Genomic DNA, 70,990 nt, shown 5'->3' with positions numbered 1-70,990 from the left:
CATGCACCCAGTTTCTGTTGGTTTTTAGTTTATTTATATTTTCCGAGACAGGGTCTTGCTCTGTCACCCAGGCTGGCATGCGGTGGCGTGATCCCTGGCTCAGGCGATCCTCCCCCCTCAGTCACCCGAGCAGCTGGGACCTGGGGCGCGCACCAGCATGCCTGGCTAATTTTTCTTTTCTTTGTTGCAGGGATGGGGGGGTCTTGTTGTGTTGCCCAGGTGTGGCTCTGTTTTCTGGTGAGTGTACAGTGGGTTTTTATGGGGAACCTCTGTATTTGGGTCGGGGGGTGTGGCATCCTGGTCAGGAAATGGCCCTCAGGCTTCCTTCCTGCCCAGTCAGGGTCACGAGTAGTGTCTCCACCTGGGCTGGTGTGTGTGTGCTGGCCAGTAGGGCTTAGTCCTGGACTGCAGACTGGCACGTGCTGGTCCATGGTCTGTTAGGGACCGGGGTCATAGCCGGAGGTGAGTGGCGGGCGAAGTGAGCATGACCGCCTGAGCTCTGCCTCCTCTTGGATCAGCGGCAGCATTTAGATTCTCCTAGGCGCTGGGACCCTATTGTAAACGGCATGTGAAGGGATCTCGGAGGTGCTCCTTATGAGGATCCAATGCCTGACCTGAGGTGGAACAGTTGCATTTCAAAACCACCCCTCAGAAAAATTGTCTTCCGCGATACCCATCCCTGGTGCCGAGAAGGCTGGGGTCCTTAACCATCTGGAGGGATGTACCGTGTCAGACTCACTGTGGTCGACGGGCTGTAGGCCAGGTTTCGTGAGGTCACGTGTCGGCTTGTAGGACTTTCTCTGGCAGAGGTGCGAGTGACTTCTGTTCACTGTGAGAGGCTCATCTCAGGGGCTTCATGGCCTGGGGGATGGCAGCCTGTTTGAACTGATCGAGCAATCTCACGCTACCCTTATTTTCTGAAACACCCGTGAGTGACTTTTTCACACGTTCTTTGAAGCGGCGTCATGCCCGTGCTCCTTGGTAATGAGCGAATGCTTTTGTTGACCCCTCATCCCCTTTCCTTGGGGTGTGTTCCGGACTCGGTTCTCACGCGTTCTGCTTCTACGGGAATCTCTGAAGCTGCTGAGTGTAGAAAGCACTGAGGAGGCTGTGCTCCCACCCCCGTGAGCCTCCCAGGCATCGTCCTCTCCCCTCAGCGAGGCGACGTCCATGGCACACCGAGGAGGCTGTGCTCCTGTCCCCCGTAAGCCTTCCAGGCGTCCTCCTCTCCCCTCCAGGGGGACAGGAGGAACCTTTCAAACCCTTCTTAAACTTGTTTCCATGTCTTTGTTTTAACAGATTTCTTTGCATCTTCTCCCTTATCCAGAAGTGAGGGTGTGAACGCTGAGTTATTCCCAGGAGTCAAGAAACCACACACGGCCCAAAGTGACATTTGTTTCCCCGAAATGATTTGTGTGTGTTCACCTTAAAATGCAGCTCAGTAAAACAGGTGTGTGTTTTGAGGAATGACTTGAAATTACCCTGGTAAAGATGTGACAGTTCCATTTCATCCAGTCTGTGCAGGTGTCCACAACCCCCTTCAGTGGTTGCGTGTGAGTTTATGTGACTTGGGGTTTTTTATTTATTTATTTATTTTTTATTTTTTTTGAAGAAAGAAAATCTTGTTGCTGGGGACTTCAGAGGGTGTGCTGGGATTGTGTGGGGCGGACATCGGGGGCTTCAGTGTGTGGCCTCCTTGAAAAGACGTTCAAATTCAGGCTGAGCGTCCCTACTCCAAAATGCTCTGAAACCTGAAACATTCCGAGCTCTCCCTCATATGACACTCGCAGGAAATGCTCTTCGGAGCACTTTGGATTTCAGGCTGGGGATGCTCAACCAGAAAGCGAAATACTGCAAGAGCCTTCTTGCCCCAGGAGCTTGGATGAGGACATGTGGCCTGTGCCGGGCATCCGTGGCGTGCGAGGCAGCCTGGACTCGCTGGACTGGTTTTTGTAGGAGTCACAGAAGGGAAGGAGAGGGTCAAAGTGGCCACGCCTGGCTCCTGAGATAGGGCGGAGCAGAGGGAGGTGGGCGCGGAGGGCAGCAGCGGAGTCCCCAGCGTCCGGGGCTCCTGTCCCTGGTGGAGTTGAGAGCCTCCTCTAGTTGTGGCCTCTGCCCTGTCAGCAGCCACTGAGGCCTGGAGGGAGCTGGGGGCTGAGGGGGAGGAGGAAGGGACAGGCCTGCTTCTGGAGAGGGCTGGCGTCAACCTGTGCTAGCCTCGTGTGCTACTCCTGCGTCCGGGGTGCACGGCCGTGCCTCGTGCCTCGTGCCTCGTGCCTCGTGGCGCAGCGGTTCCCGGGGTGCGCAGCACTCTTGTCTTGCAGTAACGGCTTTGTCTCCAACCCTTGGAGGCAAGTTACCTTTTCCCCCTCCCCCCTCCCCCCCTCCCCCACCCCCACCCCCCCAGTGAAAAGAGGTAGAGAATCTTACAGAAATGCATTTGCTGGAATGTCTCTTTTCCGATAAATCTGAAAGTATCTCCTAGTGAGTCTCGTGTGTAGAGTAAGGACAGTTCATGCATATCTTAAAGCAGGTACATCTAGCAACGCAGAGCATCCCGGTGCTAGGATGGAGTTTCCCACTAACTCTGGGAGTGGAATCTGTAGAGCCTCGGGTGCTTGCACCATGAGGTTAGCGAGGGTGCAGGTGCACCCACAGCCCTGCCGGTGCCGCGTCCCTTCTGCTATAGAGCGTCTGCCGGGGCCTGCGTGGGTCGCCTGAGCGTTGCTGTTCCCTTTTTCACATGAGCCTTTTTATCGAATACTAGGATAAACTTGACCTCACATACTTGGTGGGGAGAGAGAGAAGTATATCTGGGACCTCTTTAATTCTATGTTGGAAAATAGATTTGGGGAAAATTTTTCTGCATATGCGTGCTTGGTGGGCGTGGGGTTCCCTGCCGCACCCTGGGGCACGTTCGCACGCACATTGTGATTTAATCTTGGGTCTATGGCAACAAAACTGTAGAAGTTGGCTATGACTGACTTTCTCAGATCTAGAAACAAACATACAATTGGAATCATCATCTATTGGACTTCTTTGTAAAACCTGATTTGAGCTATCATTTTTGCTTGGTATGTTAACAGTTTCAAACTCAAATGTCACAAGGAGGAATTGTTACCATTTTGTTTTCGTATCAACATATTGCTTCGCCAAGTCTCTTCTCACTGATAGTTATCCTTCCTCTGAATGCGGCGTAATTGTTATAGAATTAAGAAAAAGGTTGGTTGGGCACGCTGGCTTATGCCTGTAATGTAATCGCAGCACTTTGTGAGGCCAAGGAGTTCAAGAGCAGCCTGGACAACAGAGCAAGACACCCCATCTCTCTCACAACAGAAAAATTAGCTGAGTATGGTGGTGCGTGCCTGTGGTCCCTGCTACTCTGGAGTCCGAGGTGGGAAGAACACTTAAGGCTACGGTGAGCTGTGATTGCTCCACTGTACTCCAGTCTTGGTGACAGAGCCAAGACCCTGTCTCAGAAAGGAAAATGTAAAAAAAGACAAGAAAAAGAAAAATCCAGAAATGTCGTTTTCTTCTTTAATCATCCCAAAAGAGAAATCGGGTTTTTCTAAGCGTGTTAAAGGGTAACTGATAAGATTCTTTCCTTGCATTGTTTCTCCTTTTCAAATATTTCCAGTATTCTGTCCACATCGTCTCTCATCATCTCGTTACAAAGGTGTCTTCGAGGTTAGTGGTGTTTCTGTGTTGCACCTTGGAGAACAGCCGGCATGAAACCTCTTACCACCACCGTGCGCATTGTAGTCCCAATTAAAATCCTCTCCAGAGACGCCTGTGCTGCTTATGAAAGCAGAACTTTGGTTGTGCTAACATGTGCATTCAGCTCATGGTTTTAAGTTCATATCTGAGAGGATGCTGTAGAATTCATTAATCATATGGGATCAGTAATGATGGCAGGTAATTCTGGCTGATGTCTTTTAGAGGGTATTTTTCACTTCAAGTTACAACTTCCTTCGGGATAGTCATTTTGGGATTCATTGAAATGTGTGCTTTATTTCACAGCTCAGATTTTCGTTAGACATTTCATAGCATAGGATTTTGAAAGCAGATTTGGCAAAATCTTTCTAGCGAAATGTCTGACGTCAGAAGGAACAGCACTCAGAATTACTGGTAACTGTGGTCCATTTTCAGGCTGATGATAGAAGTCACTTGAACGGTCAGGGCTGCTGTGTGAGGTGGATGATGGGGTTTTTGAACCCTGACCCTCCTGACACGCCAGCTCTGGCCCTGGCCTTCTCTCCTCTCCACTGGGAGGAGAGAAGGTGCCAGCATCCACCTCACAGGCCATCGTGAGAACCCGGGACTAAGGGTTTGTGTTCCTCTTGCAGGTGGCGCCGCAGATGTGGGGGCCTGACGATATATACACACTGCAGGCTGCCAGTGTCGGGGTAATCCAGTTTTCGTCAAAAGGTGGGATTTGCTTTGCTACCCTGCGGACCAGGTGCAGTGCTGCTGTTGCAGCAGGTGTGTGGATCCTCTTGGGTGGTCCTCAGGTGGACAAGGAGTCACCGATTCCGATTCCCAGGGTTAGATGTGAGCGGGGACCATGGACCTCATGTGTTCAGAGGGGAGAAGTGAAAAAGCTTCCCTTGTAATTCCAGGACCGTCTATCCCAGGAATGCCAAGCCCCACTGGCTTTCACCCGACGCTGTCGTAGGTGACGCCGCATGGAAATGAGGACCCGTGTGCCGCATACCTGAGCCAGTACCCGTCTCCCTCCAGGGCCGTGGCCGAGCCCTCCTGATTTCGCTGGGTTGCCAGCCTGGGGATCTGTAAGCCCAGCGACGCCTGCGGTCTCGGCCCCCCCTCCCCGTGGGGACAGGAGAGGTGGCTTCCGGGGGCTGGTGATGAATGCCTGAATGAAGCCGACTTGTGACTGCAGTTCTGTCTAAGGGCCTCCCCGGGTGTTAGATGTCAGTAAATGACACGTGTGTGTGTGGATCTCATGTGATGAGAGAAACAGTGGGGGAAACCAAAGCTTGTGGAGTCTGCAGGTGCTGGACTTGGGGATGTGTGCACCTGTGTACTTGGTGAGGGGCGTGAGGTCTGGAATGAGTGTGCACGTGTGTCACGTTTGTGCGTGTGTGGTGAGTGTATTTAGCAGGTGTGTGTGGAGTGAGCGTGTTCATGCGTGTGTCGTGTATGTTGGAGGGTGTGTGGAGTGTGTACACGCATCACATTTGGTGAGTGTATTTGAGGGTGTGTATGGAGTGCATAGAGGCGTTTGCGTGTATAGTATCGGGTGAAGGGGTGGCATGTGTGGAGTAAGCATGCACACGTGTGTGCTGTGTGTGGGGTTTCTACCTGCTCCTCCCCTGAGCCTGCTCCTGGGCCCTGCTGTCCTGGCAGCTTTACAGTTGGGTGTGTCTTTGATTCCGGAAGATTCTGGAACCCGATTCTGAAGCTGTGATCGCAAACTTGCAGCCCTGGGGGACGCTGGCCCGTGGAGCCGGCACGAGGATCTCTGTGCTGGCCTCTCCCTGGGCTGGGCTCCTCTGTCCACAGCAGAGCGTGTCCGATGATTGAGCTGTGCGGGTCTGTGGCTCCCCAGCCTCGAGTCAGCCCTCGGTTCTGGTCCCGCCTCTGTTTTTCTTGCTGAGGGGCTCCGGGAAGTGGTGCCTGGGATGACGTTTTCACCCTGGGGTTGCTTCGCCTGCTGCCCAGGTGCTGGCTGCCTGAGCCCTGCTGCCGTCCTGGGTGGACGGGGCTGGCGCGGGGACATCCCTGAGCACCTGCGGGAAGGCAGGTTTAGGAAGTGCCAGAGGTGAGGGGCTTCCTCCCAGGCTTGATTTTCTGGAAAGTTCTGGGCCTCCTATTTTTCCCTAAGGGAAGTTAGAAACTGAGTTTCTCTTTAGGGGGAACGTCTTTGCAGCGTCTGTTGTTAGAATGTTCTCCAGGTGTGGAATACCCGGGGCCGTGTGTGTTTGGGAACCTCCGTGTCCTGAGCGAATTCAGTAGGGGATGGAGAGAGGCCTCCCTCCTGTCCGCTTGGCCTCTGTTTCCAGCTTGTGAGTTGTGAGGGTTGGCGGCTGCTGGCATCCCAGGGAGAGTCAAACACTGGGTGGCGTGGGATGGGAACGTTCGCTCTGACAAGGTCAGTGGGAAAGCGTCTAAGCAAACGTCGCTGTTCTCCGGCCTCCTCGGGGTCGAGCTTGTTTGGTGGTGGTCAGGGCAAGCTACCCTTGTTCCTGTTCCTCGCCATCTGAATGGTGTCCAGGGCTTGTTCCGCCGGAGAGGTGATGCGCGTAGAATGGGGGTCAGGTCGCAGGCTCCGAGGTTGTTTGGAATCTGTCAACGGACTTCCTAAACACACAGGTGCTTGGTAAAGAGATGTTCCTGATTGGCTAAAACATCTCAACAGGACGTGATAGCTGGTGGTGGTTTCAAGACTACCACAATTTTCCTGTTCCTTTTTCAATGCCTGTTGGATAGGGGAGGATTGGCATACTTTTCTTTTCCTGTCTGCGTACTTGACACTTTGTTTATTTGTGTGCTTATGTGGGTGTGCAGTTGACAGGATTTCGAAGCGGTCTCAGCCCTGGGGAGGCTTCAGGGCAGCCTCCGTCAGCGCTGAAGGGAGGCAGGGATTTGGGGGCTACCTCCTCCACAGGACGGACACCAAGGGCCAGAGGTCAGCAATCTCAGTGAGGTCACACAGACGGGCACACCCAGCACCCTGGCCCCTGTGCCTCTCCTTCACGTTTGTCTCTGCTCCAAGCTGCTCTCCTGGGTCATCACGGGCGATCTCTAGGCGCGTGCTTGGTTCTTGCAGAAGTGGTGTCTGGCTGTGGTCAGTGTGGGCTCTCAGGACTTCCATGTTTTTGGCTCCCATCAATATTGGGCAGTGTGGTGTATGTTTGTTTTGGAGTGGTAGATCCGGGTGGATTTTGGCTTTGCCAACTCACTTAATACCTGTTTCTCCTGTTTCTGTATCGGGTGTTCTCTGGTTAGAAGGGGGATGACGGTGTGGTGGAACGGCTTCTGGCTGTTGAGCCCCTGCTGAGAGCTGTTTGGCGTGCACAGATCCGTTTCGGCACAATCTCATGAGCAGCCCTGGGCAGTGCAGAAAGCGAGGCCCAGGTGAGGCTGTCGGACACAGGAGGGCCCTGACCTGTGTGCTTTCAGCCTCTGAGCCGCCCCTCTCCTGACTGCTTACCAAGCTGTATCGATACTGAAATCTGAGCATTGAAAAGTCACCAGGGGAATGCCGTTTCCGGGGATCTTACTGTGAACCTTCTGTTAAAGGTTGGATGTCGAATAATGAATTGCCTTTGAATGCAGGTACCAAACGGGCTCCCTGGGATAACTCATATCCATAGAAACGTTTTAAAATAATGTTCCCAACTAGCTATCCTTTACATGCTTTCTACTCAGAGGTGCTCTGCTCTCCTGTGCGCTTTAGTGATATGCCGTGTTTGCTTTGCATGCACTTGGGTTTTCAGAAGAAAACCGTGTTTGCAGGTACACTTGGAGCACGACATTCTTCTTCCTATTAGTGTAGATGCTCCATGAGAGGAGATAATGCTCATGCATTTCTGTGTGTTTTGTGGGGAATGAAAGTAGCCGCCGGCTCTAGCAAACCTAGAAGATGCCCAAAAGGTGATACACGTGAAAATATGCGGCCACTGCCATAAACCGCCTTGTATTATGTGTGGCAAAGTGCTGTGTGTGCGCTGTCTATGGAGAAAATGAGTCTTCCCTATTTTCCCAAGAGGTAACACTTGAATAGACTTCAGAAGTTGTCTTATCTGCAAACGGTACCCTCCTTCCATTGTTTTGAGACGTTGTCATAGGAACTCACACATGTCATTGTTTTCTCAGTTAGAACCTCCAGGGTTTGTCATAGTCCCTGTGTGTCATCACAGCGTCTGGTTCCACTTGATTTAAAGCAGGAAGAGGCCAGCCACGTGGCCTCGCTGGTGCTTCCCAAGCACAGGGTCTCATGAGGGCGGGAGCACTTGGTTGGGAGACGTGCTGTTCTTCCTGATAGAAACCCTGTGGTGCCGTTCGCTAGTCTCCTGCGGCGTTTCTTCCACCCTACATGCACCCAGTTTCTGTTGGTTTTTAGTTTATTTATATTTTCCGAGACAGGGTCTTGCTCTGTCACCCAGGCTGGCATGCGGTGGCGTGATCCCTGGCTCAGGCGATCCTCCCCCCTCAGTCACCCGAGCAGCTGGGACCTGGGGCGCGCACCAGCATGCCTGGCTAATTTTTCTTTTCTTTGTTGCAGGGATGGGGGGGTCTTGTTGTGTTGCCCAGGTGTGGCTCTGTTTTCTGGTGAGTGTACAGTGGGTTTTTATGGGGAACCTCTGTATTTGGGTCGGGGGTGTGGCATCCTGGTCAGGAAATGGCCCTCAGGCTTCCTTCCTGCCCAGTCAGGGTCACGAGTAGTGTCTCCACCTGGGCTGGTGTGTGTGTGCTGGCCAGTAGGGCTTAGTCCTGGACTGCAGACTGGCACGTGCTGGTCCATGGTCTGTTAGGGACCGGGGTCATAGCCGGAGGTGAGTGGCGGGCGAAGTGAGCATGACCGCCTGAGCTCTGCCTCCTCTTGGATCAGCGGCAGCATTTAGATTCTCCTAGGCGCTGGGACCCTATTGTAAACGGCATGTGAAGGGATCTCGGAGGTGCTCCTTATGAGGATCCAATGCCTGACCTGAGGTGGAACAGTTGCATTTCAAAACCACCCCTCAGAAAAATTGTCTTCCGCGATACCCATCCCTGGTGCCGAGAAGGCTGGGGTCCTTAACCATCTGGAGGGATGTACCGTGTCAGACTCACTGTGGTCGACGGGCTGTAGGCCAGGTTTCGTGAGGTCACGTGTCGGCTTGTAGGACTTTCTCTGGCAGAGGTGCGAGTGACTTCTGTTCACTGTGAGAGGCTCATCTCAGGGGCTTCATGGCCTGGGGGATGGCAGCCTGTTTGAACTGATCGAGCAATCTCACGCTACCCTTATTTTCTGAAACACCCGTGAGTGACTTTTTCACACGTTCTTTGAAGCGGCGTCATGCCCGTGCTCCTTGGTAATGAGCGAATGCTTTTGTTGACCCCTCATCCCCTTTCCTTGGGGTGTGTTCCGGACTCGGTTCTCACGCGTTCTGCTTCTACGGGAATCTCTGAAGCTGCTGAGTGTAGAAAGCACTGAGGAGGCTGTGCTCCCACCCCCGTGAGCCTCCCAGGCATCGTCCTCTCCCCTCAGCGAGGCGACGTCCATGGCACACCGAGGAGGCTGTGCTCCTGTCCCCCGTAAGCCTTCCAGGCGTCCTCCTCTCCCCTCCAGGGGGACAGGAGGAACCTTTCAAACCCTTCTTAAACTTGTTTCCATGTCTTTGTTTTAACAGATTTCTTTGCATCTTCTCCCTTATCCAGAAGTGAGGGTGTGAACGCTGAGTTATTCCCAGGAGTCAAGAAACCACACACGGCCCAAAGTGACATTTGTTTCCCCGAAATGATTTGTGTGTGTTCACCTTAAAATGCAGCTCAGTAAAACAGGTGTGTGTTTTGAGGAATGACTTGAAATTACCCTGGTAAAGATGTGACAGTTCCATTTCATCCAGTCTGTGCAGGTGTCCACAACCCCCTTCAGTGGTTGCGTGTGAGTTTATGTGACTTGGGGTTTTTTATTTATTTATTTATTTTTTATTTTTTTTGAAGAAAGAAAATCTTGTTGCTGGGGACTTCAGAGGGTGTGCTGGGATTGTGTGGGGCGGACATCGGGGGCTTCAGTGTGTGGCCTCCTTGAAAAGACGTTCAAATTCAGGCTGAGCGTCCCTACTCCAAAATGCTCTGAAACCTGAAACATTCCGAGCTCTCCCTCATATGACACTCGCAGGAAATGCTCTTCGGAGCACTTTGGATTTCAGGCTGGGGATGCTCAACCAGAAAGCGAAATACTGCAAGAGCCTTCTTGCCCCAGGAGCTTGGATGAGGACATGTGGCCTGTGCCGGGCATCCGTGGCGTGCGAGGCAGCCTGGACTCGCTGGACTGGTTTTTGTAGGAGTCACAGAAGGGAAGGAGAGGGTCAAAGTGGCCACGCCTGGCTCCTGAGATAGGGCGGAGCAGAGGGAGGTGGGCGCGGAGGGCAGCAGCGGAGTCCCCAGCGTCCGGGGCTCCTGTCCCTGGTGGAGTTGAGAGCCTCCTCTAGTTGTGGCCTCTGCCCTGTCAGCAGCCACTGAGGCCTGGAGGGAGCTGGGGGCTGAGGGGGAGGAGGAAGGGACAGGCCTGCTTCTGGAGAGGGCTGGCGTCAACCTGTGCTAGCCTCGTGTGCTACTCCTGCGTCCGGGGTGCACGGCCGTGCCTCGTGCCTCGTGCCTCGTGCCTCGTGGCGCAGCGGTTCCCGGGGTGCGCAGCACTCTTGTCTTGCAGTAACGGCTTTGTCTCCAACCCTTGGAGGCAAGTTACCTTTTCCCCCTCCCCCCTCCCCCCTCCCCCACCCCCACCCCCCCAGTGAAAAGAGGTAGAGAATCTTACAGAAATGCATTTGCTGGAATGTCTCTTTTCCGATAAATCTGAAAGTATCTCCTAGTGAGTCTCGTGTGTAGAGTAAGGACAGTTCATGCATATCTTAAAGCAGGTACATCTAGCAACGCAGAGCATCCCGGTGCTAGGATGGAGTTTCCCACTAACTCTGGGAGTGGAATCTGTAGAGCCTCGGGTGCTTGCACCATGAGGTTAGCGAGGGTGCAGGTGCACCCACAGCCCTGCCGGTGCCGCGTCCCTTCTGCTATAGAGCGTCTGCCGGGGCCTGCGTGGGTCGCCTGAGCGTTGCTGTTCCCTTTTTCACATGAGCCTTTTTATCGAATACTAGGATAAACTTGACCTCACATACTTGGTGGGGAGAGAGAGAAGTATATCTGGGACCTCTTTAATTCTATGTTGGAAAATAGATTTGGGGAAAATTTTTCTGCATATGCGTGCTTGGTGGGCGTGGGGTTCCCTGCCGCACCCTGGGGCACGTTCGCACGCACATTGTGATTTAATCTTGGGTCTATGGCAACAAAACTGTAGAAGTTGGCTATGACTGACTTTCTCAGATCTAGAAACAAACATACAATTGGAATCATCATCTATTGGACTTCTTTGTAAAACCTGATTTGAGCTATCATTTTTGCTTGGTATGTTAACAGTTTCAAACTCAAATGTCACAAGGAGGAATTGTTACCATTTTGTTTTCGTATCAACATATTGCTTCGCCAAGTCTCTTCTCACTGATAGTTATCCTTCCTCTGAATGCGGCGTAATTGTTATAGAATTAAGAAAAAGGTTGGTTGGGCACGCTGGCTTATGCCTGTAATGTAATCGCAGCACTTTGTGAGGCCAAGGAGTTCAAGAGCAGCCTGGACAACAGAGCAAGACACCCCATCTCTCTCACAACAGAAAAATTAGCTGAGTATGGTGGTGCGTGCCTGTGGTCCCTGCTACTCTGGAGTCCGAGGTGGGAAGAACACTTAAGGCTACGGTGAGCTGTGATTGCTCCACTGTACTCCAGTCTTGGTGACAGAGCCAAGACCCTGTCTCAGAAAGGAAAATGTAAAAAAAGACAAGAAAAAGAAAAATCCAGAAATGTCGTTTTCTTCTTTAATCATCCCAAAAGAGAAATCGGGTTTTTCTAAGCGTGTTAAAGGGTAACTGATAAGATTCTTTCCTTGCATTGTTTCTCCTTTTCAAATATTTCCAGTATTCTGTCCACATCGTCTCTCATCATCTCGTTACAAAGGTGTCTTCGAGGTTAGTGGTGTTTCTGTGTTGCACCTTGGAGAACAGCCGGCATGAAACCTCTTACCACCACCGTGCGCATTGTAGTCCCAATTAAAATCCTCTCCAGAGACGCCTGTGCTGCTTATGAAAGCAGAACTTTGGTTGTGCTAACATGTGCATTCAGCTCATGGTTTTAAGTTCATATCTGAGAGGATGCTGTAGAATTCATTAATCATATGGGATCAGTAATGATGGCAGGTAATTCTGGCTGATGTCTTTTAGAGGGTATTTTTCACTTCAAGTTACAACTTCCTTCGGGATAGTCATTTTGGGATTCATTGAAATGTGTGCTTTATTTCACAGCTCAGATTTTCGTTAGACATTTCATAGCATAGGATTTTGAAAGCAGATTTGGCAAAATCTTTCTAGCGAAATGTCTGACGTCAGAAGGAACAGCACTCAGAATTACTGGTAACTGTGGTCCATTTTCAGGCTGATGATAGAAGTCACTTGAACGGTCAGGGCTGCTGTGTGAGGTGGATGATGGGGTTTTTGAACCCTGACCCTCCTGACACGCCAGCTCTGGCCCTGGCCTTCTCTCCTCTCCACTGGGAGGAGAGAAGGTGCCAGCATCCACCTCACAGGCCATCGTGAGAACCCGGGACTAAGGGTTTGTGTTCCTCTTGCAGGTGGCGCCGCAGATGTGGGGGCCTGACGATATATACACACTGCAGGCTGCCAGTGTCGGGGTAATCCAGTTTTCGTCAAAAGGTGGGATTTGCTTTGCTACCCTGCGGACCAGGTGCAGTGCTGCTGTTGCAGCAGGTGTGTGGATCCTCTTGGGTGGTCCTCAGGTGGACAAGGAGTCACCGATTCCGATTCCCAGGGTTAGATGTGAGCGGGGACCATGGACCTCATGTGTTCAGAGGGGAGAAGTGAAAAAGCTTCCCTTGTAATTCCAGGACCGTCTATCCCAGGAATGCCAAGCCCCACTGGCTTTCACCCGACGCTGTCGTAGGTGACGCCGCATGGAAATGAGGACCCGTGTGCCGCATACCTGAGCCAGTACCCGTCTCCCTCCAGGGCCGTGGCCGAGCCCTCCTGATTTCGCTGGGTTGCCAGCCTGGGGATCTGTAAGCCCAGCGACGCCTGCGGTCTCGGCCCCCCCTCCCCGTGGGGACAGGAGAGGTGGCTTCCGGGGGCTGGTGATGAATGCCTGAATGAAGCCGACTTGTGACTGCAGTTCTGTCTAAGGGCCTCCCCGGGTGTTAGATGTCAGTAAATGACACGTGTGTGTGTGGATCTCATGTGATGAGAGAAACAGTGGGGGAAACCAAAGCTTGTGGAGTCTGCAGGTGCTGGACTTGGGGATGTGTGCCCCTGTGTACTTGGTGAGGGGCGTGAGGTCTGGAATGAGTGTGCACGTGTGTCACGTTTGTGCGTGTGTGGTGAGTGTATTTAGCAGGTGTGTGTGGAGTGAGCGTGTTCATGCGTGTGTCGTGTATGTTGGAGGGTGTGTGGAGCGTGTACACGCATCACATTTGGTGAGTGTATTTGAGGGTGTGTATGGAGTGCATAGAGGCGTTTGCGTGTATAGTATCGGGTGAAGGGGTGGCATGTGTGGAGTAAGCATGCACACGTGTGTGCTGTGTGTGGGGTTTCTACCTGCTCCTCCCCTGAGCCTGCTCCTGGGCCCTGCTGTCCTGGCAGCTTTACAGTTGGGTGTGTCTTTGATTCCGGAAGATTCTGGAACCCGATTCTGAAGCTGTGATCGCAAACTTGCAGCCCTGGGGGACGCTGGCCCGTGGAGCCGGCACGAGGATCTCTGTGCTGGCCTCTCCCTGGGCTGGGCTCCTCTGTCCACAGCAGAGCGTGTCCGATGATTGAGCTGTGCGGGTCTGTGGCTCCCCAGCCTCGAGTCAGCCCTCGGTTCTGGTCCCGCCTCTGTTTTTCTTGCTGAGGGGCTCCGGGAAGTGGTGCCTGGGATGACGTTTTCACCCTGGGGTTGCTTCGCCTGCTGCCCAGGTGCTGGCTGCCTGAGCCCTGCTGCCGTCCTGGGTGGACGGGGCTGGCGCGGGGACATCCCTGAGCACCTGCGGGAAGGCAGGTTTAGGAAGTGCCAGAGGTGAGGGGCTTCCTCCCAGGCTTGACTTTCTGGAAAGTTCTGGGCCTCCTATTTTTCCCTAAGGGAAGTTAGAAACAGAGTTTCTCTTTAGGGGGAACGTCTTTGCAGCGTCTGTTGTTAGAATGTTCTCCAGGTGTGGAATACCCGGGGCCGTGTGTGTTTGGGAACCTCCGTGTCCTGAGCGAATTCAGTAGGGGATGGAGAGAGGCCTCCCTCCTGTCAGCTTGGCCTCTGTTTCCAGCTTGTGAGTTGTGAGGGTTGGCGGCTGCTGGCATCCCAGGGAGAGTCAAACACTGGGTGGCGTGGGATGGGAACGTTCGCTCTGACAAGGTCAGTGGGAAAGCGTCTAAGCAAACGTCGCTGTTCTCCGGGCTCCTCGGGGTCGAGCTTGTTTGGTGGTGGTGAGGGCAAGCTACCCTTGTTCCTGTTCCTCGCCATCTGAATGGTGTCCAGGGCTTGTTCCGCCGGAGAGGTGATGCGCGTAGAATGGGGGTCAGGTCGCAGGCTCCGAGGTTGTTTGGAATCTGTCAACGGACTTCCTAAACACACAGGTGCTTGGTAAAGAGATGTTCCTGATTGGCTAAAACATCTCAACAGGACGTGATAGCTGGTGGTGGTTTCAAGACTACCACAATTTTCCTGTTCCTTTTTCAATGCCTGTTGGATAGGGGAGGATTGGCATACTTTTCTTTTCCTGTCTGCGTACTTGACACTTTGTTTATTTGTGTGCTTATGTGGGTGTGCAGTTGACAGGATTTCGAAGCGGTCTCAGCCCTGGGGAGGCTTCAGGGCAGCCTCCGTCAGCGCTGAAGGGAGGCAGGGATTTGGGGGCTACCTCCTCCACAGGACGGACACCAAGGGCCAGAGGTCAGCAATCTCAGTGAGGTCACACAGACGGGCACACCCAGCACCCTGGCCCCTGTGCCTCTCCTTCACGTTTGTCTCTGCTCCAAGCTGCTCTCCTGGGTCATCACGGGCGATCTCTAGGCGCGTGCTTGGTTCTTGCAGAAGTGGTGTCTGGCTGTGGTCAGTGTGGGCTCTCAGGACTTCCATGTTTTTGGCTCCCATCAATATTGGGCAGTGTGGTGTATGTTTGTTTTGGAGTGGTAGATCCGGGTGGATTTTGGCTTTGCCAACTCACTTAATACCTGTTTCTCCTGTTTCTGTATCGGGTGTTCTCTGGTTAGAAGGGGGATGACGGTGTGGTGGAACGGCTTCTGGCTGTTGAGCCCCTGCTGAGAGCTGTTTGGCGTGCACAGATCCGTTTCGGCACAATCTCATGAGCAGCCCTGGGCAGTGCAGAAAGCGAGGCCCAGGTGAGGCTGTCGGACACAGGAGGGCCCTGACCTGTGTGCTTTCAGCCTCTGAGCCGCCCCTCTCCTGACTGCTTACCAAGCTGTATCGATACTGAAATCTGAGCATTGAAAAGTCACCAGGGGAATGCCGTTTCCGGGGATCTTACTGTGAACCTTCTGTTAAAGGTTGGATGTCGAATAATGAATTGCCTTTGAATGCAGGTACCAAACGGGCTCCCTGGGATAACTCATATCCATAGAAACGTTTTAAAATAATGTTCCCAACTAGCTATCCTTTACATGCTTTCTACTCAGAGGTGCTCTGCTCTCCTGTGCGCTTTAGTGATATGCCGTGTTTGCTTTGCATGCACTTGGGTTTTCAGAAGAAAACCGTGTTTGCAGGTACACTTGGAGCACGACATTCTTCTTCCTATTAGTGTAGATGCTCCATGAGAGGAGATAATGCTCATGCATTTCTGTGTGTTTTGTGGGGAATAAAAGTAGCCGCCGGCTCTAGCAAACCTAGAAGATGCCCAAAAGGTGATACACGTGAAAATATGCGGCCACTGCCATAAACCGCCTTGTATTATGTGTGGCAAAGTGCTGTGTGTGCGCTGTCTATGGAGAAAATGAGTCTTCCCTATTTTCCCAAGAGGTAACACTTGAATAGACTTCAGAAGTTGTCTTATCTGCAAACGGTACCCTCCTTCCATTGTTTTGAGACGTTGTCATAGGAACTCACACATGTCATTGTTTTCTCAGTTAGAACCTCCAGGGTTTGTCATAGTCCCTGTGTGTCATCACAGCGTCTGGTTCCACTTGATTTAAAGCAGGAAGAGGCCAGCCACGTGGCCTCGCTGGTGCTTCCCAAGCACAGGGTCTCATGAGGGCGGGAGCACTTGGTTGGGAGACGTGCTGTTCTTCCTGATAGAAACCCTGTGGTGCCGTTCGCTAGTCTCCTGCGGCGTTTCTTCCACCCTACATGCACCCAGTTTCTGTTGGTTTTTAGTTTATTTATATTTTCCGAGACAGGGTCTTGCTCTGTCACCCAGGCTGGCATGCGGTGGCGTGATCCCTGGCTCAGGCGATCCTCCCCGCTCAGTCACCCGAGCAGCTGGGACCTGGGGCGCGCACCAGCATGCCTGGCTAATTTTTCTTTTCTTTGTTGCAGGGATGGGGGGGTCTTGTTGTGTTGCCCAGGTGTGGCTCTGTTTTCTGGTGAGTGTACAGTGGGTTTTTATGGGGAACCTCTGTATTTGGGTCGGGGGTGTGGCATCCTGGTCAGGAAATGGCCCTCAGGCTTCCTTCCTGCCCAGCCAGGGTCACGAGTAGTGTCTCCACCTGGGCTGGTGTGTGTGTGCTGGCCAGTAGGGCTTAGTCCTGGACTGCAGACTGGTGCTGGTCCATGGTCTGTTAGGGACCGGGGTCATAGCCGGAGGTGAGTGGCGGGCGAAGTGAGCATGACCGCCTGAGCTCTGCCTCCTCTTGGATCAGCGGCAGCATTTAGATTCTCCTAGGCGCTGGGACCTTCTCGTAAGCCGAGTGTTCTCCTAGGCTCTTGGGACCCTCTCTTTAGTCTCGTGTTCTTCTTGCCGCTGGGACCCGTCATAAGCCGCGTGTGTTCTCCTAGTCTCTGGGATCCTCTCATTAGCGGCGTGTTCTCTTAGTCCCTGAGACCCTATTGTAAACTGCCTGTGAGGGATCCTGGAAGTGCTCTTCATGAGAATCCAATGCCTGACCTGAGGTCGAACAGTTTTATTTCAAAACCACCTCTCTGAAAAATTGTCTTCCAGGATATCCATCGTTGATGCCAAATAGCATCTGGGACAGCTGGCGTAATGCATGCTATGATGTCAGTGGATTTTTGGACTCAGGCCTCAGTTGGAGAGGTTTAGATTTTGAAATTTGGGGGATTGAAGGCTTCTAAAGGGCAGGTTTTCATCTCCACTGGGACCAGGGAAGAACTGCGTAGAACTGACCCAGAACCTGACAACTAGTCAGGCTGGCTCACTCCCTGCGTCCTATGTGTGCAGCCTTGCTGTTTATTCAATTGTCTCGTGGTGTGATGGATTTCATTCACAGCCTCATAGTAGTGGAACCCATTACTTCAAGGCTGACCTTATTTAACTTTATCAAAAAGACATTAAAATCATTTAGTATAAATCTTCCAGATACCTCTCTCCTTTCTTTTTCCAGAAGCTTTTAAGTATTGCAACTTAGAAATCTTGAAAAATAACTTTAAAAGAAAACCTCTAAGTACATTTTGTGGCGCTCAGGATGCATGGTTCATCTCTATGTAAAGGCAGAGTGTGAAACGCCGTGGAGGCTGAGAGAAGAGATGTGGTTAGCAAGTATGAGTGAGACGTTTGGGGCTTGTTAGCACCTGGCATGTGTGTAGCAAGCTTCGCTATCTGCACATGTGTGATCCTTAGAACACTGGCATGTAGAGCCGTGAGGCTGTTGAGGGCCCCAGATCCTGGCAGGCTGAGGATTTCCCTGTTACCACCAGGATAACCGTGATTGAAGGCTGTCACTCAATCCCAAGTCCCAGATGGGGCTCCTTTCAGAGAGGAAAACACCCCTAGAGTCCCAGAAGGGGCTTCTTTCAGAGAGGAAAACACCCTAGAGCCTCGGGCAGAATTCAGTGATTTTTATTATAATGTTGCTTAGATTTTGCAAACATGAAACAAAGAACATATTTCAGAATGCTTATGGTTCTTTTGTAACCATGGAAACAAAGTAATTTGCAGTTGATGAACAGTTTGTGGAAGCTGAACTGCCTAAATCATGAGCACGGCGCTCTCCCTACCACCCTGGGCCTTGCTCCGGTTTGCTGGGGAGGCTTTGCAGGGCCTCTTGGCTGGGATACCTCTCCCATGTCCCATGTTGCTACCCCTGGTCACAGCCATACTGCTGGGCACCTGCGCCGTGAGGACACTGAGTGGGCATGGAGCCGCGGGGCAGCAGTTGATCATGAGGTGGCATCCACATGGTCCAAAACAGGTTTCTGTTCATTAAGAAAGATCATTACAATAAAAACAGAGTGGAAAAAAACCCTCTACTGACCTGAGAATGTGTCAGCTGAATTGGATGGGGAGGTGCAGTGAAGAAAGGTGATGGCTGAAAGGAAATGAGGGAGGGGGAGGAAAGGCGAGAAGGGAAGTGAAAGGGGAGATGGAGGGAGGAGGAAGAGAGAGGGCGGTGGGCAGGAGCCTGGGAAATGAGCCCCAGAGCCAGTTCCTGACCCTCGTGGGTGTGTCAAAGCTGATCTTCCAGGAAAGGCGGCCTGGGAGGGCTAACCCTTAGGAAGTGAGGGCCGGGGGGGAGCTGATTTTTTGGCCCTTAGCAGAGCTGTTGCTGACCTGAGATACAGTCGACGGTTATCCCGAAGAGGTCGTCTGCACAGCCACCGTTTGCTGTCAGGTTGGAGAGAGAAGTGCTCCTCCCCATGGGTTCTTTCTATTTTGTGGCTTTTTCCCAGTTTAGCTGAGCAGCCTTTCAATGCAGATGTCAAGGATTATTAACATGTCTCCATTCTACAGAGCAGTCGGCCAGCTTCTGATTCTGTATTTGTTGGGGGACTACTCCTGTCGTGTGGCTGTCATGTTGTTAGGCCAGTGTCAGCCCAGCGTGGAAGCCGCAGCCCAAGGCACTGGGAAGCCTGTGGGGCTCTTGCTGCCAGGGCTCTGATGGGAGTCCGTGCGCTGTGAGAATGATGTCCGTTGAGCAGAGCCTGGCAAGGAGGGGATGTTGCTGTTGCAGCAGTACATGGAATTTTAATGACGAATGAAACACGTTTTTAATTATGACCAGAGTTCTATGCTCTACATTTCTTCAAATGGAAATGTGTTGAAATGAATTTGCTGTTAATCGGTTGTCTCATGCAACACTGTGTGCTTGAGAGCAAAGTAGGATGTGGACTTATCTACAGAGCTTACCCCTCTCAACAGACTATGATCATTTGGATGGTGCTACACAGGAATACGTGAGAATTCGTGTGAGAAAGGTGATAGGTGCAGACCTGTGTGACCAGCAGGTGTTGGGGGAAGTTTAAGAAAAGCTTTTGGCTGAAGTGGTGTCAGGTGCGGGTGCTGAAGTGTGACGTCTGACTGGCTGGATGGAAGAGTACATGTCTCTGGGGCTGTGGGAAACAGATAAAGGAGGAGGTGGACAGATGTGGGTTGCATCATAGGAATGGCAGCAATTCAGGCAGACCCAGGATCAGGCTCCCATGGGGGAGGAGTAGACTTCAGGAGCCAGGGAGCGTGGGGCGGGGGTCATGCCCAGGCCTCTGCGGGGCTTGCTTCTGTGTCAGAAGGGCCCTGTGCTTGGCCTCTTTAAAACTGTTTCCTGATCCATAAAATGGGCACAACAAAATCTACCTTGTGACACTGAAGCTTAAATAAGATGATCTACATGGTGACTTCCTTCCCTTCCTGACACATCGTAGACTCACAGCTATGGTGCAGTGGCAGGCTGGATGGAATGCTGGAGCTGCTTTGTGCCTGGTGAAGCCACATAGATTTGGGCAGTGCTTGTGACTGCCTCTGAAAACCTTTGGTCATGGCAGTGGCAGCCTCGAGTAGCTCTTGGCATACATCTGTCTGTGGAGTGCAAGGTTGGCTGGAGCTCTGAGGCCATTGATACTATCCAGGGTTGAGCTGATGGGACCCTAAAACATTGGGGAAGGCCGAGAGGAGTTGGCTGCCAGAAGCATTGTAGCTTTCTGGCTTCGAGAACTTGCTGATTTATGGACATAGGAAGATAAACCCAGATGGCTCTAAAATTTTAAGTCCAGAAGAAAGGCGGGAGGTTACAATTGCTGAGTAGGCCAAGGTTGCCCTGTCCCTTTCTTTCTGGCTATCGTTTCTCCTCATCCCCCTGCCTTTGTGGGCAGGAGGGCCTGAGCTGGCACAGTGGTCTATGTCATCGTGACAATGGCCGGTTATTACCCTGCAGTAAGAAGTCTTTCCACTTTATTTTGCAGCAGTAGTTAAATAAATTTAAGGAGTGATGGTGTAGTGGTATTTATTTCATTTTTGCTTTTTTTTTTTTTTTGAAGTATCATTTTAACTGAATGTTATTCCCAATTTCACTGATCACTTTGAGAGGCCAAAATACGCTTTGGTTTGTTACTTTGTGTTTGACTTTGAGCTAGTTTATTGTCTCACAGGAATGCCAATTATTCTGTTGTCATACATCATTATGTATCTCAAATTGTGTTACTATAATACTTAGCTGAATTACCTCCTTTATTTTGGCTTTTACAAAACTAAAATCTGAAACACAGGATGGTGCATCTCCATTGAGGGTTGTTCACAAGTGTGACTTTTCCTGGCATGCTTGAGCTTCAGTGACATTATTTTATAGAAACACTTTGTAACTGACAACACAGCTTAGAAGCTCCTGTAAAGGGCAGGGTAGGCAACGTGTTATGCTTTGTGGGCCACAGAAGTCTCTGCATATTTTTCTTTTGTTAAAACTTCAAAGTGTAAAAATCACTTCTGGTTCTCTGGCCAAGGCTGGTTCGGGGATCACGGTTTGCAGACCCTTGGCAGCACCTTACCTGAAAACTGTTCTCCCATGCGGTGAGAGGAGCCCACCTCATTGCTACAGCTAGGAAGATGGTGCCCTCATGCTGGAATTTACTTCAAACAAACTTGAAAGCTCTGGCACCGCTGTTCATTTCCGTACTGTTGCAGGCCATCTAAAATATGGAGCGTGCCTTGGTGTTTTGATTTTATTACTCCTCTTGAACGGCTCTGAGATGGCACATCGCGGGTTAGACATTTTCAGAAATGATCAGGCAGAGCCACAACCATCTTGCAGATCAAGTGAAGTTTCTTTCTGAAAGCTTGTTACAGGCTTAAATTTCTGATCCCTTTCCATCCACTGATCTTGTATGATTGGTTTCTTTTTGCTCCCATTTGTGTCTATGAAACTTGTTGAACAGCATCTCCCCACCACAGTAGAACTTTAGCTCTGATTTCATGCATGAGTCGGTATCCTCACTCCTCATTTGCGAGGAAAAAGCGCTGCAGGTGCTGCGTGGCTTCCGTTCCCTCCCTGCGCGGGGATGGATCTGGGAGGTATTTGAGGTGTGTGAACTTGCTACCCCTAGAGCCCCCTTGTTCACTCCCCTGGACCACAGTCCTCCCTCACTGGTTCACTCTCCTGGGCCTCACTCCTCCCTCCTCCCTCCTCCCCTGGACTGCACTCCTCCCTCCTTTTTCATCCCCCGGACCACATTCCTCCCTCCTGGTTCACTCCCTGGACCGCACTGCTCCCTCCTCCCTCCGGTTCACTCCCCTGGACCGCACTCCTCCCTCCTCACCCCTGGTTCACTCCCCTGGGCCCCCACTCCTCCCTCCTGGTTCACCCCCCTGGGCCCCCACTCCTCCCTCTTAGGGGCTCGGTAGTTTCTGCTGTGCTTGTGCCAACACCATAAGGCTGAGTGGCAGCTCCAGGGCTGTGGCAGCTCAAGCAGCTGTGGCGTTAGTGCAGAGAACTGCAGGGATGCAGCTGCCCCCTTACTGTGAAGCTTCGAGTATCGTAGTTGGTGTGGGAAGCTGGGTGGGACGTGGAAGTCACAGGATGAGACAGGAGCCTCCCCTCAGTCTCTGTCAAAACTTCTCAGCCAGGCATGGTGGCTCATGCCTGTAACCCCAGCGCTTTGGGAGGCCGGGGTGGACGGATCACCTGAGGTCAGGAGTTGGGGACCAGTTGGCCAATGTGGTAAGACCCTGTCTCAACTAAAAATTAGCGGGGTGAACTGGTGCCCACCTGTAGTCCCAGCTACTCTGAAGGCTGAGGCAGGAGGAATCCCTTGAACCTGAGAGGTGGAGGTTGCAGTGAGGAGAGATCATACCACTGCATTCCAGCCTGGATGACAGCAAGACTGTCACAGAAAAACAAAACAAAACTTCTCTATATCATGCTCACGGCTTGTAAGCAGAGGAGAGAATGTATGTTTGGCAGAAGTATTCAGATTTAGGAAGTCTTTTCTGATTCAGAGAATCAACAGCTCAGTTAATTATCTGCCGACTTTCAGTCGTGTTGTGGCTGGGAGCAGGAGTGACTGTTAAAACAGGTGCCTGTCTTTGGGAGGCCGAGTAGGGTAGATCACAAGACCCAGGAGTTCGAGACCAGCCTAACCAACATGGTGAAACCCCATCTCTACTAAAAACATAAAAATTAGCTGGGTATGGTGGTGTGCACCTGTAATCCTAGCTATTCAGGAGGCTGAGGCAGGAGAACTGCTTGAATCTGGGAGGTGGAGGTTGCAGTGAGCTCAAATCGTGCCACTGTACTCCAATCTGGGCAACAGAGTGATACGCTGTCTCAAAAAACAGAACAAAACAACCCCCCCCCCCAAATGGTGCCTGTCCTCCTTCCACGAGAGTTGGGTTTGATTTGGCGGCTCTGAGATGGGGCCCTGGATACATGGAATTCCAGATTCTCAGATGATGCTGATTTGGGCTCTGTGCAACCAAGTGAGTCTTAACATTTAGCTTCTTTCCAATTACAAAGAATTGTTATCCCTTTCTGAATAAGTCAGTGCATCTCAAAAGATTTGAGCCACTGGAACGTCAGTTCTGAGATGGCTTCCTCAGCCATTGATGGTTTATGGAATGGGATTTCTGTTGTCCAAGCCTTGGTTAGGAGGCAGTACGTGCTGTGGATGAAATGTCTCTGGCATCACAGCAGCCACAGACGCTGCTCTGTGTGGTGCCCATGGCCACAGCTGCACCCCACTGGGACCCTCTGAGGTGCTGCCGTTGTCTTTGAAAACACAGCCTCCATGCCAGAGACTCAAGAAATCTCGGCCAGGGGTTGCTATGAAGAAAGCCTGGGCTTCTGTGTGCCAGGGTCTATGGGCCCTCGCCTCAGGAGAGGGCAGGAGAAGGTGCTGACACCTGTCTCCTCAGCACCGGCATGTTTTGCTATCTGAATGTGTAAGCGTCAAAGTCTAAGTGAACTGTCAAACTATCAGTGTGCGGCGTGTCGGTGCTGTTTGTTTGTGACGTGCTACGTGAGCAGAAAGGCAACTGTAATGCTTCAGGGTTTGGTGGAGCCTCTGGTGGGTCAGTGGCACATGCACCAGGTGAGCCAGTAATAGCAACACTGCTTCTGAGGAAGCCTGGCACTGTTACCCTGCGAGGGTCATGTGAAAAAGCGTGTTGGTCAGATTGCTGGCCAGGCTTTTAATAAATAGTAACTATAATTAGTTTAAAAATGGGCTAAAAAAATGTTTCTTCAGACACTCTAAAATGTAAGCTACTACTTTTTTTGGACTGAAGATCTTAGAAAGCCCTAAAATAAGGCATTGGTTTTAGAGGTTTCATTTTTATTCTTTTTTTTATTGGTGGGTTTGGAATCCGCCCCTCTCCATCAGGGTCCGACAGCATCTGAACGCCGGCCTTTGCAGGAGTCCAAGGTGCTGCCTCCAGCAGGAGAGCGGGTGATGCGGATCTGAAACAGCAAATCAAAGCTGGGTGCCCACACGGCCCTGCCTGCTTCCCAGCATGTGAAGTGCTGGTCAGTGGTTTCCTTCCACCCTTGGACTCAGTTATTAGACTGTTACATACCTCTGAGCAGGGCGCCAGCCTGGGAGGGTAACTCCTGCTTTAGTTTCCTTGCTGTGCTTGACTCCGTTTCGTGACCATAAGCACGCATTTTTACGCTTGGGTTTTGGGCAACTGCAGGAGTTTGAAATTTAAGTGCATTTGATGATATGCCTTTTAAAACTTACATTGTAGCATATCCGAAAAGCACGATTTTATATCCTTATTCCTTTAGCACATGTGAATTCCGTGGTTTTAAATTCTAGGTGAAGTTGGATTAGTCTGGAAAATGCCATCTCTTACTATTGGAAAAGCTGATTGCCCCTCATATGCCTTGTTTAAAAAGAGCTAAATGGAAAAGGGATCTTCTGGCCTTACTATAGTTGCCGACAGTTTCACTGCATGTGAATGTGTGGTTTTGAAAGTTTGACTCTGCATTACAGGGGTGTGCGTGTTTGTCTAGGCCTTTTTTTTTTTTTTTTTTTTTTTAAGAACTCAGATACTGTTTCCTATTTTTAGGAGTCTCATGTGGTTTCCTCAGCTGAATTTAAACTTGTGGAAGGGTTAGGGTTAGAGCTGTATTTCAGTTGCTGTTGGCTCTGATGTGACTTTGTGGTGTCTGAGGTTCTGCCCAGAGCGTGGCGCTCTCTGCTGAGTGTTGCCTGTTGAAGGCCCGTGTGGAAACTTTCCCTGTAAGCTCGTCGACCCCAGCAGTCTTGGTTCAGAAACCTTTGGACTCGCTGAGACTTCACACAGCCTTCTAAATTTTCTTTTCATTTTAGTGTTCCCCATTCATTCAGATGTTTTCCAGAATGTAAGTAAGCTGCTGAATGCAGGGTGGGGGGTGCCCTCCGTTGGCCCTGGGGAGAAGCATCGCTGTTTCTCCGGACGGAGCTTCCCGCCCGCCATGACGTGCTCCAAGATGGAGCGGGTTCTTTGGCAGAAGTAACCATCAAAGGCCCACCTCTCAGCGGCAGGGTGGCTGTGGGTATGCGACCTCACGGCCATGCCGGCCCCTTCCCGTCAATGGCACCAAGGAGAGGAGCAGGGGGAGGCCTGGGATATGTGCTTCCGAGACTGTGTCATCCGTTTGTAACTAGACATGCAGAGATAGTGTTGGAGATAAGCAGGACACAGTGTCTCTCCCTAATGAGCGCAGGCGTGCCCTTGAGAGGGTCAGGTTTCTGTGCGGTTGATCCAGACTCAGCCTGGCTGTGGCAGTGCAGGTGACTGCTGGGCTGTGGCAAGGCTGCACCCATTGTCCATCTGAAATGGCCCCATTCCCAGGCTCGCTGTGCCAGCTGGGTGCCCAGGCCTGACTTCCTGCCAGGACGGAGGCCCCATGTATGTGGGGGACGGGGGGAGGTGGGGGTCCTGCTTTATTGCCGTATCCAATGCCACACAGGGTCAGCACTCAGGAAACGTGTGCTATGTGGGTCAGCGATTGAGTTCAGAAACCTGGAAAATTCAGCAGTGCAGGCTTCGGGCATGACCCGTCCAGCCCTCGGGCTCTTTCTCTGAATTTCTTTCCATGACATCCTCCTCATCCCAAGGACCCCTGTCCCCGCGTGACTATTGGCAACTTCAGAGCTTCCTCTGCCTCCCCTCCCAGGCCCTGGTGTGGCTGGGGCAGCTAGTGGCTGTGCAGACCCCACAACCAGTAGATCGTAGGTGCCAACGGCTTGGGCCTGGGTTACCTGAGCCAAGGACTCCAGTGCACGGCTGGATCAAAAGGCCTTGGGTTGCAGAGAGGGTGGTTGGATATTGAAGGACAATCTGCAAAGGAGAAGGGGAAATGGGTGTGCTGGATGGGCAACTGGAGAAGTCTGTGCAGAGCCTGGGACCCGGTGCAGTTGCAGAGCTGGCATGGGGAACCTGGTGACACGGCCAGCGTGCAAGTGGGCAAAGTCAAAGGCTTCAGACCGACATGGAGGGGCTGGTCTAAAACGATCCTCCTTTTCCTTTAATCCTAGCGACTGCTGGCTTACTGGGTGGGGGAATGAGATCTGTGGTGGCGGCGAGGAGAGACAGGGATTTTAATTAAACCCCTCTTTCTGGGAGAGGGGAGTAGCCGTCTCCGTAGAACGGTGAAGCATTGTCATCTCAGGCAGCTCAGGCTGCTGTAACGAAACACCATTGACTGAGTGGCTTATGAACAACAGGAATTTCTCACAGTTCTAGAGGCTGGAAGGCGGGATCAGGGTGCCACACAGGTGGGTTCTGGTGCGGGCCACTTCCTGGTTCATGCACACCTTCTCTCTGACCCAGACACAGTGGGAGGGTGACGGATTTGCTGGGCTCCTTTCTGAGGCACAAACCCCATTCATGGGGCTCCAGCCTTGGGAACTCATCACCTCCCAAAGACCACCTGACAGCATCGCATTGAGGGTGAGGATTTCAACCTGTGTTTTGGGGGACAGGCAGGCACTTCCTAACCATCAATCTCTGTGTATTTCTGACTCAACATTGAGTCTGCATTCGGCTCTCTGCGAGACAGAGCCTGTAAGCATGTCCACATCGGGGACAAGGGAGCTGCCAGGGGTGCGAGAACGGGGTTTCAATGTCAGTCGGAGCTGCTTTCCTGGCACATGTACTCATAAGCTATCCTGGCAACATTTGCTCTTCACGAAGAGTCGATCAGGCAGTGGGGGCAGCGGGCGTTGTTGCCAGAAGCTTGGAACTGATGGGCAGCAGAGAAGGGGCAGAGGCCACGACCTTGGGGGTTCAGCAGTGCCAGGTGTCTGCCCTGTGTAGGCCTCACACCTGTGACTGTGCAGGGACTGAGCCGACCGGGGCTTGCTGGCCAGTGTGGCTCTCATGCAGATGATTATCGGGGTGTGCTTTCTATATAATGTTCCCTCAACCCCATGCCCACCCCACCAGTTTCTGTGCCTAGCAGAAATCATGCTGCATCTCCTTAATAGGAAGCTCTGAGTTGCCTATCGAGGTGTAGGAATAGCACGATTTGGCTCAAGTCAAAATACTTTGCAGTGAAGATGCATGGAAGAGGATTCTAGGCTTCCATTTGACGTTTTAGACTGCCTGAGTGTTACAGGACTGTCTTGCTTGTTAAAAAGCACCAGATGGGAAAGGCTACTGGTTAATAAAGGAGACTTTTTACATTAGCACAGAGAGGGTGGCTTTTGAGACAAATTCAGTGTAACGTAGGTGTGTTTGTGAGCCGTCAAAGGGACCATCTCTCTGCTGGCGACACATGTTTTCTGGTATTGGTTTTGTTCTGAAAAAGGATGAGTGGCATTCGGTAGAGTCATTCCAAAATTCACCTGGAAGGCGTCCACATGGTACCTTGTTTTCTCCTGACATTCGGGCACCACGAGGAATTATTCTTGTCTTCAGCACTAGCAGGAGACTTTTCCTGAACACCTGCTCCTCTTTGGCATTGTGGGTGTGAAGGGCTCAGAGTGACCCTGTCTTCATGGAGCTTTCAGACACCACGGGGGACAGTGTGGCACGAGTGTCAGGCTCGGGTGGGACAGAGGCCTTCCCCAGAAAACAGCTGTGGATTCCAGAACGGCCCTCGACCCCTCCTCCCTCTGTTCCTCCATGTCATATCTGAATTAAGGCTGTTCTATCATAGCGGGGGTGTCATGTTAACTGGAAGTGTGCTTTTGTTCTGGGCAGCAAATAAATTAATGGTATGTTTGCCAAGGACAGCGAGATTTGATTTGATGAATCCAGTGGGGAAAAGGAGAAGGGGCTTGGTTGGGTGGGGACTGGTTTGAGCACACACCATTCTTGGTGCCATCACTTTCTGCAGCTGAACCCTGCGTATGTGGCCCATTAATCTTGTTAGTCCAGTGTTACTGGGTGCTGGGAGTTTCTGTGGGCTGATGGCAACAGTTTACCATTGTGTTTAGAGAGGATAATAGAACTTTATTGTGTCAAAATCAGATGATAACCATTACCATGTGATTGCTTGGGTTGGCTGGGGCCAGGGATGCTCACAGCCTTTTCTAAGGGCTAAGATCTTGTTTGAGACAGTCTCACTTTGTCGCCCAGGCTGCAGTGCAGTGGTGCCATCTTGGCTCACTGCAACCTCCGCTTCCTAGGTTCAAGCAGTTCTCTCTGCCTCAGCCTCCTGAGTAGCTGGGATTATAGGTGTGTGCCACCACGCTTGGTTAATTACAAAAATGTTTAATATAGGCAGGATTTTGCCATATTGGCCAGGCTGGTCTCGAACTCCTTACCTCAAGTGATCGGCCCACCTTGGCCTCCTAAAATTCTGAGATTGCAGGCTTGAGCCACTGCGCCCGGCCCGATCCTGACATCTTCTAAAGCTGCCTTCATGAACCAAAAGCCAGTCTATGTTTGAAAATCAGGCTTGAAGAGCCTAGGAGGAGAGGGATATACTTCAGCTAAGTAAGTAACTATGCATATGTTAAAAATATGGGCCAAAACCTACCCCAAATGTTAACTCTTCTGCTTTGTGTTTTGTATCCATTTATGGTTATTCTTTCAGTATTAAGATTTTTAAAGATTCTTTTGATAATTATGGATGAATTACTATTAAAACTGAGCTGCATTTGTAACACTTTAAAGAACTAATTGGATGACATTATTTTTTCTCGGACGCATTTTGGATAGTTACATAATTAATGTTTATCTCTTTGCCAGAAATCTTTTTTTTTTTCCCCAGAACAGAAACCTGAAAAGAAACATTCCTTTGCAGTAAGTGCTATTTCACTGTGTGACAATCAATTTTTGAATGTGAGAACACGATCGTGTATTTTTGGGATAATTCTTGCTTAATAGTGATAATGCTAAGTGTTGAAATTATAGAACAATTTGTTTCTTTGAAAATTACTATTCGCCTGCTCACCAGGTGGGAGCTGATGAGAACGTGGATGTAAAAATTAAATTATATTTAGCTTGTATAAAATAAGTTAAAAAAAAAAAACTTTTTTGTTTTGTACTACTACTGAAGTTGCTTAGCTGTGGAAATGAGGTTATTGCAGGCACCTAGAATTGTATCTCCTTCACTTCCATGATGGGAAGAAATTCTCCAACAAGCACAGGAATCTGACTTTCTGATACTGAGACTCCTAGGCATGAAGTCCCATGGAAGGGGTGGTGATTACGTGAGTGTTGGCGTTGATGTGGGCACCCTCCAAGCCGGACGCGGGAGTAGGGATAGGTGAGCGTTGGCATTGATGTGGGCGTCCTCCAAGCCGGACGCGGGAGTAGGGATAGGTGAGCGTTGGCGTAGATGTGGGCATCCTCCAAGCCAAGAGCAGGGAAGGGCAGAAAGAACAGGCCCCTCAGGAGCCATGAGAAAATAAAGTGTTGGCAGCAGTGGTAAGGGTTGGTGTCAGGGGCCAGGAAGAGGTGGCGAAGGGGGCATGTGCCTCAAGGCAGCCCTGGAACCCACGGTCCCTGCGGTCCCTGCGGTCCCTGCAGTGAGGTCTGGTCTGCAGGGGATGTGAACGGCCACACGGGGAGGCCCACAGACAGCCTGGACTTGGCTGCCTCAGAACTCTGGTGGACGTTGCAAATAGCCCCACAGGGTTGCAGTGCACATTCCTCGGACAGAAAGAAGATGCTTGGAACTGTTCCAGGCACGAAGCCAGTGCCCTGTGAATAGTGGCCGCTGCTGTCGTGACTGAGTGCCATCCAACTGGGGCCATTTGCTCTGCTCAGTTCACTTAATTGGGCCAGGAATGGGGTTGCCCTACCTTCAACAACCTTGACGCATTGAACGAGGACTCAGTTGATAATATACTCTGTAAATACGCTCTCTCGGCTAGAGTGAGCAAAGCCCAGGGAGCGGGTGGTTCTTCAGTATTAGACAGGTGTTTGTGGCAGGGCCAGCTGTGCGGCTGCCAGAGCGAATGTGACCAGGAAGCCTCTCCCCCCGGAGGTGGCCAGCATTCCTGTTAAACGTGGCGTAGGCAGAAGGTGGGCGCTGCTGGGGAACTTGCTCATGTTCCTGTTTTCTGATTGGAAATTCAAGGTTTCTGCACATCCTACATCGAAGTTGTACATTGCTAAGACTGTACACATTTCAACACTTGTGTTTTTTTTTCTGCTTTTCGGATCTATACAACCTGGCATTTGGCCGTGGCTTCCAGGACAGGCTGGATGCAGAGTGAAGTCCTCTCTGCACTGTCGATGTTTGCAGATGTCTTTTTGTATAAACTTTTTCTTGAGACTTTCAATTGCCATGCACATAACTCTACCAGTTACAATCGTGAGCTAACAGGGGTTTTTGGTTTTACTTGGATGAATGTTTAACATTTGTATGCTAGATTTGGGGGTGGAGGTCATTTATCTGCTTTTCATTTCCTCCTTGGTTATACTTAGTGACTTTCAGGTAAAGTGTGGAAGGCGTGGTACAGTGTGAATTGCAGGTCGCACTGTGGTGCAGTGGACGAGAGACGCGGGCTGCAGTGGTGTGCACAGTGCATGAGAGAAAAGAGACTTCCATCCTCAAGGGAAACACACAACAATTTAAAAAACTGATGATCTAGCTTACATGAGGTCCAACAAATTCAGTTTGCAAAGTTTAACTTCTAAGTTAATTTAGTAATTTTTCCCCTAAGTCATTAAGTTAGTAGCTTATGTTCAAATATATTTCTTTTGTCTAAAGCAAGTCATAAATTCTAAAATGAATGACTAAAGATGTAATAATTTAGGCATACAGCACCTGAAGAGAAAATTGACAGTATGCTAAAATATTGGATACAGATGCTTAAAAAATATAATGTAGCATTCTTCCAATGCATGTGCTTTTAGCATGTAACTTGGTGAGTGGTTTTGAGCTATGTTTGTAGGAATGTGTATCTTTGAATACTTCAGGGCACCACTGCAGATGTGTGCGTGAGATGTGTAAATACTGAATGTTCTTCTCCCTTCCCTTAAATGAAAAGCATTAGCTCTCTTTTTTGTATTTTTATTTTATTTTTATTTTATTTTTATTTTTGGAAGTAGACTCTTGCTCTTGTTGCCCAGGCTGGCATGCAGTGGTGCAATCTCGGCCCACTGCAACTTCTGCTTCCAGGGTTGAAGTGATTCTCCTGTCTCAGCCTCCTGAGTAGCTAAGATTACAGGCACCCACTACCATGCCCGGCTAATTTTTGTGTTTTTATTAGAGATGGGGTTTTGCCATATTGGCCAGGTTGGTCTCAAACTCCTGACCTCAGCTGTGATCTGCCCACCTCGACCTCCCAAAATGCTGAGATTACAGGCGTGCACCACCGTGCCCAGCCAGTTCCCTTCTGTACTGATTTATACAGTTTTTGCTTTTTTTTGAGAAGTGGTCTCACTCTGTCGCCCAAACTGGAGTGTAGTGACGCAAACCTTGGCTGACTACAGCCTTTACCTCCTGGGCTCAGGTGATCCTCCCATCTCAGCTTCCTGAGTAGCTGGGAATAGACACATGTCACCACGCCCAGCTAATCCTTTTTTTTTTTTTTTTTTTTTTGTAATTTTAGTAGAGACAGGGTTTTGCCATGTTTTCCAGGCTGGTCTCAAACTCCTGGGCTCAAGCGATCTGCCTGCCTCGGCCTCCCAAACTGCTGACATTACAGGCGTGAGCACCACATCTGGCAGTTTTTTTTTTTTGGTCCTTCCAGGATTAGAAGTCGATTTTCAGAAAACCCTTCACACTTGCAAACTTAATTTTCCATAATAATATGCCTCTAGGATAAAAACAAGACAGAAACAAAGAAGTATGTGTGGACTGCAGTTAAAAATTTTCAACACAACATAGCTTACGAGAGGTGACATTTACAAAGAGCAGGAGGGCCCGTTCAGTGCCTTCCAGGCATTGGCAATGGCGGTCTGTGGGCGACCCTAAAGTGTGCAGCGTCCTGAGATGTGATCGTGGTGCTCACGCTTTTACCGAGGGCCTCGCAGGAGTACCGGAGGCGGCTCTTCTGCAGGCGGCCAGCCAGGCGGCAGCAGCTGGAGAAGGAACAAACGGTAAAAGACAGACGTACACGATGTTATTGTGGCAGAGAGGTTAAAAGCAGGCTCACTTTGTTCTTCAAGTTTTAAATAACTAATAATGAAGTCCTTAAATATGTATTGCGTTTCTGGATTTTACAGCAGTTGTGGGTGTGTCTGTCTCTCTAGCTCCCGTTTGGGTGCTCCCTGTGAAGAGATCTCAGAGATGCCACCTTTCTTTGTTGAGGTGACAGTGTCTGGAGAGCTGTGAACCCCGCGGTGAGGGGCGGGTGACTGACCTGGGGGGAGGCTGGGTCAGCGTGGGGATCCACCCCCACTCCACCTTCCTGTAGGGAATCCAGTTGTAAGTCTTTATGATATGGGTAAAAGGAACCTGGAAGAGGTGTTATTTTTTAAGAAGTAAGTGCCATGCTCTTTTTTCCTCATTCTTCTCCGTGTTTAAGCAGCATTGAAGGATAAGGCACTACTAGCATGTTTGTTTGGAAACGATCTTGTTGGTTATTTTACATTGAATATGATACTAAGGTTGCCTGGTAACAGAAGTTTCCCTTAACAACATGGAACTCTGTTGAATCTATTGTCCCATTGGCTAAGCCTTCTGAAGTCAGTGCGGTGGCAGCTGAAGAGGCCGCTTCCCCTTGGAGGAAGCCCCTGGATTGGCAAGAGGCAAGGCCCTTGACTGAGGGAGTGAGGCCAGTTTGCAGGGACCCCACATGGCACCTGCGGCTCTCTCCTGCCCCCTGCTGGCTGGCCAAGCAGCCTCGCGACAGTGTGCTCAGTGTGAATGTTCACTGGGCAGGCCAAGGGTTTTGTTCCAGAAACACTGACTTCAGAAACGGCCGGCCGTGTGTGTGGAGCATGGCTTACGTGTGTCTTAAACCTCTTGAACAAAGCAAGTTGATGTTTCAAATGCAAGAAACATCATTTCCTCCCATTGCTTTCTTTCATTTATTTTAGCAGTGTGTTTCTTCTGTGTTAAGAATGAGCCAGATTTCCCCCTCACCCTTTTCTAGCTTGGCTTTATGTCAGTCACACTGGCCAGAACAGGGTAAATTTTTTAGCTTCTCTGCCTTAGGAAGAACCTGTCTTTATTGATTAAAAGTGAGAGGATATATCCAGTCCTTGGGGTCGTGTTTCTATCCCTGCTAGACTAGGGGAGTGGTGAGCACCATTTCTCTGGAGACTGCCTCTCCCGCCTGCGTTGAGTAGCGAGGCCGCAGGGTCAGCTGTGGGAGCCTGCAGGAAGGGGTTTGAGTGCCTGGTACGTACGAGCTCTGGGACAGAGGCGTGCCCACTGGGGGCCACTGCCTGGAACCACAGCCTTCCTGGTGAGACGAGAGGTTCTGAAGAGAGCCGAGATCATGCCCTCCTGGGCAGGCAGTTTCACCAATATGTGCTTTGGAAGGAGTGGATTCTGCCAGTCATGGGCGTGGTGCTGACACCCTCATGGTGGCCCCCTCCGGTCCCTGATAAGCTGACCCAGAGAGGGTCCTCATCTGCAAATGGGACAGTGGCCCCCTTGGCACATGGGGTTACATCAGTGACTTGGCCGCCTGGTGCCTCCTGGAGAGCAGCCGCTGGCCTTTACCTTAGATGTTCACGTCCAAACCAGCTCCAGAGTTTGCATGAAAACTCCCAGCCCTGTTGGAGACTCCTTAGTTCAGCTTGGCACAGAACCTCGGAAAACAGCAGTTCTGTTCCGGGTTCTTCCTTCAGAACTGAGTTCCAGTGCAGGGAAGGGAGCGGAGGGGCCGTGAGGTCAGCTGCAGCCTCCTGTGCCTCCCACTCGAGCTGAGGGCCATCTCTCTCCTGGGCTTCTCCCTGTCGTGTTCCCTGGTGCTCTACTGGCTTTGCAGAGGTTGGCAACGGCTCGTTCCATGGACTTCCTTGGGCCCCGCGCTTGACTCCTGTTCACTGAATGTCGTTAGGGTCCGGCCATCGCTGGCTTTGCTCTCCTTTAGCAGTTTCTAGATGTCCAGGCTTGAAACACTGCAGGCAGGCAGGGCCATGCTTGGGATCAGCCTTCTTCTTGTCAGTACTACTTTGACTAATTGCCTGAGGCACCGCCGGAGGGACTTGCTATTTTTAGAAGCTAATTCAGGTTTAAGACGCCATCTAGGTAATGAGAGAGTTCAGGAAAGCTGTATCTGAGCTCCAGTAAAGGCGGACTCTTCCGTCCCAGCTGTCACTGTGTTTACACTCAGAGGAGCACACGATCGGGGGCGTGGCTCAGGTGTCAGCGCTGCGCTGTTCCACGCACCCACAGCAGCAGCCTGGTGGGACTAGAACTCAGACACGCTCGGGCACAAATCAGCCTCTTGGGAGAGCTGCTTACCTGCAGAATTCTTTTGTCATTAAGTGGTTGATGTCATTCTTTGAATGAGTGACAGTAATTCCCCACCTCAGGGTGGGCTGCGGGGGAGATTCAGTTGGAAAAATAACCCATAAGGCTTTGTGGCTCTGGGGGTCCTGATGCCCCACCCACATTTTCCTTCCCATGCCCGGGATTCTCTAAGACAAAGGGCAAGTCTTAAAGCCTTACGACATCCTAAGTCTTAGATCGCAATTAGAGAGAGAACCCAGTACAGGTGGAACAGTGACACCCTCAGAATTCTGCACTGGCCCTTCAAGAAGGCAGTCGTGGGCTCTTTGGACCCTTGACGGGCTTCTGTCCTCTGTCCTTCCTAAGCACAAAGATGGGAATTCTTCCCATTGCCTGTTTCTCTCCCCATCTCGGCTTCTACACAATGCAAAGTGGCCCGCTAACTAGAGCCCGTGTTCACTTTTGAACACATCAACCAATTATTTTGGGAGGAAAAGAATCTGCCAAAGAAACAAAGTATAGGTTGGAATGGTTTAATGAAGCCTGTGTTTATTCAACAAAGTGTGTTTTAAAATTTCATCCGAAGATCTCAAGTGAAAATTTCCCAGTGGGTGTTAAACTTTGGTGCACAGACTCTCATGTGGCCCCCAGTCTCAAGTCCACACCCCCACTTCATGCTTTTACTCTTGGCTGAGTCCCATGGAGGCCGGTTAGGGAATCCTCCAGGATCAGCCCTTGACCAGGATGGCTGGCTGGCTGGAGAATACTGTGCTTATGTCATTCAGAGACAAGCATTTCTTGAGCGCCTGCTGTGGGTGCTTGGCCGGGTCCTGCTGATGGTGCAGTGGTGGAAGTCCAGCCCACAGTTCCTGCCCTCATGGAATTTGTAGCCTAGTGAGGACTGCAAGTCAAATAACCACGAGCTAACTGCAGGGAGAGACTCCAGGGTGATTTCTATGAAGAGAGGACATGGGGTGCCCCGAGAACCCCTGACAGACGAACTTTGCCATTAGAAACCAGGCGGCATTTTCGTGAGAAAATGACATTTCCCTCCTGGTCAGAGCTGAGGAAGGTGCCTGTGTGTGTTCCGTGGCTGCTGTGACCCTGACCACACACCTGGGGCTGGAAAATAATACTCACTGTCACACAGTTCTGGAAGGCAGGAGCCATGGACTGAGGCCAGTGTTTGCTCCAGGAGAGTCCCTCGTGGCCCATTCAGGTGCCCAGAGCTGCGGGCCTTGCCCGCCTTGTTCCCTGGTGCCGCCTCCTCCCATGTAGGTGTGCAGCATCCTGCTCCAGGGCCTCTACACCCCTCATCTGCTGATGCAAGTGGTGGCACTTAGGGCGCACCTGGATAGTCCTCAGGATTCCTTTATCACCGCATGAGGGAACGTTCTCAGGTTCCAGGCATTAGGACCGGGATTCCTTTGGGGGCTGCTCTCCCGCCCACCACTGTACCTGAATGCACACAGCAGCCAGCATATCCAGAGGCCCCAGGAGGACCTGAGGTTGCTGGATCTAGAGCGGGACCTGGTATCAGAAGCAGGCGGGGCCAGGGATTCCCGAGAAAGTCTTGACGTGTACTTGAAGTGAGCCAAAGGGTTTTGAATGACTGGATCAGATTTATGTTTTTTATAGATGGGTCTCCAGTCTGTGTGAACAGATTGGAGGGTGCCGGGATGGGAGCTGAGGCCCAGGCAGAGGTTTTGCAGAGTCCCAGGAGAGGGCGCTGCAGCCCGGACTCGTGTGTGGGTGGGAAGGTGGCCGATGCATTTCTCTGCTGCTTTTCTCCCCACTGAGCTTGGGTCCTCGTGGAGGGCGGATGGCAGACATTTCACTTGGGGACCTGATGCCTATGCATCCGAAAGACTCCCCAGGCACCTGGGTCTAAGAACCACCGTCTGCCTTTGAGTAGAGTTTCTATAAACGTAACATTCACTGATGAACGGAAGATGGCCACAGATCTAAAATCACAGAGAGCTTTAATGGAAGAAAATAGAAGATCACAGCTGTTCCCATGGACTAAGCTGGTAGGTGAGAGCCCCCTAACTTCTCAGCTCACACCTAACGGTGTCCGTGTCTGGTGAAAGCTGCTTCAGCAGGGACAGAGAGCAGCGTGGAGTGAGCTGGCTTGTGGGGTCGTCTTTTCAGTCTCCTCTTATGGGTCCTGGGAGAAGGGAGCGGCAGATGGCCAGGCCCCCACCACAGGTCATTGAGGTCATCTCCAGGTGGCTGCCACGGTGGGGTGGGGGGGTTGGGGGCATGTTCACACCCACTCCAAGGGCACATCCCGGCTGCTGTACACCCTTCACCTCTGCGATGCTGGGACCGCATGCTCAGGCGCGGTGGGGGCCCTTGCTGCACTTACTCGTCGGGGAGCTCTGGGATGGTGGGTGCACCCTGGCCCTGGGCTGGAGTGACTGATCTCTGTGACCAGACCTGCGACCACATCAAGCAGTCCGCCAGCGGAACCAAGCGGCGCGTGTTCATCAAGTCCATGGGCGGCTACCGTGGCTACCTGGCCAACATGGGGGGCTCACGGCCGGAGCCGATGCCGCATACATTTTCGAAGAGCCCTTCGACATCAGGGATCTGCAGGTATGTGACGGGGGCTGGCCTAGGGGGACCGTCCCCTTTGGATCCACTCGGTGCTGTGGAGTGAAACATCGTATCTAGGGTGGTTTGCTTTTCGAGGGGGCATGGAGACAGGTACTACAGAACACGCCATGCTTGATGCCCTTCGCATTGCCCAGATGCCTCTCCCATGTGTCAGGTGAAGGCGGACGTGCCTGGTTGAGGACACCTTCTAGTCTCTTGTGTGAAACACGAGCTTGTTTTTTTGATGTAGTCTGTTGTGTAGTTAATGTTTTCTCACTTCTGTCACAAACGATTTGAGCGCCTCCGCTAACAATCACCACCCACGTCTGCAACTGGCTCTGAAGCTTGCTGCAGCTTCTTTTAAATCTTGAGGCCTCTGATGCTGCGTCTGCCTCTAAACTGACACACACACGGCCGTGGTTTTTTGGCATCTGTGGCTCTTTTAGGGAAGAGTGTCACCGAGCCCGGGGTCTGCCCCTGCTTGGATGGCACAGCAGAATCCAGGCCTGGACCCTGCAGTGTTCAGTTACTAAACTCCATGCAGGATGACAGGCCTTGGCAGATAAAATGCAACTTGAACAATTGTCTTTAGTTAGTTATATAAATAAATATATAATGTTATATATTGCTCTGCAACCCAGGTTGGAATGCAGTGGCATGATCCCGGCTCGCTACAACCTCCGATTCCCAGGTTCCAACAATCCTCCTGCCTCAGACTCCCGAGTAGTTGGGATTACAGGCACGTGCCACCATGCCCAGATAATTTTTGTATTTTTAATAGAGATGGGGTTTCACCTTGTTGGTCAGGCTGGTCTCGAACTCCTGACCTCGTGATCTGCCCATCTTGGCCTTCCAAAGTGCTGGGATTACAGGCGTGAGCCACTGTACCCGGCACCATTGTCTTTTAAAAGGTTAGGATGTTACTTGTTTCTGGGCCAAGTAGATCAAGTAAAAAGGGCCTTGGCGTTGTCACTAATTATGTGACATGTGAATCACGAATTTCTTCACTATGTCATATTAAATACTTGTGGAGTCATTCACTTCATCATGATGTTTCTGTCAGCGGTGGGTCCCATAAGATGATATTGGAGCTGCCCCAAACAGGTGCACTGTTATTTATCTTTTATAGAAAGATTATATATATTAAAAAACATATGTTATATACATATATATATATATTTTTTTAACTGTGCTTTTCTACATCTAGACATGTTTAGATACACAATTGCCTGCAGTATTCAACAGTCTCAGACATTTAGGTTTGTAGTCAGGAACAACAGATATGTGGCAGGCCCTGCCTCCTGGGTTTGTGAGAGTTCACTGTAGGATGTTTGCACAAGGCTCAAGTCACCTAGCAATGCATTTCTCAGAACATATCCCCCTGTTATGTGACTCATGACCATATTTCAGAAATCTGTCCAAAGATCCTGCTTCACCAGCATTCAACCTGGCAAGAGCTTCAGAAGAGAAATTATGATTTTTTGTTGTTGTTGTTGAGATGGACGCTTGCTCTGTCACCCAGGCTGGAGTGCAGTGGCACAATCTCAGCTCACTGCAACTTCAGCCTCCTGGCTTCAAGTGATTCTCCTGCCTCAGCCTCCCAAGTAGGTGGGACTACAGCACCTGCCACCATGCCCGGCTAATTTTTGTATTTTTAGTAGAGACGGGGTTTCACCATGTTGGCCAGGCTGGTCTCAAACTCTTGACCTCAGGCAATCTACCCGCCTTGGCCTCCTAAAGAGCTGGGATTACAGGCATGAGCGACTGTGCCCAGGCTCCTACTTTGTGAAATTCTGCCACCGTGCCCAGTGACAGATTGATTAGATGTAAAAATCTCCATTTTCTTAGGATGAGTCATTAGAGAATTACCTCCCTCTTGTAATCCTCCCAAGATGATCTGATATAGGATGTTACCCTTTTCTAAGACAATCTGTTCCTTAAGAAATCTGTGTGTCGATGAGAGTTTACAAAATTCTCTGATCAGACACGGTTCATCAGGCCGTCATAGGAGATTCCATTGAAAGGCCACAGGTCGCTCTTTTCCTCTGAGAGCGCCGAGAGAACATCGTCATGAAAATAAGGAGCAATAGAGCCATGAATGAGCACTAGGCCAGTCACGGAATTATCATCTTCAGAGGGACCCTGTTGATTCCGGAAGGCGTTTCTAGTGGCCGCTGTGAGGGCTGCTCACATCAGTGCCCTGTGCTCAGCATTCATTGCTGCAGACGTGCTCTCGCCGCCTGGGGAGGCTCCGCGAGACCCAAGCTGTGAGAGCTTGCAGCCTCCTTGGCCACACTCACCACCACGTGTGGTTGGCACTTCCTGCCCTGCAGGACCTGGCACACAGTAGGTGCTTAGCAGAAGTTTATTGTCTGATTAACAAAATGCTCTTTTCCAGTCCAATGTGGAGCGCCTGACGCAGAAAATGAAGACTACTATCCAGAGGGGCCTTGTGCTCAGGTGAGTGAGAGACCAGGGCTGATCTTATGGTCACCGTAACACTGCGGTTCTTAGATTCTGCTCTGTGACTTTGGGCTGGATGAGTGGTAATTTCTTTGCCCCTGGAGTGCACTATACGCTGAGCAGTTGCAGAACAGAGTCGTGGTGTGTTGCTCTACAGACTTCCCCGCATTTAGACAACTAAAATTTTTGCTTTATAGTCTTACTCTTTTAGATATCTTAAAATCATTTCTCTAATTAGCACCTGATGTTTATGAAGGAAGAAGGAAATAGTCATCCCTCTTAGCCTTAGGGAATGTGTCCCAAGTCTCCAGTGGGTGCCTGAACCTGGGGATAGTACCCGCCCCCTGTATACATGAGGGGGTGGGTACTGATAACCATCTGATAACCAAGGCGGCTACTGAGTGACTCAGGGACAGGAGGCACAGACAGCATGGAGACTTAGGGCACAGGGATGATTTGCGTTCTGGGTGGGAAAGAGCAACACAGCACGAGATTTCATCACTCCCTGTTAGCTGGGCTTAGGTGAAATCGACATCCTGTGTCAGTTTGTTGTGTCACATTATGTGTCGCGTGTGTTGTCACTATACAACAAAACGATCTGCAGTGTATGCATACACCCAGTTAGCTGGGAGACTTTTTTTTTTTTTTTTTTTGAGACAGAGTCTTGCTCTGTTACCCAGGCTGGAGTGCAGTGGCGCAATCTTGGCTCACTGCAACCTCCACCTCTTCCAGGTTCAAGAGATTGTCCTGCCTCAGCCTTCTGAGTAGATGGGAGTACAGGTGTCCACCACCATGCACAACTAATTTTTATATTTTCAGTAGAGATGGAGTTTCACTGCGTTGGCCAGGCTGGTCTCAAACTCCTGACCTCAGGTGATTCGCCCACCTCAGCCTCCCAAAGTGGTGGGATTACAGGCGTGATCCCCACCATGCCCAGCCAAATCATCTAAACTTTTAAGTCATGCCAAACATCACCAGCTTTAGGATTCTTTTGTTGGTGAGGTTTGAGTAATGGGGATTTTAAGGGAACTGTCAGCTTTCATGAAAACAGTGACAACCCCACTACTTGGAAATGCTTATTCAAATTAAACACTTCATCGAGTTAAAAACTGGAGCTTCCTAAGATTTAAAATGGATTATCAGACATGTAATATACTTGACACTCACCCCAAATCAGAATGACCTGGAATGAGCTGCATGCAGGCACACACATGTCATGAGCTGAGCCTGGGACACAGCGGTCCAGCATTCCTAACTCACACACACTCCTTCCTCACAACCTCCTATTCTTTATACTTTTAAACCAGAGCCCGTGAATTTATTCCAGAGAGCTGATGAATCCCCTGAAATGATGATGAAATAGGAGGCGTATGTGTGATTTTGTTAAAGAATCCACAACGTTTATCAGATTCTTAAAGCTGCGACCCATCCCCACCCCAGATGAGTTTATGAAATCCTGATTGAAGATTTTAAAATATTGGAGATTGTTAGTTGACTCATTCCATTTATTAAAATCCTCCTCTTACTGGGCAGGGGGAACACTTGACACTTTTGCTTAACAGGCTGAGTTCAGGCTACAGGAAACAGAGATTGTGTTTTTTTCTGTTCCAGCTATCCATAAAGACCTAGAAATAAAAACGTGAATTCTGTGAAATAGAAATCGTCATTTCTATTTAACAACAAAGTGTTACTGTATAACTGATATTTCATATGACTCTAACCACCAACAGGGTGGGGCACCCTCTCCATTTGATAGAAACTTTGGAACCAAAATCTCTGCCAGAGCTATGGAGTGGATCACTGCGAAACTCAAGGAGGCCTGGGGCAGAGGTAAGGGGTCCGCGGAGGGAGGCCGTCTGCCTTGGTGAAAATGCTGTCCTATCGGGGAGAAGTAGGGTATACTGGTTCCTTCTTCAGTCCAGTACTGAGCTGCGTGTGATGTTCTAACTCCTGCTGGTCTCTGAGCGTTGCTATTTAACCAACCTTGGATTCCTGGGATAAGGTCAGCTTGGGCGTGGGTAACATGTTCTCTTTTATCACTGCTAGATTCAACCTGAAGTTCTTTTGTGCAGGCTTTTTGCTCTGGAGATCTTGAGCATCAGCCCGCAGTTTCCCTCACAGTTTAAGTGGGGCCTTCTATTTTTTGGATGTATGTTAGGACAACCTCCTTGCAACTCCATCTGTCAGAACTTCCAGTTTTGAGGAAGATTTGGCTGCTGAATGAATTGTTCATGTTTGTAGAACTATGCATGTTTTTCCTTAAATCAGTTTTGTAAGTTACATATTCTAACAAATCTTTAGATAAACTGAAAAGTTTTAAAAAACATGACATTTTGTATAATACAATTGTTAATTGTTCCAATGTGGCTGGTCCCCACTCATTCCTGAGTGGCTGTTTGTGCCAGCATCTTTCTTGCCCCCACCCCCCTCAGCTTTCTTCAGTCATACCAGGTGTGTGCTTTTTTAGGGCAAACCATTATCACTGCCAATGTGCAACGTAGAAGAATGACAGTCTACAAAAAACAGTGATGTGAACAGTTTCAATTGGTTTGTCTTTTTGAAGAACTGACTGATTCTTTCTACATCGATTTTCTTTTGCTAATTTAGCTATGGATGTTTCTCACTCCTCTGTGTGTGTATTCGTGGGCATCAATTTCTTAAGGTAATTTCCCTATTCCACTATTTAGTGAAAAATTCTCTCCACTGAGAGGAAAAACAAAAGTTGCGTTCCAGGAAGCCATCAGGGCGATCCCACAAGAGCAGAGCTGCCCAGGCCAGGCGCTGGCCACACTGTGCAGTTGTTCTCAGCTGTTCTCGGCCGTTCTTGGCCATTCTCAGCCTCCCCCAGGCTTCCAGGCCAGGTTCAGGATGGTTGCCAGGAATCTCACTTCTCATCTCGCCCCATGATTCTGCTCTCCCACCTGCCCATGTGACAGGGTGTTGTTAATCTTTTTTAAAATCTTTTATAGGAAAAAAATTTACCACCGATGATTCCGTTTGTGTGCTGGGAATAAGCAAAAGAAACCTTATTTTTCAACCTGTGGCAGAGCTGAAGAAGCAAACGGATTTTGAGTAAGTTGGGGTCTTATTGCCTTAGCAAACCCAGCCAACGTGAGTACAGGACAGGAGAATGGCCATTGCTGTTGCTTTCAGCAACTCATTCAGGGGTTTGAGGAACTAGATTTTCTGAAGCTCAGTTAAAAAATACTAGGTCTTGGCCAGGCATGGCGGCTCACACCTATAATCCCAGCACTTTGGGAGGCCTAAGTGGGTGGATCACAAGGTCAAGAGATCAAGACCAGCCTGGCCCACATGGTGAAACCCCATCTCTACTAAAAATACAAAAATTAGCCAGGTGTGGTGGTGTACACCTGTAGTCCCAGCTACTCAGGAGGCTGAGACAGGAGAAATCGCCTGAACCTGGGAGGCAGAGGTTGCAGTGAGCTGAGACTGCACCTCTGCTCTCCAGCCTGGGGACAGAGCCAGACTCTGTCTCAAAAGAACAACAATAAGAAACCACCACTAGGTCTTTGGGAAGAATTTTTAGAAATATAAAAGCAATGGTTTCATTTGACTCTGAAATTGGCTTTATTATCTAGTTGATTCAGCCAACCCTACAAACCCTGTGTTTCTGGCAAGATGGCTCACTGTGCTGGCCGTGGCATCTCCCAGCCTCACTGCTGTCCCCCCATCCCTCCACAGGCACAGGATTCCCAAAGAACAGTGGTGGCTCAAGCTGCGGCCCCTCATGAAGATCCTGGCCAAGTACATGGACAACTATGATGTGTCGGACTCAGGCCAGCTAGAGCACGTGCAGCCCAGCCCTGGAGCGTCTGACCCAGTCCTGCCTGCATGTACCTGCAACCTGGACTCACCGTGGACCATCTGTTTTTGTAACACTTAAGTTATTTATCAGCACTTTCTGAAAGTATTTATTGACATTAATACCTAACAAGCAAGCACCTGTCACCGACCGTGTGCCCCACCAGCTCCAGTGCGTGCTGTCTGGACTGTGTCTCATGCTTTCAGATGTGTGTATTAAACGTTTGCCTACAACTCCAACAGTCCTCCGTTTTAGTTTTTTAAGTAGGAGATTAAAACCTCAATCTATGGGTGGCTACTAATGGTTTTCTCAGCACTTTTGTGGGCAAAGATTATAAAAATATTTTTAGTAGGGATCACTGAACTATGCACAAGTCATAAAAGGAGAACAAAGCCAGTAGTTTACACAGGCCAAGGGGAATGCCATGTTTATTGCCATGTGTCAGTTTCCAACCACAGCAGCAGGCCAGGACCCTGGGCCTTGACCCCAGGCTCCTGCTCTCCTTAGAAAGTAAAAGAGAACACATGAATCTTACCTACTCGGCCTCTTGATTGCAATCCTAGCTGCATGTTAAAACCACCAAGGTGGGGGTTTGAAAAATCTGATAGCCAGTTTCTCGTCCAGTCCAAGCCACGGTCCTTGCTGGGACCTAATTTGGAATTCTCTGATGACTCTTGCCAGAGTAGACATGGGTGCTGGCGTGACGGCCCTGCTGCCCTCGTGGGCCCACCTCCTGTAGGGACAGCGTTTCTGCCTCTTAGCTCTAGGTTGCAGGAGACCACAGCTGTGCCTCAGAAACGGCGGTGGAGAGCTGTGTGGAGGGAGAGGAGACCCCAAAAACAAGCTGTTTGGGAAATCAGAGTCCAACGGCCAAGAAGAGCTGGCGTGGTGGCTCTCCTTTCTGGCTCTGTGAAGACGAAGCGAGCGCTTACTCACCCCAGCCCACCTGCTTCTCAGGACTGCTTCCATCCGGCCGCCCCGTTGAACTTCCGTCTGTTAGGAGGACGCTCCCACAGGGCCTCGGTGTAATCGAGTTTCATGAATCAGCACAGGCAGACACAGGACACCTTTGTGTACCTTTTCATTTTACTTCTGTTTTTTAGTAAAAGCCCTAAATGCTACTTAAGATAATGACTCAAGCAGAGGTTAAATCAGAGTTGCCCTTTATTTTTAGATTCTTAAATATTCTAGAACTAATGAGGTAAAACAAGCCTTTCAGTCAGTAGAAAGTGAAAATTCTACGTGGTGCATCTTTGGCATTTCGTGTATGACTATTTCAATGGACATCTTCCTGGTCGCTCTTAAGATTGACTTGCCAGTCAGTTGGCAACACTTTAAGAATGGCATAATATTCTTGGAAAAGCAGTAGCATTTCTGACTTTTCATATTCAGCTCTAGAGGCCTATTGTCTCAGGGGCTCCTGCACAGTTGGGGGCACCAGGGCCGCTCACCTGATGATCCAGGATGGGTCCTTGGCGATTTTGGGATTCTCGGGTCTGAGTATGGCCAGGCCATGCGTGCTCTTCCCAGTGCCGAGGTACCTGAGAGGAAGGCAGGCGAGGTCAGTGAGGACTGGCTTCTACTTCAGTGCCGTTAAGGTCTCCAATCCCGGACGCTGTCTCCCCCACTCCCCGCTCCCCACTCCCCACTCCCCACTCACCTATCGCTCATGGCCAGGAGCTTCTTGTGGCTGATGGTGAAGAGCTGCTCCCTGTGGGCCTGCTTCATCTCATCCGAGAGGCCGTACAAGAAGTGGTCCATTCCTAGAAGACAAACCACAGGCACAGGGGGGCTGCCACCCAGGAGCTCGCACAGTGGGCTATGCCCTCGTGTCCCAGAGGGGACAGGTGCATCTCACTGTTACTTCACATACGTGTTTCAACCACAGGGTCATGTCTAACAGCCCAGAGATCACACCCTGACCTCCAGCTCCCACGAGCCACGCTGACTCTTACCAAGGCCTGCTTCTGCAGCGTGGACGCATTCAGGACCACGTGAGGCTGATAATGCTGTGAGCAAAAGTGGCTCTACAGTGTAATGTGGCCAGGCCTGGGCCGTGGTCACGTCATCCTTCCACACGAATGAGCCCAGTCACTGCCGTGGGTTGGCCCCACTGGGCCTCAGGTCAGTAAAACTGAAATGACAGGATGCACTCTTCTCGCCCAGATGTCGGGAAGCGTGTTTCCAAGGCCAATATTTAGGGTGTCAGACGTGGAAATCGTATCACAGGCAAGGACAGAGGCGCCAGAAGCTGGTGCTCCTGCCTGTGCATGAGGGAACTCGGAAAACAGCAATGTCATCTGCGAGGCTGTGGACTGAGATTCTCACTGTTACACTCACAATACCTTTGTATGAAGGAGCGACAGGATCATCTACGGTTGAGAAGACAAAGTTTGCCTTCGTCAATGTCTTGCTGTGTGAATTTTCCAGATTTTGCCCAGTAAACCTTCCCAAAAGATTGGAGTGTCTCTATTGCTTTTGGGTCCCTAGGAAACCCAGAGAAATAAATAGGCAAGCATTTTACCAAAGGACAAGTTTATGACAAACCTGTGACTTAACAGTTCAACATCTTCTATGGGTTAACAGCTCTATTTTACATCTGATCTAGTCCAAACAGCCCCCTGACAAATTGCTCAATTACTCTCAGTGGAAGTTTAAATCCGATCACATAAGACTTTCAACACGTTCTCCCTCTTAGACAGGGTCCGTCTGCATAAAGTCCTCCCCAGATGATTTAAATCCACCTCTCTGTGACATCAGAAGAGGAAAGATGTGGAGGGTGGGGGCAGGTCAAGATTACGAGGAAATTACAGAAGACTCACATGGAAAAATCAAGCAAACAAAGGTTTTCCTTTAATCTCCCTTAAGGACACACCCAGGGCAGTACAGGAATCAGTCTGAGGGGGCTGATCCAGACTTCCCTTTGTGTAAATGGAAAGAGCCCAGCCCTCCCTCCACCCTGAATCAGAGCTGCAGAGGGGTTGTGAGCTGCTTCCCCATCCTTGTCTAGAAGAGTGGCTTCCAGCACAGCAAATGGGAGAACTCAGCAGGGTGGCAACGGCTACCGACTTCTCTACCTACGTGCCTGCTTACCTACCTACCTACCTACCTAATCTATCTCTGCATCCACGAGCCAGGCTCTCATTCGCCCAGGCTGGCGTGTGGTGGCACAATCTGCTGACTGCAGCTTCAACCTCCCTAGGCTCAAGGGATCCTCCCGCCTTAGCCTCCTGTAGCTAGGACCACAGGCACTTGCCGCCATGCCTGGCCAGCTCCTTCTTAAAAAGTGTCAGAATACAGGTTCTCTTGGGCAGCAAAGCCATACACAATCAAGAATTTATTATTTTAGAATAACGGTGTTATGTTTATGAAAGCTAACAGTTGCATCCACATCAGGCACCTCCAAATGAAATGAGCTAAGAATGTTCTCAGGCTGTATCGCAGCCCCTCACCTGGGGCCTGTGTCCCAGGTCCCCCAGAGCAGGGTTGCAACCTCAGACAGCCACTATGGATACTGTGTTTTTCTCCTATGCCTATGAAAAAGTCTATAGATTAGGTGCAGCAAGATATTAACAAAATACAACAATTATACTGTAATAAAAGTTATGCTAAGTAAAACAAGCGTTCTGTGAACAGAAGCTCTTGGACACCCACAGCGTATCTGATGACCTAGATGGCTACTGAGTGACCAACAGGCAGGTACCGTAGACAGCGTCAGCTTTCATCCCACTGCTTAGAAGAATGGTGTACAATTTAAAACTTTGGAAGTGTTTATATCTGGAATTCTCCATTTAATATTTTCAGACCAAGGGTGACTGGGTAATAAACCATGGAAGGCAAAACCATGGATGGAGGCACTACCGTGTTCTGCCAAAATATGCTGGCTTAAGCCAGGGTTTACTAAAGACAGAATGCTTCCCGTTTACGCTGCTGGCCCCAATCCTTGCACCAGAAAGGACATTGCTGGGTGTGGCTAAGTGCTCGAGAAGTGAAAAGCAGCACATAGAACAACTTTTGTCTAAAGTTCACTGCAGTAGAAGAAAATGACACTGATAATCATGAGTAGGAGACTAAAACACCGTGTGCGTCCCAATGTGTGAACTAGAGCAAAGCTCACCTGTAAGAGTAAAGGGTGAAAACCCCACTGTGGCTGAGTTTTGCGCCTCCACTGTAAGCGCCACCTTTTTCTCGAATTTCTGTATGTAGGAATTTAGCAGTCATCAAACATGCAAGGATTTTAAGACTGAAATTAATGATTAAAAAATGCAAGTTTAAAACACCATGGCTGATAAAAAAGCATAGACAATGAAGTAATTATTGGATTAAGTGAAAATGAAAATAAAATCAAGTTGTACAATAATGCCACATAAATTACGGTCCCATTTTTTTGTTCTTGTTTTTTAAGAGATGGGATCTTGCTCTGTCGCCAGGCTGGAGTGCATAAGGGCAATCACAGCTCACTGCAGCCTTGAACTCCTGTGCTCAAGGGATCCTCCCACCAGTCTCCTGAGTAGCTGGGCCTACAGATGCGTGCCACCACGCCTATTTTTACAATTTCTGTAGAGGCAGGGTCTAGTTCCGTTGCCCAGGCTGGTCTTAAACACCTGGCTTCAAGTGATCCTCCTGCCTTCAAAGTGCTGGGCTTACAGGCATGAGATTTTCTTTTTAATTAACAAAAACTAAAAAGCACAAGGAAGCACAATTTTCAAGCAGTTGTCTTGGATTACATGGTTGAAAGCAGTGGTGGTGGGGAGGGAATCTAACACTTCCAGCACCACACTGCTTAACTTGTTCCAATGCATATGTGGCATTTTTAAAATCTGGTGAAGTAGAAAGAGGTTATTTCTATTGTAAAGGCAAATGTGCAAATGAATATTTAAATGTCTCACATCAGGATACCAAAAAAAAAAGGAAACTGAAGTCAAACTCTTTGAGTTTTATAGGAATCCCTTAAGAAAACACACACTCTCCGATACATCACATTTCCAGGAACGGGCCTGATTTCATCTGCCTTCCACTGCGAATCGTGACATCACATTCTAGATGATTCCAGAACACATCCACCTCCGACAGAAGGCAGGGCAGACAATGATGGTAGCGTCTGCAGCAAAGACACAGGCTCCTTAAAGACGCCCGTGGCGAGATCAGCCCCGGGTCACCACTTCCACAGATGTGCCATTTCCCAAAGCAGATGAAGGGAGTCAAATAGGCCAGGTGGGAAATCAAGGAAGGAGTGGGCGTGTTCCCAGTGGCTGTGCTGGGAGAAGTCATGACTATCTCGTGTGGGCCCTCCAGGAGAAACCCAGTGCCACTTGGGTGGCTGGGGCGTCATCAGTTGGGACCAGCGAGGTCGGAGCCAGACCCTGGGGGACGGAGCCTCTACAAGCACCAGCAGGGATGGCCTTCCATCCATCCATGCATCCTCCTCCTTGAGAAATTTCTGTTACTTGTATATTAAAAACACATGCTCACTGTTGAAAGATTATAAAATACAAAAAACAAGGAAAAAAAGATCTAGAATCCCCCTGGCCCAGGGGGAACCTCCACATTTTTAGCGTTTTCTGTCTGCATTTTCCTATTGGATGGTGGAAACAGACCACTCTTCTGCTGGCACAGCAGACAGATCTGTTTATCTCCTACAAATATGGAAATTAATGAACAAAACAGCTGACCACACACCTCTTTTCTACAGAAGAGCTCTTTCTGGGCCCCCACTGCAGCCCCATATTTCCTCCCACCTGGCTACACACCTCCCCATCTGTGGTCCTACTGTGACACACGTACACCCTGGAGGCCCGGCACCTTCTCCTATCAGGATAGACTGCCCAGGCCTAAGCCTGCCTTCCCCTCTCTACCACTCGGGTGGCTGGGGCACCATCAGTTGGGACCAGCGAGGTTGGAGCCAGACCCTGGGGGTCTCCTCCTTGGTTTAGTCCCTCATGGGGGTAGCTGCCTGGGACAAGGATACAGGAAGTGAATTTCCGGGATATAACATTTTTGCACAGATCTGTGTCATCCACACCCAACTGACAGGTCCCCAAAAGTGTATGTCTGTGAGTCTGTCCTCCTGGTCTGGCCAGTTTCCACAGATGGGATGAACACAGCCGAGGGGCAGCCACACTTTGGAAGAAAGGGCTGGAGGGCCAGTTCGTAGGCTGCAAACTCCCTCGCCCCACGCCACTTTGGGAACAGGCCTGACCCTCACTCTCGGCCGTGGCTTTGGCCGCTCAACCCCGGGCCTCCTTCCCTGAGCTTCTGACTTGGTGGGGAGACAGGGGAGGCAAACTCCTCAGAGGGACTGTGAGGCAGCCTCCAGCCCTGCCATCTGCAGGGCTCTGCAGGACCACCTGGTTTCTCCCCACTGCCCTGTCCCTCTGTGGCCCCGGGTCAGGCACCCCCCACCCACCCACCCACAGTCTGGCTCATGAGGTTCTCCTGCAGCCCCCATGGCTGCCTGGGTCACCTCCCACTCTCCCTTGTGGCTTTGTGTCTTGATCTACCTTTGCTGCCGTTCCATGCATCTGTCCTCACGAAGGCTTAATCTACCATGTTTATCAGAAGTCTCAACCTAAATTCATTCAATTTCCACCTAGAGATGAGGGGAGTACATGGGGCATTTTGAAAGGAGTTTGTGGTTAGGGCCTTTGTTCATAAAGACTCTGCTGTTTAAAGAGGGCTGCTCGTAGACTCACAAAGCCCCAGGTCCAACACTCAGAGTCAGTGCAGACTCTTCCTGTGCTAAAACATGCCCTGTGAACTCGAACAGGCTTGACAAGTTGCTTCTGTAAGGCTCAGGCCTGAGAGATCCCGACCTCCACCCTCCTACCTGGCATGATCTGGGTCCGTGTAGGGGACAGTTCGGATGCATTCGCCCACATAATTCACCGGGAAGTGCATCAGGAAGTGAGTCTTCATCTGCCAGGGCTTGAAGGTGGGTTCCTGAGGGATAAGGTGCGGTCAAAGGTGGCTGTCCTATTTTTATTTTGGCCTTTTCTTAGTGTGTGTTTTCTGTAACTACTGCTGTGTAGAACTTCTATATGAGTTTTAGGTTGTGAATCTTGCCCACCCAGAGTTCCCCCACCCCAGAGAGCCTCCACTTCGGCCCCCCTGGGCTGGTCCTGCCTGTGCTCCGCTTGGTGTGAATGTTGAGTGTGATCGGTCCACAGGGCTGCTTGACCCTGCGTCTCCTTCCTTCTTGTTGCTGAGGCCAGTTCTGTTCTCTCTTTCTCCACCTGAACTGCACTTGAAGCCAAGATGAAGGATGAGAAGTGGTTGCTAAGAAGGACCCCCTTGCAGCGAATTTGCTGTGAGGAGGCTGTGCTGGCCCAGCCTGTCATTTCCTTCTCTAAGCTCATTCCAGAGGTCGGCAAGGGGCAGCCTGTCCCTGCCTGCTCTCGTGGCCTGCGAATCAAGAATGGATTTTACATTTCCAAATGATTGAACAAATAAAAAACTAACACTTCTGTGGGGAAAAGAAAGAGAGATCAGCCTGTTACTGTGTCTATATAGAAAGAACTAGACATAAGAGACTCCATTTTGTTCTGTATTTGAGATGCTGTTAATCTGTGACCCTACCCCCAACTTTGTCCTTGCAAGAGACACGTGCTGCGGCGACTCAAGGTTTAATGGATTTTGGGCTGTGCAGGATGTGTCTTTGTTAAATAAGTGCCTGAAGACAGCTTGCTGGTTAAAAGTCATCACCATTCTCTTAATTTCAACTGCCCAGGGACACGTACATGGCCAAAGGTCGCAGAGACCTCTGCCTAGAAAAGCTAGGTTTTTTTTTTTTTTTTTTTTTTTTTTTGAGACGGAGTCTTGCTCTGTCACCCAGGCTGGAGTGCAGTGGCCAGATCTCAGCTCACTGCAAGCTCCGCCTCCCGGGTTTACGCCATTCTCCTGCCTCAGCCTCCCGAGTAGCTGGGACTACAGGCGCCGCCACTGCGCCCGGCTAATTTTTTATGTATTTTTAGTAGAGACGGGGTTTCACCGTGTTCGCCAGGATGGTCTCGATCTCCTGACCTTGTGATCCGCCCGTCTCGGCCTCCCAAAGTGCTGGGATTACAGGCTTGAGCCACCGCGCCCGGCCCGAAAAGCTAGGTATTGTCCAAGGTTTCTCCCCATGTGATAGGCTGAAACAATGCTGCTAAAAGGTTTATGGAGATGTTTGCATATGCATCTCAAGGCACAGCATTTTCCTTTAAACTTATTCATGTCACAGAGATTTTTGTTCATATGTCTTACTGCTGATTTCCTCCCTACAATGATCCTATTGTCCTGCCACTCCCTTATCTTTAAGATGGTAAAGATAATTATCAATAAATACTAAGGGAACTCAGAGACCGGTGCCAGTGTGGGTCCTCTCTAAGCTGAGCGCCAGTCCCCTGGGCCCACTTTTTCTTTCTCTATACTTTGTCTCTGAGTCTCATTTCTTTTCTCAAGTCTCTTGTTCCACCTAACGAGAAACACCCACAGGTGTGGAGGGGCAAGCCACCCCTTCATCTGGTGCCCAACGTGGAAGCTTTTCTCTAAGGTGAAGGTACACCAGAGCGTGGTCATTGAGGACAAGTCGATGAGAGACTCCCGAGTACGTCTACAGTCAGCCTTGCGGTAAGCTTGTGCACTCGGAAGAACCTAGGGTAACAATGGGGCAAACTGAAAGTAAATATGCCTCTTATCACAGCTTTATTAAAATTCTCTTAAAAAGAGGGGGAGTTAAAGTCTCTACCAAAAATCTAATTATGCTATTTCAAACAATAGAACAGTTTTGTCCATGGTTTCCAGAACAGGGAACTTTAGATCTAAAAGACTGGGAAAAAATTGGCAAAGAATTAAAACAAGCAAGTAGGGAAAGTAAAATCATCCCACTTACAGTATGGAATGATTGAGTCATTATTAAAGTAGCTTTAGAACCATTGCAAACAGAAGAAGATAGCGTTCCAATTTCTGATGTCCCTAAAAGCTGTGCAGTAGATTGTGAAAAAGAGGCAGGGATAGAATCCTGGAAAGGAACGGAAAGTTCACACTGCAAATGTGTAGCAGAGCTGGTAATGGCTCGGTCAATGCAAAATGTTTATGTTAATCAATTACAGGAGGTAGTATATCCTGAAACGTTAAAATTAGAAGAAAAGAGTCCAGAATTAGCAGAGCCATCAGAATCTAAACCACGATGGCCAACTCCTCTTACAGCAGCTCAGATGCCTGTAACTTTGCAACCTCAAATGCAGGTTAAACAAGTACAAACTCCAAAAGAAGATCAAATAGAAAAAGATAGAGTCTCTGGCATGGCAATGCCAATCCAAATACAGTGTCCACAATACCAGCCGGTAGAAAATAAGTCCCAGCCGCCAGTAGTCTATCAATACTGGCTGCCAGCCGAGCTGCAGTATCGGCAGCCCCCAGAAAATCCGTATGGACAACCAGGAACATTTCCACTGCCACAGGGCAGGGTGCCATATCCTCAGCCGCCCACCATGAGACTTAATCCTACAGCACCGCCTAGTACACAGGGTAGTGCAGTACATAAAATTATTGATGAGGCAAGAAAACAAGGAGATATTGAGGCGTGGCAATTCCCAGTAATATTAGAAGCAAGACCACCTGGAGAAGGGGTCCAAGAGGGAGAGCCTCCCATAGCTGAAGCCAGATATCAGTCTTTTTCTATAAAAATGCTAAAAGAAATGAAAGAAGGAGTAAAACAGTATGGACCCAACTCTCCTTACATGAGAACATTATTTGATTCCATTGCTCATGGACATAGACTCATTCCTTATGATTGGGAGATTCTGGCAAAATCATCACTCTCACCCTCTCAGTTTTTACAATTTAAGACTTGGTTGATTGATGAGGCACAAGTACAGGTCCAAAGAAATAGGACTGCCAATCCTCCAATTAACATAGATGCAGATCAACTATTAGGAATAGGTCAAAATTGGAGCACCGTTGACCAACAAGTAATAATGCCAAATGAGGCCATTGAGCAAATCAGGGCTATCTGCCTTAGGGCCTGGGAGAAAATCCAAGACCCAAGAACCACCTGCCCCTCCTTTAATACAATAAGACAAGGCTCTAAAGAGCCCTACCCTGATTTTGTAGCAAGACTTCAAGATGCTACTCAAAAGTCAATTACCAATGAAAATGCCCGTAAGGTCATAGTGGAGTTGATGGCATATGAAAACACCAATCTTGACTGTCAATCAGCCATTAAGCCATTAAAAGGAAGGGTTCCCGCAGGATCAGATGTAATCTCAGAGTACGTTAAAGCCTGCAATGGAATTGGAGGAGCTATGCATAAAGCTATGCTTATGGCTCAAGCAATCACAGGAGTTGCTTTAGGAGGACAAGTTAGAACATTTGGGGAAAAATGTTATAATTGTGGTCAAATTGGTCATCTAAAAAAGAATTGCCTAGTCTCAAGTAAGCAAAATGTAACTACTGAAGCTACTACAACAACAGATAAAGAGTCACCTGGCCTATGTCCAAGATGTAAAAAGGGAAAACATTGGGGTAATCAATGTCGTTCTAAATTTGATAAAAATGGACAACCACTGTCGGGAAACGAGAGGAGGGGCCAGCCTCAGGCCCCGCAACAAACTGGGGCATTCCAAATTCAGCCCTTTGTTCCTCAGGGTTTTCAGGAACAACAACCCCCACTGTCACAAGTGTCTCAGGGGATAAGCCAGTTATCACAATACAGCAATTATCCCCCGCCACAAGAGGCAGTGCAGCAGTAGATGTATGCACCGTACAAGCAGTCTTTGCTTCCAGGGGAGCCGCCACAAAAAATCCCCACAGGGGTATATGGCCCATTGCCTGAGGGCGCTGTAGGACTAATCTTAGGAAGATCAAGTTTAAATCTAAAGGGAGTTCAAATTCATACTGGTGTGGTTGATTCAGACTATAAAGGCGAAATTCAATTGGTTATTAGTTCCTCAATTCCTTGGAGTGCCAGGCCAGGAGACAAGATTGCTCAATTATTACTCCTACCTTATATTAAAGTTGGAAAGAGTGAGATAAAAAGAACAGGAGGGTTCGGAAGCACTGATCCGGCAGGAAAGGCTGCATATTGGGCAAGTCTGGTCTCTGAGAGCATACCTGTGTGTAAGGCCATTATTCAAGGAAAACAGTTTGAAGGGTTGGTAGACACTGGAGCAGATATCTCTGGCATTGCTTTAAATTAGTGGCCAAAAATTGGCCTAAACAAAAGGCTGTTAGAAGACTTGTCGGCGTAGGCACAGCTTCAGAAGTGTATGAAAGTACAATGATTTTACATTGTTTAGGACCAGATAATCAAGAAAGTACTGTTCAGCCAATGATTACTTCAATTCCTGTTAATCTATGGGGTCGAGATTTATTACAACAATGGGATGCAGAAATCATTATGCCCGCTCCATTATACAGCTCCACGAGTCAAAAACTCATGATTAAGATGGGATATATACCAGGAAAGGGATTAGGAAAAAATGAAAATGGCATTAAAGTCCCAACTGAGACTGAGAAAAATTAAGAAAGAAAAGGAATAGGGTATCATTTTTAAGGGCGGCCACTGTAGAGCCTCCTGAACCCATTCCATTAACTTGGAAAACAGAAAAACCGGTATGGGTAAATCAGTGGCCGCTACCTAAGCAAAAACTGGAGGCTTTACATTTGTTAGCAAAGGAACAATTAGAAAAGGGACACATTGAGCCTTCATTCTCACCCTGGAATTCTCCTGTATTTGTAATTCAGAAAAAATCAGGCAAATGGCATATGTTAATGGACTTAAGAGCAGTAAATGCTGTAATTCAACCCATGGGGCCTCTTCAACCCGGATTGCCCTCTCCAGCCATGATCCCAAAAGACTGGCCTTTAATTATAATTGATCTTAAGGATTGTTTTTTTACCATTCCTCTGGCAGAGCAAGATTGTGAAAAATTTGCCTTTACTATACCAGCCATAAATAATAAAGAATCAGCCACCAGGTTTCAGTGGAAAGTATTACCTCAGGGATTGCTTAATATTCCAACTATTTGTCAAACTTTTGTAGGTCAAGTCCTTCAACCAGTTAGAGATAAATTTTCAGAATGTTATATCATTCACTATATTGATGATATTGTATGTGCTGCAGAAACAAGAGACAAATTAATAGACTGTTACACATTTCTGCAAGCAGAGGTTTCCAATGAAGGACTAACAATAGCTTCTGATAAGATCCAAACCTCTACTCCTTTTCATTATTTAGGAATGCAGAGAGAAAATAGAAAAATTAAGCCACAAAAAATAGAAATAAGAAAAGATACACTAAAAACATTAAATGACTTTCAAAAATTGTTAGGTGATATTAATTGGATTCGGCCAAGCCTAGGCATTCCTACTTATGCCATGTCAAATTTGTTCTCTATCCTAAGAGGAGAGCCAGACTTAAATAGTAAAAGAATATTAACTCCAGAGGCAACAAAAGAAATTAAATTAGTGGAAGAAAAAATTCAGTCAGCGCAAATAAGTAGAATAGATCCCTTAGCCCCACTCCAACTTTTAGTTTTTGCTACTACACATTCTCCAACAGGCATCATCATTCAAAATACTGATCTTGTGGAGTGGTCGTTCCTTCCTCACAGTACAATTAAGACTTTTACATTGTACTTGGATCAAATAGCTACATTAATTGGTCAGGCAAGATTACAAATAATAAAATTGTGTGGTAATGACCCAGACAAAATAGTTGTTCCTTTAACCAAGGAACAAGTTAGACAAGCCTTTATCAATTCTGGTGCATGGCAGATTGGCCTTGCCAATTTTGTGGGAATCATTGATAACCATTACCCAAAAACAAAAATCTTCCAGTTTTTAAAATTGACTACTTGGATTTTACCTAAAATTACCAGACATGAACCTTTAGAAAATGCTCTGACAGTATTTACTGATGGTTCCAGCAATGGAAAAGCAGCTTACACAGGGCCAAAAGAGCGAGTAATCAAAACTCAATATCAATCGGCTCAAAGGGCAGAGTTGGTTGCAGTCATTACAGTGTTACAAGATTTTAATCAACCTGTTAATATTATATCAGATTCTGCATATGTAGTACAGGCTACAAGGGATGTTGAGACAGCTCTAATTAAATATAGCATGGATGATCAGTTAAACCAGTTGTTCAATTTGTTATAACAAAGTAAGAAAAAGGAATTTCCCATTTTATATTATTCATATTCGAGCACACACTAATTTACCAGGACCTTTAACTAAAGCAAATGAACAAGCTGACTTACTGGTATCCTCTGCATTCATAAAAGCACAAGAACTTCATGTTTCGACTCATGTAATTTCAGCAGGATTAAAAAACAAATTTGATGTCACATGGAAACAGGCAAAAGGTATTGTACAACGTTGCACCCAGTGTCAAGTACTACACCTGCCCACTCAAGAGGCAGGAGTTAATCCCAGAGGTCTGTGTCCTAATGCATTATGGCAAATGGATGTTACACATGTACCTTCATTCGGAAAATTATCATATGTTCATGTAACACTTGATACTTATTCACATTTCATATGGGCAACCTGCCAGACAAAAGAAAGTACTTCCCATGTTAAAAAATATTTATCTTGTTTTGCTGTAATGGGAGTTCCAAAAATAATTAAAACTGACAACAGACCAGGTTATTATATTAAAGCTTTCCAAAAATTCTTAAATCAGTGGAATATTACACATACAACAGGAATTCCTTGTAATTCCCAAGGACAGGCCATAGTTGAAAGACCTAATAGAACACTCAAAACTCAGTTAAACAAAAAGAAGGGGGAGACAGTAAGGAGTGTACCACTCCTCAGATGCAGCTTAATCTAGCACTCTATATTTTAAGTTTTTTAAACATTTGTAGAAATCAGACTACTACTTCCGCAGAACAACATCTTACTGGTAAAAAGAACAATCCACATGAAGGAAAACTGATTTGGTGGAAAGACAACAAAAATAAGACATGGGAAATAGGGAAGGTGATAACTGGGGAAGAGGTTTTGCTTGTGTTTCACCAGGAGAAAATCAGTTTCCTGTTTGGATACCCACTAGACATTTAAAGTTCTACAATGAACCCATCGGAGATGCAAAGAAAAGCACCTCCACGGAGACGGAAACACCCAATCGAGCGCCATTGACTCGCATGATGAACCAAGTGGTGATATCAGAAGAACAGATGAAGTCACCACGCACCAAGGAGGCGGAGCTGCCGACCTGGGCACAGTTAAAGAAGCTGACACCGTTAGCTGGAAAAAGCCTAGCTAGCACAAAGGTGACACAAACCCCAGAAAAAAATGCTGCTTGCAGCTCTAATGATTGTATCAACGGTGGTAAGTCTCCCCATGCCTGCAGGAGCAGCTGCAGCTAATTATACCTACTGGGCCTATGTGCCTTTCCCACCCTTAATTGGGGCAGTCACATGGATGGATAATCCTATTGAAGCATACGTTAATAATAGTGTGTGGGTACCTGGTCCCACAGATGATCGTTGCCCTGCCAAACTGGAGGAAGAAGGAATGATGATAAATATTTCCACTGGGTAACGTTATCCTCCTATTTGCCTAGGGAGAGCACCAGGATGTTTAATGCCTGCTATTCAAAATTGGTTGGTAGAAGTACCTACTGTCAGTCCCACCAGCAGATTACTTATCACATGGTAAGAAGAGAAGATAATCTCACTTTAGACATTTCTAAATTAAAAGAACAAATTTTTGAAGCCTCTCAAAGTCACTTAAATATTGTGCCTGGAGCTGAGGCGTTAGATCAAGTGGCAAAAAATCTTTATGGATTAAACCCAACGACTTGGATTAAGTCTATTGGGATCTCTACTGCAGTAAATTTTGGAATTATGTGTCTCTGTTTAATCGGCTTGTTTTTAGTGTGCCGGACCAGTCGAAGAATCCTGCGTCAAATCGAGACAATGAACAATCCTTCATCGCCATGGCACATTTATATAGAGGAAAAGGGAGAGAGAATGTTGCGGGAAGTCAGGGACCTTGAATGCAGGGAATGGCTGAAGCCACGGCAGAAAAACATAAAATATGAAGATTTCATGGACATTTATTAGTTCTCCCAAGTTAATACTTTTATAATTTCCTATGTCTGTCTTTACTTTAATCTCTTAATTCCATCATCTTCTTTGTAAGCTGAGGAGGATATATGTCACCTCAGAACCCTGTGATGATTGCCTTAACTGCACAAATTGTTTGTGGAGCATGTGTGTTTGAACAATATGAAATCTGGGCATCTTGAAAAAAGAACAGGATAACAGCGATGTTCAGGGAACAAGGGAGATAACCTTGAACTGGCCACCGGTGAGCTGGACGGAACAGAGCCATATTTCTTCTCTTTTCTTATGCAAATAGGAGAAATATCGCTGAATTCTTTTTCTCAGCAAGGAACATCCCTGAGAAAGAGAATGCGCTCTGAGGGTAGGCCTATAAACAACCCCCTTGGAAGCGTTCTGCCTTTTACGGTTGAAGCCGAAGGGATGAAATAAGCCCCGGCCTCCTGTAGCGCTCCCAGGCTTATTAGGATGAAGAAATTCCCACCTAATAAATTTTGGTCAGACAGGTTGTCTGTTCTCAAACCCTGTTTCCTGATAAGATGTTATCAATGACAATGAGTGCCCAAAATTTCATTTTTAATTTTAATTTTAACACCATCCTGTGATCTCATCCTGCCTCCACTTGCTGGGTGTGGCGGCCAGGAGCCCGAACGCGGGGGGTGCCGGCACCCCCGGCGATGGGGCTCCCAGAAGCCAGGAGGGCGGGCCGGGGGTGGCGGCCGGGAGCCCGACCGCGGGGGGTGCCGGCACCCCCGGCGATGGGGCTCCCAGAAGCCAGGGGGGCAGGCCGGGGGTGGCGGCTGGGAGCCCGATCGCGGGGGGTGCCTGCACCCCCGGCAGTGGGGCTCCCAGAAGCCAGAGGGGCGGGCCGGGGGTGGCGGCCAACACGGTGAGACCCCTGTCTCTACTAAAAATACAAAAATTAGCTGGGCACGGTAGCAGGCACCTGTAATCCCAGCTACGTGGGAGGCTGAGACACAAGATTCTGTTGAACCCTGGAAGCAGAGGTTACAGTGAGCTGAGATTATGCCACTGCAATCCAGCCTAAGTGACAGAGCAAGACTCTGTCTCAAAAATAAAAATAATAAATAACAAAAGAAAAAATACATATGCATTCCTAGTCCCTTGGAGCTGCAGCAACAAAGCTGGTGATATATTTTGGGTGCTTCTAATCAATGTTTTCCATGAGCCACACTGCAAGTCTCAACCTTGCCCCTGCTACAGTAATTATCTATTACAAATTAAAACAAGAGCCATAACTCTGTCTCCTACTAAAATATTCTAATTGAGACATGTTAACAGAATACATTTCTTTGGGTGATAAAGTATCCACCAGGGTGGGGAACAGACGGCCCACCGCTTGTGCTGTGGCCCTAACCACCAAGGACTCATGAATCATCCACAGCAAGGCTGGGGACTCAAAAAGAACACTAAATTGCTCTTTGACATTAATTCTTAAATCTTGAGAAACCAAAGTTCTCTTTGTAACAGACTTGAAAAAGGATGAAGTCAGAAGTAGCTCAGCAGAGATGCACCAACTCTTACCTGAGAGAGACACCCCTTGCTAATCACGTCTGGATTAACGGATGTGCTAAAAGCATCTCTTCCAACAGAGACACAGACTGCAAACAGGAATGCCATGAACACCTTCCCCAGATAACCCAGTCCTGACCCATCCACCCCTCAGGAGGTCCCCAGACAAGTCCAATAAGGAAATGACCCCACAGCAGATTCAGGTGCAGGCAGTGAGGGTAGTGGTGTCAGGGAATTCCGCTGTAAACCTTGGCAGCACGCAGGGAGGTGTACCCAGCTGGACAAGTGAAGTCAAAAGTGCAGGATGATCTGGCCATTCCAAATATGCAGGGCATTCCAATTTTGTTAAAAAGAAACCCAGCCTTTGAAAAGGCCCGGACTTCCCACAATGTGTGGTATTTATAGTGTGGAGGGCACTGTAGAGAAGTTATCAGAGGGTTCATGACGGCAAGATCCACGGAGGCTCTGCCATGTGCCAGGCATGAGACAAAAATTTACACAAAACACCTCATTTCACCCTACACAGAGTCCACAGACTGCTCCACAGTCTCCCAGGTAAGAGTTAGTGCATCTCTGCTGAGCTACTTCTGACTTCATCCTTTCTCAACTGCTTCATGTGTCACCCTACACAGAGTCCACAGACTGCTCTACATTTCACCCTACAGAGTCCACAGACTTCTCCACATTTCACCCTACAGAGTCCACAGACTTCTCCACATTTCACCCTACAGAGTCCACAGACTGCTTCACATTTCACCCTACACAGAGTCCACAGACTGCCCCACATTTCACCCTACACAGAGTACAGAGACTGCTTCACAGAATACTACCAAAGGGGACCATCAAATGATCCCCAAGAAGTAATGAGCGCCTTAAAAGTAAGAAAGCCAACCTCCTCCCCCTCTCTTAACTCCCTCTCCTCATTTCCGCAGAACCAAAGAAATATGAAGGGCCAGTGACGCCCCACTGAAGAACGCTCTCATGGTGGTTACACTCTGTACATAGGGAGCACAACACTGCTCCGTGCTGCATGAGGCTACTATTCTATACTACACTAGTACGATCTGTTTGTTCTATTCTATACTATTCCATTCTCTATGATAGAATACTACAGCTTCATTCCATACGATAAAATACTGTACTATCTGTTCTATTCTATTCTATTTTCTTCTATACAGAAAGGAGTTAGCCAGCTTGCTTTAGGCAGACAGTAAGGGAAGGGTCCCAGAGAGCCTCCAGCCCATGTTTTGTGCAGATAGGGGGACTTGCACGGGGGGGCTCGCCTAAACATGCTCACAGCAGACTAAAGGTCCCCATGCACACGAGGGAATGGGGTGGAACCACCAGATATTTGCCCCTTAGACAGCGAGCCCAGCCCCATCAGCTTCTACATAAAAGCCCTTGTAGTCAACTGGGAAGGGAGCGACCAGCAACCTGCTCTCAGGACCCCTCTTTTCGCTGAGAGCTTAACTTTTAGCTTAACAAGTTCCACTGCACTCACTCTTCGATGTCCCCGTGCCTGTTTCTTCCTGGTCATGAGACAAGAACCTGGACCCAGCTGAGCTAAAGAGCAAAACTCCTGCATCAGTGCTACAGAACACTATCCTCTCTGTTCTGTGCCATGCGACTCTACTATTCCACACCACACTACGTAATATTAATACTATGCTGTGTGTTCTAATCTAGATTGTATTATGCTATGCAATACTACGTCATTAGTTCAACTGTATACTCTACAATACTATCCTACTTGTTCTATTCTAGACCATGTAATACTATTTGTCCTATTGTATACTACACTACATAATGTTACACTGTTTCTTCTATTCTATGCTACCCTATATAACATTATGCTATTTGTTCTATTCTGCGCTACTCTATATAATTCTATTCTGTTTGTTCCATTCTATACAATACCTTGCGTCATTTTACCATGTTCCACGATACAAGAGTAGAGTCAGTTATACTTTCATAATCTCTTTTCCAAGCTCTTACCCAGTAAGAAATGTGATGTTTTACTATGCCTCACATAAATGCACATTTCATGATAATCAATGCCATTTCCTATGGTTGTAGAATTCTGTCTCTATGATTCTACTGATACGGCTTCTTTGGGCTTTTCTTTAAGTCCCTTGCAGTGTCTCGTTTCCTAGTGAAAAGATGACTAAGGTCCCGATAAGATCCTACAAAACCAGCATTCACACAGGCTCACCTGTGTGCACACTGCTGGACTCCGTGTTGAAGGAGTGACAGGAAGACAGATGGCTGTCGGTGGATGGAAGGCAACAAGCACAGAGTAGATTCCAGAACTGAGACGTGTACCAAGGCTCTGGCACAGCTGAGGGTCGATCCCAATTCTAGCCTCTCACAGAAAGGCAGAGGAGACTTAGCACAAAGAGCACAGAACTTTGCTTTAATAAAGCAAATGCTTACCATCCACTGTGAGGAGCTCAAGGAGAAATGGCAGTAGGCTCTACTAATGATACTGCTTTAAAAAATGGAAGGGAGAGGGTACATTTTCACATGGGCCATGTGGAAAGTTGGATGGACCTGCCGCTGGACCTGCCGCTGGACCTGTTCCTGGACCTGATGCTGGACCTACCGCTGGACCTGATGCTGGACCTGACGCTGGACCTGCCCCTGGACCTGCCACTCGGTCTGCTACTGGACTGCTAACAAATGCTGCAGATTTTTATGGAGAGAAAAGTACAATGCGTCTGAGAGCAGCTGTCCCAGCTCTGGATGAAGCCGGCAGAAAAAGGAAGCAGCAGAGACGCTGGTATCATTCAGTGGGCAGAGTCAATGACCCTCCTCTAAGTCCAGCAAATCTCAACCTGCATGTCTGCAACTAGAAATACCAATCATAAGCCAGACCTCCTGGCAAATACCATTGACCCGCTGTAATTCTCTGTGGTGTATTATGTCCCATGTACAGGAAATCATTCACAAAGCCTTTAACCAGGAAGTACTAACATGACTTTTAATGCAATATAACAGCTTTGCACCCATTTAACATATATTTAACCCCAGTGGTATATGTAAATATATATTTTATAGAACATCAGGCATGTTTACCTAATGGCTCGAACTTTCACAATGTCTCTCTCCCTGAGAGGACAGCGGAGGATCCCATGCACTGTCTCCAGGAACATGCCCCTCCCAGAGAGGATTCACAAATCCAATGTGCACATGCATGCATGCACAGACACATATCACACACACACATACACATGGACAAGCACACCTACATGCAATGCATACATTCACACATGCACACACATTCACATAATCACGTAATACCACCACATAACACATGCATACACATACAACACTCAAACACACACGCACATACAACACTCAAACACACATGCACAAGCATACACACAACACTCAAACACACATGCATATACATACACATTCTGACACACATACATATGTAAATGCGTAGACATAACATGCACAAATATACATGTATAACTATATACACACGAGCATCCATGCATGTCTACTTGCACATATGTGCAGTCGTGCCTAAACATGTAACAGATGCACACACATACATGCAACACAAATACACATGCACACATATACACATGCATGCACATGTACATTACACACAAAGGCACACATACATGCACAACACATATACATGCAATACACACTTTCATACACATAAATGCAAACACACATACATATATACATCCCTCAAAGACCCCATTATTCAATTCTAAACAAAGTAGTTTATCCCCCAAATGTACCTTCTCGTAATTAATAAGCTCTACTGCACATTTCTTGTTTCAAATAATGAGGTCTCACACACAGCACACACACATTTATACTCCAATACGTGTGAACATATAAATAGAAATAGGCACACGGGCACGAAGACCCTCTTCTGTAAAGGTATTCTCAAACTTGAACTGAACGAATTCTGCTAATTATAGTCAGAGTCAGCAAAGATATATATTTGACCTCGGAATGAATATACTCGTTCTTTTCGTTACCCCTGGCAACAGCAAGAATGTAAAACAGAGTTGTGCGATACCATGTCACTTATTCAATCCCACTTCCTGGGATCTGACCCACTTGGAATAGCGTTTCTGTCTGAGTGATTTCCTTCTGACTAAAATCATGAGACAATTCCTTCTCTTCCTGCTTTCTCTTTCCCAGGCCTTTTCACTGCCCTTTCATCATCTCGGAAACTAAATCATACTTGTCAAAATGGAATGCAAAGAAACAGCCTTAGGAGAGAATCCCACAATGGAATGGACCCCAGAGAGGAAAAAATATTCTTTTTGAAAATGTACAAAAGGAAAAGTCAAGAGGTCTGGGTTCCCTCTCATGACAGAAACAGACGTCAGCATAGCAGGTCGCTCAGCACAGTTCAGCTCTGTGTATGAAACAGAGATTCTAGTCCTTGTCCCTGTTTCAAGCTCTGTGTTTGAAACAGATTCTAGCCCTTGTCCCTGTTTCATGATGTTGCAGTGAAGGTAACAAAACAGACAAAGGGCACAGGCTGCAGAAAAGGATTTTAAAAGGATGACTTTTAAAATGTGAGCCTGCTTTTCAAGGGCACAATGAGGACATTTTCAAGTATATTAAAGCTGATATATAAGAGATGGGTATAAAGACTCTACAAGGTCATTAGACTTTAGACTTACAAAGAAAACAAATCACATTCTCCTAGCATCACCAGTCAGGTGTTCCACAAATACTAAGAATAGCCACTGCAATGGGGTCCACTATGAGGAGTCAAAACACAACCCATGAAGCATGGCCGAGAGCTCCTATAACCTGATTTCTAGGAATCTAATTTTAAACATCCTCACATCTAGCACATCACAAAAATACAGAGCTCCAAATGCTGTAACACAAGTGCTAACAACACCTACCCAAAAATATACGAGGCATTTCAGGCAAAAATCCCAGAATCAGAAGAACACAAGTTTTATAAGTTCTTCAAGAGCTGGTGCTGGTTGAGGCTCTTCTGCAGACTTCAACAAAAGACACGCTAGAATTAGCCATTGACGGTAACCCTGAGTCAACACGCACAGTGTTCAGAAAAGCACAAGGCCTGCTCCGGCTTGAGACCCCTGGGAACTTTCTCTGGACCACACCGAGTGGACGACTTTGAGAACTCAAAATAACCAACAACCAGTCCATGAACAGAGAAAGAAGACTGCAGCCTCCCTGGGGACCTGGCTCCATGCCTGCCCCCTTTCTTCCGGATACCTTTGCCCTTCCTGGCTCCCTCATCCACCTGGAGATGCTCTGGGTTCAGGCCCCTCTCCAGTTGTGTCTCGGTCCACAGCTGGCTACCTGTGTGAAGCACCAGGCCTTGAAAGGCCATCTCCACCTGCTTCCTGCACTTCCCACCCACTTCCACCATGACGCCCAGGCTCTGGCTGCTCTCAGGGATCAGGGCCGCCAGGCTCCCCTCACAGGCTCCAACTGGAGTCCTGCCCCCTGGTTTTCAGCAACACTTGGGACTCTCCTGGAAACTCTCGGCTCTGGGCTTTCGTGAACTGCACCATCCAGCTCTTCTCTGGACTCTAAGCAGGGCCTTCTCTGGGTCTTCCAACCCTTCCTCCATTTCCAAATGTGGGCTTTCCTTTGGCCTCCTCTCTCCAGACGTGCACGCCTCACACTCTGGCTACTTGACCTGCACTTCTACCTAAGAGGCTCCCAAATGCTCCCTGCTCCAGATTTTCCCCAAGCCTCCTCCTGTATTTCCAAACTTGCAGCTTGCAGTGGTGTCTCTAAGTATCTCTGAGTCAGGTCCACACTTGCTTCTCCTGATTTCCGGCAAAGCGCAACGGCGACCTCGAGGTGCAGACTCGCAGCTTCATCCGCCTTCCTGTACTCCCTCTTCCCCTCCTGACCCAGGCACCGAATTGCTCAGCTCACTGGCTGCCTTCTCTCCTCCTCCGGCCACGGCGAGTGCCCTGCATGAGCCTGCCCTGTCACCCCCCGGCTCCACGGCATGCTGCACATCAGAGACACGATTCTCTCCGAAATCCACAGTGGTTCCCTAGTATCCCACAGGTAAGGACTTCCACATTCTGGCCCCAATCAAACTTTCTGGCCTCAGATATGCACATGCATATTTTATCTATGCAAAGAGAGTACAGGCCTCACACCTGATATCATTCCTGGGCTCCTAGCTCCTCTTAAAGGTGCTGTATGAGGTACCTATGCACTTTCCAAACACTAACTGAATATGCGCTTGGAGAACACTTACTTGATAATTTTGTGGCCTTGTCGGATAACGTGGACAAAGTGAGAACTATGCAGGTGTGTGGATGCTGCCTTGCCCAGACCTCACTTACCCAGACACTCCCAGATGCTCAAGGTGACCAGCCCTATTGGCGTACAGGCAGGCACAGGCTGCACCCCTACAGCTGGGCCCCGCGAGCTGAACTATAATTACGAAGCAGCTGTTTGCTCCTAAATCTGTTTATGCTGGTGCATTTGTTACACATTACTGAAACCAATAAAGTATGACTCCAAAGAGAGAATAATTGTATGAAAACTAAGTTGGATGCCTTTCAAAGACTTAATATAGGGGATTTTTTTTTCATTTTAATCTTTTTAAAATTGCTATCAAATTAGGTATGGACAAAAAATATATACAATGTTTGAGGAAATAATTTTTAATGGTTTCATATCTAACATACCTTGCTTCTCTTGTGTTGCCTATTCTCTTCTAGAAGAATAAAAACTGTGGCAGGCCTGCGATGGCTGTGGTTGAGGAAAGGGGCCACAGCCACAGCCAGCAGAACCATGCTCAGGAGCAGCCTAGCCCCGTGTGGAAGAGGCGTGAACACTCTCGGGAGAGGTGGATGTGCACTAACGGTTCCCAGCTCTGACCTCTTTGATTAACTGAATGCGGTGATTGGTTTTATCTGAACGTCAGACAAAAGGGTGTCTACGTCCAGGAAAGACTCTAAACACTCTGGACGCTGCTGGGGCAGATGGTGACCGTGACCCAGTGATACCACTCTCCAGTGGGCAGCCAACCCAGTCTCCTAATCGTAAAGGACATTCATAGCAACACTACGAAAAAGAAACACTACTGTTCTGACCCAGAAAAGTGAAATTTAAAACATAAAATACACAGGTTCTAACTAAGAGGCAGACAGACCGGGCACGGTGGCTCACGCCTGTAATCCCAACCCCTTGGAAGGCCAAGGCGGGTGGATCACTTGAGGTCACGAGTTTGAGACCAGCCTGGTCAACATGGTGAAACCCCATCTCTACTAAAAATGCAAAAATTACCCAGATGTGGTGGCGGGCACCTGTAATCCCAGCTACTTAGGAGGCTGAAGCAGGAGAATTGCTTGAACCTGGGAGGTGGAGGTTGCAGTGAGCCGAGATCACGCCACTGCACTCTAGCCTGGGCAACTCCTTCTCAAAAAAAATAAAATAAAATAAAATAAAATAAAATAAAATAAAATAAAATAAAAGGCAGACAAACAAAGGAGATTTCCTCTGATCTTAAAAACAGAAGTATTTGTTTCACAGCGTGGATAATTGAAGATCTGCATAGAAATCACCTAGGGTCCCGCCCTCCCTCACAACAGACTGGGATAGAGGGAAGGAGGGCAGGAGGTGAGCCCCTTGTCCACGAGAGCCTCCTCCCACCCTATCCCCTTCCTCAGGAGGGCGGCCTGCCCAGTGCAGGTTCCCTTCTCCCCAGGTAAGACCCTGGCGTCTCTACAGGAACACCCACCTCCCTTCCCTGCAATCCACTCCAGCTGCTCACGGCCAGTCAAGGGGGGCGCTCTTCAGAGAGGAGCAAACGGTTTCGAGGACAGCCTGAACTCCAACGTCCCAGGTGTGGCCTGCCAGGAAGCACAGAGGAAGGATGCAGGTCCCGAGAAGGAGGAGGCGCAGGAGGACGATGAGAGAGAAGAGAGAGACAAGAGAGGCAAACTGCCCAGCGGGGGGTTGAGCACAGGACCTGGTTGAGGCCTCCTGGGGAGGGGCAGAGGCAAACAGCCTGCTGCTTCTAGGCTGCTCGGGAAGATACAAGCTCGAAGGGGCTGCAAGGCAGGACTCACTGTGGAGCAGTCATGTGGATGCCCCGCCTCTCACATGGCACACACTGACAACATGCAACTCACATGCAACACAACACAACACGCATGTACAATGCGGTTATACAACACTGACAACACACACTGCACACAAACACACACAACCCATACAACACATACCCAATATCTGCGACTCACAACACAATATGCATTTATAATGCACTCATACGACACATAACCAATACATGCAACTCACACACAACATGTGCGTACAACACACTCATACACACATACAGCACACGTAACCTACATACAACACAACACGCACGTACAATGCACTCATACAGCACACACAACACACAACTCACATACAACATGCACATGCAACACACTCATATGCAGGGGCCCTTGAAAACAGTATGCTAAGAATAGATAGGGCTCAAGGACAGTATCTCCAATTGAACTTTTAATGAACTCCCGTAGGCGCCAAGAAGGCGGACAAATAAGGAAGAGCATAGAGACAAGGAACTAAGCAGAAGGTTACATCTGGGTAAAGAAAGTTTGTTTTGCATTGTGTTCTTTCTGCTGACGTGGGGTTTATGGAGTATAAATAAAGTGAGGCGGAGGCTCTGAGTGCGGCCGCCATGTATGTCTTGTCCTGTGTTGTCTTGTGTGTACATTCCTTTGTTTAGGAAACACGTGGACCCCAACAACTGGCGCAGCGAGCAGGGTCTGTGGCTCCAAGAGAGCAAGGAACCAGAGGGGGAGCACCCTGGGTTTGTAAGTAAAACAAAAAAAAAGGGGGACCCACGGGAAAATTATGGGGAATTCCACCTCTCTGGCCTCAGAATATTTATGGCTGTTTCAAGGACTGTTGCTGTCTATAGGAGTAGAAGTGAAAAAAAAAAAAAACTTTGAAGTGATTGTTTGCCCATGTTGAAAAACATTGTTACTGGTTTCAGTGTCAGACTGAAGTGCAGCTGAATCGGAGAGAATGGTTACAGGTAGTAAAAGCTCTGCATAGAGCTCACCAGTTAGGGGATACTATGCCTCTAAATTTGTGGACCTTGTGTAACTCTATCACTCAGGCATTAGAGTTACTTGAGACTGATTCAGAGTGTGGTGATGTAGCCACAGGAAGAAAGGCATCTGAGGATTTGGGAAAAAATAAATCTGAAATGGAGCCCATTTGTGCCAGGGTAACAGAGGATGGGGGGGGGGGGTAGCAAAAGGGAGAGAAGAGAAAAAGCCAGCTCTTCCTTCTTCTAAGGGGAATTTTGACATGCAGCGTATTACGGAAATGCTTCAACAGATATTACAGATACATTCTTCTAATCCACCTTTGTGAGCTTTCCCTGTTTCTTTTCCTTCTGCCCTGTCAGAAGAAGATTTTCCAGTGCCTCCAACCCCCCAGCTTCCTTACCTTTGTCTGGCAAAGTTTTCTCAGTGCCTTTCCCGCCATTGGGGGAGGGAGAAAAGGAAAAGATAAGAAAATTTAAGGAGCTGGATCTGTTTCCAATTATTCGTGCTTCTTTTGCTCCTAATGCTCAGTTTCCAAATGGTGGCAATAATGTTCAATTTAATGCCTTACAATTTAAATTTTTGAAAGAAATGAAAGCTGCCATTACTAACTATGGACCTCAATCTCCTTTTATCCTTGGTCTTCTCGATGCTTTTTCATCAGAAAATTTGATGATTCCTATAGACTGGGAGACTTTGGGGAAGGCTTTTCTTGATCATTCTCAGTGGTTACAATTGCATAGCTGGTGGATGAACAAGGCGCATGTACAGGTTAAAAAAAAAAAAAGCTACGTGTGATCCCCCAGAACTCACTGAGGAACAAATCACAGGCACGGGCCAATATGCTACTCTTAATGTTCAGGCTGGCCTAGATGATGTCACCCTTACTCAAATCAAGACTTTGTTTTTAAGGGCCTGAAATAACGTAGAGATAGCAGGAAAATCTTCCCTTTCCTCTGTGAAGATTTTACAGGGCACAAATGAACCATATCCAGATTTCGTAGCCTGTCTTCAGGATGCTGTCTTGAAAATTGTGGGTGTTGGCCCTGCTTCAAAAATTTTGTTACAAACATTGTCTTTTAAAAATGCTAATGCTGACTGTCAAAAATTGTTAAGACCGTTAAAGGCCAGTGGGGCCAATTTAGATAAATATACTAAAACTTGTGCTAGTGTTAGAGGGGTTATTTATAATGCTCAATTATTTGCTGGAGCTTTGTCTAAAGCCTTAAAAGGAAATAACAAACAAGGTGTTTGCTTTCAGTGTGGTAAACCTAGACATTTCAAAAAAGAATGTCGTTAAAAATTGAACACTTTTATCCCTCAAGGCAGAAAGCTGCCTTCAGAGGTGTACAAACGTTGTGGTAAAGGTCGACATTGAACAAATAAATGTCGTTCCAAAACTGATAAAAGTGGAAATTTACTGTCTCCTCTCCCGGGAAACGGGAGTCGGGGCCCACAGGCTTGGGGCCCCAACAATTACAATACAAGTCTACTACAATACCCAGTGAGCATGGCCTACAACATCAAGGAATAAATTCAAGTCCTCCTTAAGGATTCCACACCTTACCCCAGTTTCTCAGCTTTATGCGGCAACTAGGCAGAGCACCGCTGCTGACTTAGCTATTACTCAGCCTTATACCTTGTCTCCTAATAGAGGAGTATATAAATTAGCTATTAGAGTATGTGGCCCTTTGCCAAAAGGACATATAGGACTTTTGTTAGGTCAAAACAACAGTGCTATACAGGAATTAATGGTGATTCCAGGAATCATTGATCCTGATGTTACTAATAAAATTCTTATTATGGTACAAGTCTCACAATTTATACGCCTAGAGGCAGGGGCACATATTGCACAATTACTTTTATTGCCTTTTTTTCCGTTCCTATCTGGAGAGGTATCTCGACAGGGAGGGTTTGGTAGCACTGGAAAAACTGTTTTTTGGGAAACTTTAGTTTCTAATCAAAAGCCCTTATGTTCATTGCACATTAATGGAATAGTTTTTAAAGGGTTAATTGATACAGAGGTAAATGTGTCTATCATTTGTTTAAATTAGTGGCCTATACAATGGAAAAAAAGACAAGTTTCAGTTATACTCACTGGCTTGGGTGCTGCTTCTGTGGTTTATCAAAACATAGAACCTTTAACCTGTGTCGGTCCTAAAGGTCAACAAGGTCAAGTGTTTTTTTTATTGTTCCTATCAATATTAATCTTTGGGGATAAGATCTTTCACAACAATTTGGTGCTTTTTTAAACATTCCTCATATTTCCTCAGCTGCCAAAAATATGATGTTCAAAATGGGCTACAATCCTTTAAACTCATAGCCACTGTTCACCAGCCTCAAGTTTTATAATTAAAGTGGAAAGCTACCGCTCCTGTTTAGGTGAAACAGTGGCCATTATCTAAAAAAAAAAAACAAAAAAACCACAAAAAACAAAAAACAAAAAACAAAACACTTAGGCCTTTAAAAGAATAAGTCAAAAAACAAATGGCCGAGGGACATATAAAGCCAAGTA

The 70,990-nt window shown here is 48.4% G+C and overlaps 1 protein-coding gene and 1 pseudogene across 9 annotated transcripts; one reads left to right on the top strand and one right to left on the bottom strand.

The window, feature by feature from the left end:
- Positions 1 to 31,230: 31,230 nt before the first annotated feature.
- On the bottom strand, positions 31,231 to 50,411 carry LOC119623811 (presequence protease, mitochondrial-like). 9 transcript variants are annotated; one of them, XM_073014310.1, is made up of 6 exons: positions 49,657 to 50,101; positions 44,491 to 44,593; positions 44,282 to 44,371; positions 43,767 to 43,849; positions 43,366 to 43,563; positions 31,387 to 31,620 (listed from the first exon to the last, which is right to left on the bottom strand). In XM_073014310.1, the coding sequence occupies exons 1-6, from the start codon at positions 49,706 to 49,708 to the stop codon at positions 31,547 to 31,549; spliced, it is 600 nt and encodes a 199-aa protein (XP_072870411.1). In that variant the 5' UTR covers positions 49,709 to 50,101; the 3' UTR covers positions 31,387 to 31,546. The 9 variants fall into 9 exon arrangements, with proteins under 9 accessions (XP_072870418.1, XP_072870411.1, XP_072870415.1 ...); XM_073014314.1 differs by lacking the exon at positions 31,387 to 31,620 and adding an exon at positions 37,307 to 37,635 and having other exon boundaries at positions 49,657 to 50,099; XM_073014316.1 differs by lacking the exon at positions 31,387 to 31,620 and adding an exon at positions 37,307 to 37,664 and having other exon boundaries at positions 49,657 to 50,093.
- On the top strand, positions 31,627 to 42,819 carry LOC140711339 (ATP-dependent 6-phosphofructokinase, platelet type-like; annotated as a pseudogene).
- Positions 50,412 to 70,990: the final 20,579 nt, after the last annotated feature.

The sequence above is a fragment of the Chlorocebus sabaeus genome, unplaced genomic scaffold (genome assembly GCF_047675955.1).
Source record: "Chlorocebus sabaeus isolate Y175 unplaced genomic scaffold, mChlSab1.0.hap1 unalloc_scaffold_676, whole genome shotgun sequence".
Lineage (NCBI taxonomy): Eukaryota > Metazoa > Chordata > Mammalia > Primates > Cercopithecidae > Chlorocebus > Chlorocebus sabaeus.
Note: the sequence above shows the minus strand (reverse complement) of the source record. Positions and strands in the feature narration are given on the sequence as shown.

Excerpts from the sequence above, each read along its gene's own strand:
- LOC119623811 (XM_073014310.1), bottom strand. The coding sequence starts at position 49,708 with ATGTGGGCGAATGCATCCGAACTGTCCCCTACACGGACCCAGATCATG. Across the intron at positions 44,594-49,656 it reads ACGGACCCAGATCATGCCAG|GAATGGACCACTTCTTGTAC; the intron begins GTAGGAGGGTGG and ends TTTGTCTTCTAG. Across the intron at positions 43,850-44,281 it reads GACCCATCCTGGATCATCAG|GCCCTGTGGGAGCGTCCTCC; the intron begins GTGAGCGGCCCT and ends GATTACACCGAG.